General features: G+C 52.9%; 1 protein-coding gene across 17 annotated transcripts; it reads right to left on the reverse strand.

Moving 5' to 3' along the window:
- Positions 1–2,510: 2,510 nt before the first annotated feature.
- Positions 2,511–48,471, reverse strand: Tle3 (TLE family member 3, transcriptional corepressor). 17 transcript variants are annotated; one of them, XM_074061945.1, is made up of 20 exons: positions 47,320–48,471; positions 46,784–46,887; positions 46,315–46,378; positions 45,365–45,409; positions 28,062–28,124; positions 26,557–26,661; positions 18,595–18,796; positions 17,392–17,408; positions 13,695–13,814; positions 12,708–12,758; positions 12,024–12,176; positions 11,117–11,258; positions 10,403–10,602; positions 9,565–9,641; positions 8,437–8,686; positions 7,817–8,064; positions 6,922–7,069; positions 6,089–6,239; positions 5,272–5,348; positions 2,511–4,448 (listed from the first exon to the last, which is right to left on the reverse strand). In XM_074061945.1, exons 1-20 carry the CDS (start codon positions 47,341–47,343, stop codon positions 4,341–4,343), a joined length of 2,349 nt encoding a protein of 782 aa, XP_073918046.1. In that variant the 5' UTR covers positions 47,344–48,471; the 3' UTR covers positions 2,511–4,340. The 17 variants fall into 17 exon arrangements, with proteins under 17 accessions (XP_073918046.1, XP_020017930.2, XP_073918060.1 ...); XM_020162341.2 differs by having other exon boundaries at positions 18,595–18,799; XM_074061959.1 differs by having other exon boundaries at positions 10,418–10,602; positions 11,126–11,258; positions 26,587–26,661; positions 47,320–48,470.
- Positions 48,472–70,429: the final 21,958 nt, after the last annotated feature.

Below are 70,429 nucleotides of genomic sequence, written 5' to 3' on the forward strand. Positions count from 1 at the left end.
TACACACTCACTCACCCACCTATCCATCCATCCATCCATCCATCCATCCACACACTCACTCATCCATCCACACACTCCTCACTCACCCAACTACCCATCCATCCATCCATCTACACACTCACTCACCCACGTATCCATCCATCCATCCATCCATCTACACACTCACTCACTCATCCATCCATCTACACACTCACTCACCCACGTATCCATCCATCCATCCATCCATCTACACACTCACTCACTCATCCATCCATCTACACACTCACTCACCCACCTATCCATCCACCCATCCATCCACACACTCACTCATCCATCCACACACTCCTCACTCACCCAACTACCCATCCATCCATCCATCTACACACTCACTCACCCACCTATCCATCCCCTCACCCACCTATCCATCCATCCATCCATCTACACACTCACTCATATCCATCTACCCACCCACTCATCCATCCACACACACACACCAACCTATCCATCCCCACCCACCTATCCATCCATCCATCCATCTACACTCACTCACTTGTACCCATCCACCAACCCACTCATCCATACACACACACACACACACCCATCTACACACTCACACACCAACCTATCCATCCCCTCACCCACCTATCCATCCATCCATCCATCCATCCACACATCTATCCATCTATCCAGCAACAATGTCATATAAACCCTACAAGCTATGTGACCTTGGGTAAGTGGAACTTCAATTCCCTCATCTACAAAGTGAGATAATAATAAATGGCAAGGACCTCACAGGACGGGCACAACTACAAAATGAGATAATTTTTATGAGACTCTGACTGACACACACTAAGCACTCTAGAAATACTATTATCTTTATCACACACTAATTCACTCAACTAACATATGTGCTCAGTTCTAGAGATACAAACCCAAGTCCTTGCTCTCCACGATCTCACTGTCTGGAACAAAGGTCAGACAGGCATTAGAAAAGACAGTACCATTGTAATACATCCTGCTTAGTATTAATGAGAACAAGAGGAATAGGGGAATGGGGAGTCAGGGAAGTCCTCCTGGAAGAAGTGACACTGAAGCTGAGTCCTGAGAATAAGCAGTTCAAAGAAGGGCATTCCTGGCTGAGAGAGAACCACATTGAAACCCTACAACATTCAAAACCAAAACCTGCTTTTCAGGGCAGTGGGAATATGTGACTGGTGGCAAGGGGAAGCGATAGACATGATGAGGTCAACTCTAGAGGTGCAAGGCTGGGAAAGTGGTGTCAAGGCCTCCTGTCACCCTGCCGGCAGAATCATTGATTCACTATGGACGCTTTAGGAAAGTGCTAGCAAAACTGTGCGCGCAGGGTCTACACGGGCAAGAAAACAGAGTCAGGATTTGTAACAAGCCCCCAGATGCAGTCCACATGCCAGTCAGAGGGCATGGAGGGCCGGTGGTGGTGGGGGAGAGGGCGACTCAAGAAAGCCCACGCGGTGTGAGCATCAGTGTCGGGAGGCTTGGTGAGCTTTGCTCAGCCCAGTGGTGATGCTGTGTCCCTGGCACGGTCCCTCCCCACCACTCACTGACTTGCACCAGAGTCTGGTCATCTCTCCTTTTTTTTTTTTTTTTTGGTGGCACTGGGATTTGAACTCAGGGCTTCACACTTGCTAGGCAGGCGCTCTACCACTTGAGCCACTCTACCAGCCGTTTTGTGTTGGATATTTCCAATAGGGTCACGAACTATCTGCCATGTGCAGACCTGGACAGAGAAGGGGGTGGTCCAGTGGGGGCTGCTCCTTTCACTCAAGGCGGGCAACCAGTCGGGGTGGAGCTGTGACTGCAGCCTCAGGGCAGACTCTTCCTGTCCCCTCTCCTTTCCAGGTCTTCAGAGAGACTATGTGACTGCTTGTGCAAATTGATTGATAAGGACTGTGACAAAGGAGCTGGGTCCCACCAGACTTTGCCAGTGGATGCATGAATCCAAGCACCTGGGACCGGGCCCTGGGGTATTTTACTGTAGTGACTTCCCCATCCCCCCCCTCCTAACCATTCAAAGTCACACCTTTGTGATCCAGACACAGGATCTACCATCGTGCCTAATGTGTTAAAAACCTGAAAAAAGATGAGTGCTTTCAGGGTCCCAATGTTCAGAGACACTATGACATTTCATTTACAGTCCGTTACGTTTAATTTTTTCACAAAAAGCTTTGTGTGGACAGCCATACAATATGGTTATCCTACTGTGTGTTCCCCTCAGAGACCTGTTTCACCCATCTGTGCAGAGGAAACCCCAGTCCCACCCCACTGCTGCACGGTGTTTAGACTGGGTAGGTGACACAGGCTCAGGACTGCAGAGCCCTCCCTGTAGTCCCCCAAGGGACAGGGTGGCAGAGGGAGTGCTTTGACACGGAGTTGCTTACAGATGTGGGGGGCTCTGTGACAGGGGAGCACAACGCCAGGTCAACCATGGCCCTACTTCCCTCGAGCGCAACTGACACACTGGGGAAAAGCAATTAAGACGCAACAATCAAACCAACGTTTAAATAGCAACTTTTAAAAATATAAAAGCAGCTCATTACAATGACTTCATTTTGCTTTTCTTTCTTCTACCCTCACCCTCCCTTCCGGCTACAGCCTTAACAAGAGGAGGCAGAGGAACATCTGAGACCCAGACAGAGAGAAAGAGAGGAGAGACAAAGACTCCAGAAGCCCCACACCCCGTCAGAGCGGTACAGGTGCCAAGCCAGGTCTGCGTTCTGTGCAGACCTCTGCCTACCGTGGGAGCAGCTGCTCAACTGAAGACGCCCAAGTGGCCCAGGACCCCTCCTCCCTTCTCGCCAGACCAAATCCCCCATTATAAAACAATCCATAAAAATGCAGTATAAAAATTCTCTTCCATACACTACATCCACGGAGAGCCCACCACCAGGGCTCACACGACCTTTAGCTTTTCTTTAAAGAACAAAAATAGACCAAAACAAAACCAAACAAAATCCTAATACCTCAGAACATTCGGTACCAGAAAGAGGTACCTACAGGAGACGATATTCTACTTGTCACCCACCGGGACCCAGTGGAGACGCTGAAAGCTGTAAGAGTCACAGACCACCAGGCCACATCACCTCTGGCTCTTAGCCCCACTGCCCAGCCCAGGAGGGGTGAGGGGCAAATGACCTGACTCACAAGCCTGGGGTTACTGGTTCCCCTTTAGGGAAGGACGGGCTGAAGGCAAGAAAGGAGGAAGGCATTTTGTAAAAGGAAATCACTTCTAGTTCTTTTTATTACAAAAAAAAAAGAAAGAAAGAAAGAAGGAAAGAAAAAGGAAAAAAGAAAAAAGAAGCACCCACACCAGTTGCTGTTTTTCTCTGGTAGCTCCCTGAGCTGAGTTGCCAGTTCTTTTCTTTCGTGTGGTCCTTTTTAGGCTGCAGTGGAAGAGCCGGAGAGGGGGGTTCCTTTGAACCTCCATTACCCTCCATTACTCACCACAATGACTGAATGTGCACCGAAGAGAAAGACAGGCCCAGGAGGACAGAGAGAGAGAGCAAGACAGACGCCTGAGAGAGGGAGACACAAGGCAGACAGCGCCACAGAAAAGCCCCGTTCTTCCTGTGAATGTCAGCCCAGCCCATCTCAGCACTGTCCATCAGTCAGTCTGGCTCGCTGGCAGTCCATCTGGACAAGCCTCATGGCCAGGCTGGTCTCTGGCTGCAGGGTCTTATCCCACCCAAGGCCTTCTCTACCCACTCCACCCCCTTTCTGTTGCACCCCTCTGTCACCTTTCTCCGATGGAAACTCCTGTTTAAAAAAAAAGAAAAAGAAAAAGAAAAAGGAGCCACTGCAGTGAGTGGACTTCAAATACAGCAGGCGAAATACAGGGCGAGATTCCTATGGGAGGGGCTCCTCCCCCACTGGCCAGTCCACAGTAGGAGTCTTATTTACATTTTCACAAACCTTGTGCCCTGCACGATCAGGAACAAGACCCCCCACCCCAGCACAACAACGTGGTCCAGAGTCCCCAACCCAAGGCAGGAAGGGGATGGGTCAGAAAAAAAGGGGAGGAAGAGACAGACTCAGGAGAGGGTCTGTGGGAGAACTGGAGCCATGGCTTCCAAATAAATCTATTTGTAGCATCTGCCAGCATTGGTAAGGGGAAGAGGAGAAAATCCACCGAGTCTGCGAGACACATCAATCCATGCCAGGAGTCCAGGGCACGACTGGCACATCTTCTTTGCCTGTCGGAGCAGCCCCAGGACTCACTGCCTGCTCACGGCCCTCCTCCGCCATCCTCAGGTCCTCGCCCAGGTGTCCCTGTCAGAGCCGTGCCGGTGTCTCCCAGAGTTTGACAGCCCTGTTAGAGTCCTTGTTCAGTAGATGACCTCATAAACTGTGGCCTTCTTGTCACCGGAGCCTGTTACAATATATTTGTCATCCGCCGAGATGTCACAACTCAAGACAGACGAGGATTCTTTAGACTGGAGGAGGAAGAGAGAGAGGCAGGAAGGGGTGAATGAAGCCACCCTGCGGGACGGTGGGAGGTGGTGCCAGCTGGAGCCTCTCCAAAAGGAAAGGCCGATCGGGCTCCAGAGAGGTCTTCAGAAAGGAAGTCACCACTGCAGCCTCTCCCAAGCTCACCAACGGGAAGGCGCGGGTCTGAGCTGCAGCACCACCAGGAGAGCTCAGCCTGTGAGCCAGAACCAGCACCTGGGCTTTGAGGCACTCACTGCAGCCAGAGACTGGGAGAGGGATGTGTGTGACATGTCAGCACTGGTCAGAAGTGGCTCGTTGTGATTGTGTGGGTGTGAGAGCGAGTGCGAGTGCATGCGTGTGTGTGTGAGAGAGAGAGAGAGAGAGAGAGAGAGGGGGAGACAGCATGTGGGTCCCCGACCTTGAGAACTTAGAAGAAGCCATGTCCCTCTGGAGGGACACCTCACACTGGATGGATCTCCAGGATGGCCCTAACTTGAATGGGTACCACTGGCTGTAAAGAGTCACTCCCTGTGCTCAGCTGCCCAGAGCACCAACCATGAGAGCCCAACGCCAGGCCAGTGCCAATAGCTGGTGCCAGATGAATCCCTGCTTAAAAGCCTTCACCCTGAGGGGCACAGGCCATTGGCAACAGTCTGTGTGTACCACTGCAGTTCCCAAGCCCTAGCTCTGGAGAACCCATCTTGGGTCCCCATCCCATCAAGTTGGTAGGGAAGGGGCCCAGGCTGGTCTGCTCCCCACTCCCATCTTGGCAGTCACATCCTGACTCAGTAGAGAACACCAGTGGGGGGGGGGGGAGGGGGTACATACCTGGAAGATGCTGGCTCCATAAGGCGTCCTCCAGGCATTGAGGAGGTTGTCCTTCCCAGTGCTCACAAACCACTTGCCTGCAGGTGGAGGCAAAGGAGCCCTCAGACTCACCCCAGACATAGCTGGCTGCCATGGCAATGCCCCCAGTGCGAGTCTCCACTTGCGAGACACATGGACACCTAGAGGATGCCTTTCTCTGCTATTCCGAGAGGGCCAGAGGGGCTGGGACGGGAAAAGATTCCCAAAGATTCCTGTGAAGCCATTCAGACCTACTGGCCCCTCTAAATCTACTGCTAGAAGGTGACAGGAAGTACGGGAAAGTGCAAGGCCCTAAGAATATGAGACCCGCTGAGGACAGTGGGTCAGCGGGAGGTCGCTAGGGTTCTGTGCATGTGAACACACATGCTGGGCACCGTACTCTTCCCAGTCACAGAGAAAAACCCGCTAGGATTCTGACAGGGTGAGATGTGTGCATGGATGCACAGCCCACAGCGGAAGAGCAGCTATCAGATGGCGACCACTGTGGCTATACCCCCAGAGGTACAGACCATGTCCTGTTCCTTTGTCCACAAAGGCTGTCAGTTACAGGCTCTGGGCAGTGCCTGAGAGCCAGTGCCCCAGAGTGACATGCGAGTCTGAGGGACAGGATGAGGATGACAAGATCCACACTGGGTGTTGCTGGGGCAGCAGCTGAGGGTGGCGGTTTGGTTCCGGCCAGGCTCGCTGCTGGACTGAACTCCTGTATGATCTGGGCACCTCACCACACCGCTGGCTAGGGCCTGCCCCCCACCCACACCAGGCCTGGACCCCTGCTCACCACAGTAGGCGAACTTGAGAGAGAGCACACAGCTCTCGTGCAGGTGCAGCTGGTACTTGTCAGGCTTGGTGTGGTGCAGCACCTCCACATTGCTGCTTTCCATGCCCACAGCCAGCCACTCCCCAGTGGGGCAGTACCCCAGCGAGAAGATCTGCAGGCAACACAGATAATTCAGCATCCTCTACCCGCAGGGCCCAGTGCTCAGGGCCCAAAGCTTGGTCCCTTCCAGTCCTACCCCACCATTTTGCAAACCAAGTCCAATAGCTAGCTGTCCAATGCCCCAGAAACCCCTCTCTACAGGTGAGGGAAGTGGGCTTGGAGGTTGCTGACTCTACAAAGTAGGCATCAGAGCCAGGGTTCAAACTCAGAAGTCCACAGACACCTCACTTCCAAGGGCAGCCTCTGCCACTGACTTCAGAAAACTGTCAGTAAGTAGAACACTAACAGTGAAGAGTCAAGTGAGTAATGAAAACAAGTCAACACCCAGCATTTCCCGAACTCTGCCTGTGAGCCAGGCTCAGGCTGGGGCTTTGAGAGGATAGGTGTCAGGTGCTCACACCCGACCTGGGAAGGAGCTACTATCACCCCCATCCCATGAATGAGGAAAGCTAGAACAAGGTGTGAGTAGCGGAGCCAGGAGTGAACCCCCACAGACGGGTCAAGTGTGTCCAACTCCAAGGCCTTGCCCATTCTACTCCACTGCTGCTTCCTCCAGAAAGCCTTCCCAGATGTCTCAGAGTGGTCCCAAGTCCCTTGGCAATGGCAGTTCTGTGGGGGCCCCAGAGCGGAGGGGAGCACACTGTTCCAGGGGAGGGAGGTCTCGGACTGTGAACCTGAGAAGTGAAGTCGTGCTGCTGCAGCTGCCGGCCCTCCCGCAGGTCCCAGGAGCGGACGGTGTTGTCCAGGCCCCCAGTCCACAGTTTTGTGCCATCGTGGGAGATGTCTATACAGCTGGCCCCATCCGTGTGGCCCTGGAACTGCCTAGGAATGCCAAGCAGGGAGGAAGGGTGAACATCAAGAAAGCAAGGCCCATTAGGGAGGCAGCACGCACCAGCCAGGGCCCCTCTCACACCCACTCAGAGGTGCTGCCCTGGGCCAGGCCTCCTGGGGAAAGGGGGGTTACTCCTGATTCTGAGTCCTCCAGGTGAGCCCTTCAGGGAGCCCACCTGCTCGGGAGAGGTAGAACTGGAGGCTCAGGACGGTGAGGAAGGCCCTAGAGAATTTTGTGTGACGATACTCACGAGGAGAAAGCAGGCCCCTGCCTCTGGGCGGGACACAGCTCCTCAGCCCGTCCTCGGCACGTCCTCTGCGCGCCAGCCTATGCTACTCAGTCTACACTGACAAAGATGTGCCAACGTGGGGCTGGCTACTGCTTTGGCCCCCTTGCACTGGTCCACCATTGCATTTTCGGCGTGACTCAGAAGAGGACACTACACACTGTCCCCAGTTTACACAGGGATTAAGTGACCTGCACAAGGTCCTCACAGAACCAGGACTCAACCTCAGAAACTCTGATCCCAAGCCCCACGTTCTGGCCTTTCTCCCACCTTGCCATCTCCACTGACCAGAACTCCACCCTTGCAGATCTACACGAGCTCTGCCTTCTCCCCACCACCCTCCCTCCATGGCCCCTCAATCAAGGAGGGGCATAATCAGAGCAAGCTGCCAGGCTGGATGACTGTAAAGCCCCTAGGACAAGGCACGGACATTCCCTCCTGCCAGACTCACCTGACCAGGGTCTGGTTGTGTAGGTCCCAGACAGCGATGTTCCCGTCGCTGCAGCAGGAGAAGCAGACTTTGGCGTCAGGGCTGATGGCCAGGGCGTAACAGGCAGGAGCAGAGGACGTCAGCTCGGCTTTGATGCGCGGCGTGGGTGAGGCTAGATCCCAGATGGTGAGTGTGCTGGCCTCGCCACCCACGATCAGTGTGCGCCCATCGGGGAGCAGCTTGCAAGAGCGGATGTAGTTGTCTCTGTTCTGGAGGGAGAATGGCAGGGTTAAGCACTGCCCACTTCCTCTCCTGTGGACCAGGAAAGCCACTTCAGGTGGCACCCAGCACCCTTGCCACCCAAGCGCACAACCTCCCCTCAAACACTATTGCCAGACTTCTCCATTCCTCAAATTCAAACCCCTTCAGTCTTCCATGACATTTGTCACAAACAAACTCCAGGTGGGGGTCAACCCCATTTATAGGTGGAAGGCAAAACTGGGGCTCAGAGAAGTTGCCGGCTTGCCCAAAGCTGCTCAGCCAACCCAGGGCTATGTGGCTCTGCCCTGTGGCCCAGGCTGCCCTGCTCTCCTCTGTCTCCTCCTCCAGCTGGAGGAGGTGCCTGCACCAGGCATTCTCACCAGGCAGTCCAGCTGGGAGATGGGGCTCTTGCTGCCCGGCTGGCTGATATCCCAGATCTTCACACAGCCCTTGCCGCCTGTGTAGACGTGCCGGGTGGGGTTGCTGATGGTCACAGCACACACCACCTCCCCGTGGCTCAGCGTGTTAATCTGCCGGGCGTGTCTGGGGATGCCAGGGCCTGCCAGGGCGTCGTGGGGGAATGGCACCGGCTGCATCTGCCCATCGGCGCTCACGTGGAAAGAGTAGGCTCTGCAAAGCGAGGACCGGGGGAGCTGTCACTCCTGGCACCCACCTCTGGGGCCCTGTAGTTCCACCAGGGTGGGGACTGCCTAGCATTCCAACCTCAACCTTTGCTCTCACTTATATAGCCAGCCTTGCTCCAAACCAGCTCTCAGGCCCACAGGTGCCTAGGAACAGCCCTTTGCCACCATCTATAAAGTCCCTAGACATGCCAACCCTGGAAGGAACCCAGTTAAATGCCACTTCCTGCTTTGGGAGCCAGTGGGGTTGGGGAGGAGATCTGCCTGCCCCTCTGGCAGTTAACGGCAGGGGACACATCAGAGACCTAGGGGTCGGTTTGGTTGGCTGAACTTGTAGGTTATAGTGGGGCTTCTCAGTGGCACCAAGATTCTTTCTCCATGGCTGTGAGCCTGTGGAAGCACAATGCAGCGTTCGCACGTCATACATCTGCTCGACCTTCCACCTCTCCAACAACCACCCACAGAAGTGGAGGGCAAGGGGCAACGGACTCTGTGAAGAGCAGGGAAGGGCTATGACCACCAGGGATGGGGAGGTCTATCCAGCAGGTGGAAGCCAGAGGAGTTCCCAAGGCTTACAGAAGCTGTGGGTGCTTTGGTGAGGACAAGTCTTTCCCCGCCCCCGCCTCCGCGGACTGGGCTCAGCAGTCCCGGTTGTCCTACTGGAGGAGTCTCTAGGGCGATCAGGAGGGTGGTTGGGCAGCAGGTTCCTGGGTTGCAACCTGGCCTAAGTGTTGTATAGGGAGTGACAGAGGCCTTCCCAGGGGCACGTGCACAGGGGCGAGCCTGTGCTTAGAGGATGGGGGTAAGTGCGGTGTGTGTTCTTCCCTGCCTGCCCCAGGGAGGATAAGAAACATAGCCAGAGCTTACGGTTTCCCTCCGGGAATGGAGGCAAGGCTGGAGGGCAGGCCTGTGGCCCGCATGGGGGGGTGGGGATCAAAACCAACCTGCAAAGAAAGCAAGCAGCTCTCAGTCAGCATGTCACCACATATCCCCTCACGTTCTTCTCCCCTGCCACCCGCTGGGGCTGCCACCCAGACTAGCCTCTCCACAGAAGAGCTAAGCAGAGCCTGTTTCAGAGCAAACGAAGGCCAGGAAGGCCAAGTGCCCTGCACAGGACAGTGGCAGGGACTAGGTGGCAGTCCAGACCCCCTAGTTCTTAAATCACTATCCTCCCTACCCTGCAAGGCAGCTAACCCTGCCCCACCTTTCTCCTTCCCTGGTGTCCTGTGGCCTGTCCCGTGGAGTAGAAGCTGTCTCAGGTACAGAAAGCCTGGAGAGAAACTGCCCTGGAAGAGGGCCTCTCTGCCAGTCCCAATCCCATGTGCACCCACACCAACAAAGGCTTCTGGCTTTGATGGCCTGTCCCACTTTCCATGGATGTCACTCTCATTGGGCTCGCTACCCCTCTCAAGCCCAGGAAGCAAAGATCAGCCCCAAGTCCTAGACTGCAAGGGGTGGGACTTGGGTGAGGTTGCCTGGCAACTAACGGGCAAGTAGGGTTAGGAAGCCAGGGCTGCCAATCCACAGCCTGCACCCTTTTAACCACGTCTCAACTGGTTCTGATGACTGTCCTCGCCACAGGGCAGCTGCCCGTTGTCCACACCCCGAGGGCCTCTTTGGCATGCAGGGAACATCACACCCCAACCCCCACCAGCTCCCTACCCCCTGCCCAGTCCCCCAAAAAGGAGCCAAAAGATCTACGTACAGCTCCAAAGCTCACCATTGGCGATCGGCCATAGGCAGCAGCTGCGGCGGCAGCAGCGGCACTCATCTGGGGTGGGATGCTGTGGAGACCCGCGTAGGCGCTCGGGCTAGTGAGGGAGCCGTTCATCTCGTGGTGACTCATCATGGCAAAGGGTGCCGCGTAGGAGCTGCTGATGGAGAGGGGCGTGCGCAGGGCCGAGGCTACAAGGAGGTGAGCATCAGTGGGGAGGTGGCTGTCCGGGGAACAAGTGGGCCACCCCTCCTGCCACACAAAGCTATGGCCGCCTCCTTGTCCAGCAGCAATCGTTCTGGATTCCAAAGCTGCCCGCTCTAGGTGGTCCTTACACTGAACCCACCCACTGGGTGCCATCGGAGGTCCAAAATTGGAGCTGAGAGATGTGTCCTTCTCTTTTCTTACAGAGCAGGACATGGAGGCTCAAAAGTGGTGGCTTCTTCAGAGCCTCACAAAACCGATGACAGGGGCGGAAACAGGTCTACTAGTGCCCTGACCCGTCTGACAGCTCCTTCCACATGCCTAGCCCAGCAGTGGCCCCATATTCCCTGACATTAGTGCTGGAGGACCAGGTGACCAACTCTTCCTCAAATTGGCATGAAGTCTCCAAAGACAGACCCTGAAAGAGCCCCGGCTTGGACACCATCCATGACCCTTCAGCTCGCTCCCTCCATCAGATCAACCCAGCCCCATGGTGCCTACCCATTATACCTATCGGGTCCATTCCTGGAGGTTTGCCGGGCATTGACCGCAGCCCTGGGGTTGTGCTGGTGCCTGGAGTGGGGGCATCATTCCTGGGTGTTGGTGTGTTGGACTTGAGCCCAGGTGTGGAGGATTTGTCATTCTAAGGAAGAAAGATACAGGGATTAGGGGAAGAAGCCATGCCTCTCTCCCCGAGACCTGGGTACAAAACAGCCCCAGTCCCACATGAAGCCCAGCGCTGATCCCAAGCTCTGGATCTGCTATTGAATAGCAATCAGTCTGGGAGGGACTACAGCAAGAGTTTCTATTTTCAGTGCAGCAACGGAGGCTCTGAAATGCTCACTAACTAGTGTGGGGTCCAGCCAAAAGGCAGTATAATCAGGATGTATTTTTTGAATAGGGCTCAGTGTTTCTGCCCAGGCCGGGCTGGACTGCAGTCCTCCTTTCTACAGCTTCCCACATAGCTGGGACCACAGGCACGTGTCCATGCATGCTTATTTTTCATTGTATTTTTCAGTCGTTACAATTTACATGTTTATTTATTTACTGGCAAGTGGTACTGGGGTTGAACTCAGGGCCTCATGCTTGCTAAGCCACTCCGCCAGCCCTGGTTTATTAATTGAGGTGGGTGGGGTTGGCGGGGGAGGAGGGGGGTCTTGCTAACTTTTTGCCAGGGCTGGTCTCAAACTTCTCTCTCTCTGCCTCCTGAGTAGCTGGGATTGCAGGCATAGCCAACATGCCCAACAAGATCAGGATTTAAACCTGGGGCCAAACCCCCAGAGTTGTATTCTCTCCCCGCTGCCCCCTGCCCTCCAACAGCCACCACTGCAGCTCGGACCCTCGCACACCTCCACTTTCCATGCACCCCCTCCCCACACCTCAAGATGCCAGGGCAGACCCCACATACATGACCAAGGTCTTTGGTCTTAGAGGATGGTGTACTACTGGAGGAGGCCACAGAGGCGGGGCTGGTGGGGGCGTCCTTCTTCAGGCCCCGGGCCTTGTCCAGCCCATTTTCAGGAGGGGAGTGTGCAGGGCTGACCCGGGGCGTTGCAGGGTCCTGAAAACACAAGCAGTGTAGAGAAGCTGTGACCACAGCCAGCCTAGGGTCTTCCTTGCCTCGGGACTGGGAAGGCAGAGGCATGGTGGTGGAAGAAGAGCCTGGCTGAAAGATTGAGGGCTCCAACAAAGGGGGCAACTAGTTGAGTCAGAGATGGGGGAGACCAAGGTCTGGGGCTGGAGCAAGTGACCTACACAAGACCAAAACACAGTGCAGGACTCCAACAGGCGAGGTGTTGGCCTTGTGTAGGGAAGTGCTTTCCTGCTGAGGCTGAAGCCTCACTTCATGAGGTGAGGTGACAGAGCAGACCTGGAGGACTAGGGGAATAGCAGACAATTCCTAACCATGATCTCTCAGGACCCAAACATTCAGCCACCATGTGGCAAAGCCCCGCCCTATTTCTCCTGACCTGCCTGTCCTGTCTGATGCCCCAACACCAGAGGCTCAGGTAACAGAAAAAGCAGACCTTACTCCAGGGGAAACCATACCAAACCACCCAGCCACCAGCCTGCACCATGGGCCTGCCCTTACCTCATTGGAAACATCCACCACCAGATCGTCACTCTTGTCACCATCACTGTCCTGCAACCAAGAAACAAGCCAGCCGGCCACTTAGAGGCCATGCCCTCCCCACAGCCAAGCCACCCCCTCCCACCCCACTCCCTGCCAAACCCCCCAGTCAAGATCTGAACTGGGCAAAGCCCAAAGTCCGTGCAGCAACCACTGCGCCCTCCACAAGTAGTGCTCAGGGGTCAAAGTCAGCCTTCCTCTCGGCTGTTTCCAGCCCAGCCTCCTGGGTTCTACGGCGTATCTGCCCCCATGCTCAGAGGGTAGCCTTGCCAACACCTGCCGTTACCATACCCCTGGGTCCTTTAACTTGTCTCTCTAAAGGCAGGCCTCCTCCCCGGCTGGCTTTATGTCACCATCACTCGCCAGGTGGTGTGCAACCCTCTTCTCGGCACCTCACCCTCTGTGGTGAGTGACTGGCCTCATCTCACAGAGTCACAGCTATGGGATGTGAGCAATGTGTCCAAAGTCACAAGGCAGGGCCTGGTGCAAGCCCCGTGAATCCCAGCTCTCACCCTTGCTCAACCAGGCAAAAGAAGACACACAGCCACATTGCCACTGGGGTCTCCGGTGCCAGGAGCATCAAATTATCAGGTTATTAAAGCCACGACTGAGTGGCCGAATGCCTGGGGCAGCCTATGAGGGCTGCAGGGCCAACATGTGGGGGTGCCAGGGTAATCCTCTGGAGCAGAGAGGCACTCTTGGAGCACTGTGGTGGTAGCTGAGACTACTGGCCATCTGGAACAGCCCACAGCTCTCCCCAGTTTCCACAGCAGTTGGGACAGCCTCTGTGTGCAGTTCCTCCACAGTGGCTCACCTGCCTGCAGTGTCTGTGAACCTCCTCCAGGGTCACTGTCCCACCTGTCCCTCTCAGACTCACTGCCCTACCCCCAGAATGCTTGGGCCACAGCTGGGGCCCTGTCCCACCCAACGAAAAGTTCTGGGACGTACATATCGGCTCAGGCTGTCCTTCTCGTCTGCTTTCCGTTTCTTGGCTTCCATGCTGTAGTCTGCAGAGCCCCGGTGCTTCTCACTGGCACGGAGGCTTTCTGATGGTGACACCGAGTTATTCTGCAAGCAAGAAGGGGGTTCAAGGTCAAAACTGTGAAGTAACATTGCACACAGTCTCTGATACAGCTAAGTGCAGGTGACAAAGGGGCCAGAGGAGGAAAGAGAGCATCCACCCTGTGTCTGCAGACCTGGCTTACTCAGGGCCTAGATACGCAGACCTTCCTCAACTCCACAGCCTAGGTCCCCAGAGGCATCTACATTCTCTCGGGAGCAAAGCACTGCTCATTGAATAATTAACCTGGCCATGAGTCCACCGCCCCCTGGCCTGAGGCCGTGCTCTGTGTGGCTCACTACCCCTTGCACCTGCCACACGTCTGTGCTCAAGAGAGGGACAGTGGAATCTGCACCGTCTTGAAAGATGGGTCAGAACTGACTGGCAGGGCACTGAGTGTTGTTGCTTCATCATGAGCCCGGCAGGAATTGGTGACTGACAGGGACGGAGGGTGCCAGCTGCCAGCAAAGTCTTAAGTGTGCACGAGCAGCTGTGTACCCTGCAACTCCAACCACCAGGCCACCAGCAACTTAGAGGGACAAAACACCCAAGTCAGGAAGCCTTTCCCTCTGAAAGACAGAAACCGCCTGAGGGCACAGAATCATCCATCCCCTCTGTCTGGGGGATGGAATCATCCATCCCCTCTGTGCTGGGATCCCCAGCACACATCTGGGCTGGGGATGTGTGCAAGGCAACACCGGGGAAGCCCAGGGTTTCAGGCAGGAAGAGCTGAAGGGATTCTCCCTGAGTGTGAAGACAGCCGTCCTGGAAGCTGAGGGCATCCCGTGGCTGATGCTAGCAAAGATCCCCATGAGCAAATCTTGGGGGGACCAAGGCCCCTCCAGGATGCTGCTGAAGATCCCCCTGTATAAGCCTAAGCCATGCTTTCTTTCACTTCCTCCCTCGCCCACCCACCATTTTCTAAGCACCTGCCCTGACAGGATGAGCAAGACGCACTTCCTACCCTCCTTGAGCTTTCAGTCTAGCTGCAGGGAAGAGAGATGCCTGCTGGGCTACTGCCCTGGCAGAGCAGAGACACATGACGGGGTCACATGGGGACACAGAGACATCGGTTCAGAAGAGAAGAGCATCAAAGGCAAGCATGGGCAGTCTTCACTTCTTGCCCCCCTTTTACAGCAGGCCGGTGCTGCTGGCCCGGGGATCGGGGGCAGGGGCCAGGGGGCCCGGGGAGGGAAGGACCGGGCTGGACAGCCAGTGGGTGGCATTTGGGGGACCAGTGTGGGAGCCAGCCTCTGAACTTAATTTCCTTTCCTAAGCTGGTTTCTGGGCAGCCCTCCCCTGCCAAGTTTCTGCCTGAAGCAAATTAAAATGGCAGAGTTATCAAGCCTTGAAGAAAAAAATGGAGGTTATAATGGAACTGCAGCTCCACCTTCCCCACAAGCCGGGCCGGAGCAGCGGTGATGCGCGCACGGCCGCAATTCAATTAGCTCCTGCAGGCTCCGGCAGAAAAATCGCCGTCATTTCATTTCCTCCCACGGTGGCGGCCACCCCGTGCTAAGCAGAAATGCCCGCAGCCCCCGGGGCTGGGGGCTGGGGGCTGCTCGCGGCTCCCCGCGACCCCGCACGGGCCCCGCACGCGGCCTGGGAGAACAGCGAGCTCTTTCTTCTCATGCAGCCAGGCTGAAAACCCTCCGCTACCGCAGTCATGTCAGGCGTTTAGCGGCATCGATCCAGCCCGCCTCTGACTGGCAGGCGGCCAAAAAAACTAAGTATTTTTTATTGCTTCGGCTAGGCAAGGAAATATGAATGAAGCTACCTCTAATTGGACTCCAGACTAACCCCTCTGGGACAGCTTCCAGCCTGTCCACCCGTCCCCCTCCCGCTACGGCACAGCCCTGTCCTTCCTGCCCTAGGCCTCGTCTGTTGACAACCTGGTTTCCAAAGGCTGCTTATTTCAGTCTACACTGTCCAACACCATCGCCACAAGCACACAGCCCAGCCCCCTATGGAGGCTGATTCATTCTCCAGCAGCCCCATTACTCTGAGTCTGTCCTGCCTGGGTGTCAGTGTGCATTGTGGGGTGGACAGCTTAGCTTTAGTCTACTCTGGGGGGTCCCTGTTGGCTCCTAGCAGAAAGCTTTCATCTATGGGGGGGCACAAGGCTAAAAGCAAAGAGAAATAAGGATGGAGCAAAGGCAGGAGGCTTCGAACACCCATCTACCTGGGGGAGGTTGCTGCTAACCAGGTAATGACACCCAAATCCTGTTGGAGGGATTTTCCTAACAGAACCGAGACGGCCAGCCAGGCAGGAATAATTCCCATGGTACACATAAAAAAACTGAAGCTCAGAGAGACCAAGGGAGCTACCAATGTGTCACAGATCTGGGGCCAGAGCTAAGCCTCAGGGGCTCCAACCCAGTCTAACTTCTACCTAGGCAAACTGCCTCCCCAAAATGTCAGTGTTTGAGGAGCGACACTGAAGTCATCAAATGGATTTTCAATTATTTCTTTCTTCAGTACCTAGCTGTTCCTGGGCCCAAATGGGGACCAGGATTTCCGAGCACATAGGCAGGGTGAGAGAAGTCAGCAGCCTTACTGCTAATGGGAGGTTTGAAATCTCAGCCTGGGTGGAGGGAGGGCTCGGAAGAGAAGGCAGGTGGGGACAAGGGAGCTGCCCGAGAAGGCTGCTGTCTGGATGGTTGGTTAACTGCCTGACCTTCCAAGTCCTACTTAACACGAGGCAATAACCAAAGCCATCCTAGCAGATTAGGTGGCCCCAGATACAAGGGTGGCAATGAGGAATAAAATAGCTCTGCTAATCGCTGGAGGATTTTTTTTATCCAGACTCCACTGCGCTGATTCAGAAGGCTTATTCACTTGAAACAGAACCTTGGAGCCTCAGTGCGATCAGAAAGATTTACAACAAATCTCAGAGCTGGCAGACACACAGGCGGCCTGGCCTTCATGCCTGCCTGCTAGCACTTTCTTAAACCCAGTAAAAGCTCAGAACAGGGAGAAACCTCCAGCAGTAAGGAAATGAAGATTCAGGGTCATGCTGGAAGCAGGCGTTCACACTATGGGGTAGGAAAGAACCATGGCCCAGGGTGGGGGAACAGCTGGGTCCTTAGCTGTGGGGCTTAGCCCAGTGACTGCACAAAGCCCCTTGGAAGAGATGCAGGGCTGGTCGGAGGGTGATTCAGGCTGATAATTTCCTATAAAAGGGAGCTACAGCCAAGGTCTTCATTTAACAAATGATGGACTAAATGCCTAGAGAGATAAAGGGTTTCCATAACTGAAGGTCACCTGACAGGTGACAGCAACAACTCCTATTTTATGGTAAGAACTAGCCCCCTTCCACTGGGTCTGGATTAAGACATCGTCACCAGCACATCAGCAATGAAGCCAAGTGTCCCAGCTCTAAGAACATGTAAACAAACAGCAAAACCCTCAGCTTCAATCAGCAGAGCAGAACAGACAGCTCCCAAAGCCAGCATGGACACCACAGGCTGGTGTCAGCCCACAGCCATGGGAAGGACATCTGGGCCAGCCAGAAGCTCGGCAGTCCTCCCTCCTCCTCCTCCCAATCCAAACACACCCCATAGGGTCCAGATCACCTGCACTTACCGCACTAGATTCTCTCTCTTTGGGGAAGGAAGCCAGGAGAGGAGGAAGGTCAGGATCCCCAAGGAAAAAAGACAAAAAAGAAAGGAAAAAGGTCAATCTCAGTACAGCTGGCTTTGTGATTTGCTCAAACCACTTCACTGCTTTTACAGGGCAGAGGGTTGGCTCTCATCGCCAGAGGCAGCCAAGGCAGGGCCATTAGGTGATGCCTCTGTTTGGAAATTAACCACCCAGATCCCAGTGCCCACTTCCCTCCCTAGGCTCCAGGGTGGACTGGGAGGCCTTTGGTCTGGCTCTCCCCTGGCTTACTCTTTAGCAAACTCTCAAAATCTCACACTTGGGAGAGATGTGCCATGTAAAACACTGCTGAGAACATTAGGGGAAAAGAGGAATTTGGGGGTGGTTTGGTTTTGGTTTTGTTTTTAATTAGCTGCTGTGGAAGGCCCTCTCTCTGTGTCAAAAGCTTGGCCTCTGGCTTCTAGGGCATAGCTCCAAGTCTCTGGTGCCAGGTGGCTTGGAAGGTACTGGCCAGGTGGCAGGGCACACAGGCTGACAGCTTCTACACCTTTCCCTTCTGGATCTACCATCCCCTCGTTGGGGGGGGGGGGGGCGCGGGGACAGCAACCTGTGTCTTCATGAGAAAAGCCAGGGTAGGGGCTGGGGGAAAAAGTTCTGATTCTGAGTTCCGACTTCACTAAAACGTGGCCAACTAACAACCTGTGAACCTACTATGTGCCTTTCCCGAGGCTTCTGCACTGGTAAGACCTATGCGCTTAGGACAACATGGAGGAACTTGCCCTTGGTTCCAGAGGGATGGGTGGTCTTTACAAGACACTTTCTAGGGACAGAATGAAAAAGGATGGCAAAAGGGCTGTTTTGAGGTCCCCACTCCCAAATTCTCAAGTCAGGGAACTTCATAAAGGACCCTGACTAATCAGGAAGTCTCCCTAAAGCAGAGGGGCTGGACTGGCCCTTCGAGAACAGGCAGGGGTGCTGCTGGGAAGAAGGGAGTGCTCCATATGAATGGGCAAAGTCTCCACCCCCAAGTCACCCCACAAGTCAGGACATGGTGGAGAGGGCTGGGATGCTCGTTTCCATGCACCAGGGACTCAAAGAATGGCTCCACTCCTGGCCCTAAGGTGACAGCATTTGTCATGTCCACCTACTGTGGGTCTACAGGTGCCACCGCCCAGCCCAGCACCGCACCTCTGTGGTCCAGTTCATGATGGTTCTTCTCATCCTTCACCGCCAGGTGGGCCTGGCTGCCCAGGGCGCCAAGTGCTAGCAGCCCAGAGCTGCTCCCCGTCACCGGGGGGATCCCAGGAGGCTGGAGGCCTGATGGGTGGGGCGGCAGCTGGACTGGGGGACCGTGGGTGGCATGGGAGAGGTGCTGCGCCTGGAGCTGCTGCTGCTGCAAGGAAGGGGGTGGTGAGCACAGCCGAGTGACCAGGTACTGAGTGTGGCTACCTCCTCCCTCCCCCTCCCTCCTCCATCAGGAGGCAGCTAAGGAAACACCCCCAAAAACTTTGCCCCCAGCTCAGGCCACATGCGCCTCTTGCTGAAAGATGTCTGTTAATGGACTGCAGTTTAGATACAAGGTTCATGTCTTTAAGCACCCAGCCCTAGCCCCAGTGCAGGATGAAATTTCTCAATGCCTGCTCCAAGCCCAAGATAAATAATGCATGCATTTATAAACCACAGTTACAGGGCTCCCCCTTGGTGAAGGGGGATCCACTAAAAAGCTCAGAGTGCATGTACACATGCCTTCAACACCACAGCCAGCACCTCCCTCCCGAAAGCTGCATCCTGGTGAAGACACTAATTCCGAAGAAAGCCAGGCCTGGCTTACAGAGCTATAGCAGGGAAGTGCTGGGAACAAGATGGGTCTGGGGCCAGTTGGATGAGCACTGATGCTCTCTGACATCACAGTGGAGAATGGAGAATCAGGAGAGGACCCTTTGGGACCAGATGGAGCAGGGACCGAGTCCCAGCTCTGGCACTTACTAGCTGGGTGGCCTTGGGCAGGTGTTTCAGCCCCCTGAGCCTGAAATGTCCTCATCTGTAAAAGGGGGAGGTAGTACCCACTGCAGAGGACTACAGAAGGGCATGTTGTCAGGCCTGCCCACAGGGCATCCGGATGCTTGCTAGCATTTTCAGAGTTTACAACTGGCATCCCACTGTTCTCACCACCTTCCTCCCTCTCACCTGAGGGGGCCACACAGAAAGCCCCTGATCACTCAAAGGACTGTGCCTCGAGAACCATGACACTGTGGGATAGGCTACATGGTGCCAAGTGCTGCTCAGGACAGGAGATCAATCTTAGGAGTAGCTGGAACCTTGGGCATGCTGGTCTCCAGCTAGCCACACATCTTTCTTCTCAAGTAGCGCGAGAAAAGGGAGTGAAAACTTCTGTGAACGTGCAGGCGCTTTCCAAATTCACCTCTAATCCTTCTGGATGCTCAGCAAGGGAGGGGCTGTGCACACGGAGGCCTAAGGGGCTACCAAGTCCCCCACTACTAAGTGGGATTTGGACTCAAATCTACCAATCACCACCCTCACCCAAAGAGGGCTGCTAAGGAGATCCTCAAGGCAAGAGAAGTTGGGGCAGTGGGTGGGAGGTCGGGGGAAGTTGACACAGAACAAAGATCTGAAAAGCTCCAAGACCTCACTCTTGACTGAAGGAGCTCATCTGTCATTGTGAGCCAGCTTTCTGCCAACTCCTAACAGACAACAGGACCCAAGGAGGGCCATGGGTGTTCAGTCAAGTATTCGGGGCTCCTGTTCTCCCCCAGCTAAGTTACACACTAACTGCCAAGTTGGCTCTACCACCAAAGTTAAGGAGACTCATTGCAAGCATGCACCCCACAGCACCAGAGGACTCCATCTCTCAGTTCTAGGTGCAAGGCTGGCCCCTGGGCCGTCACTGAAGAACAGCAGGGCACCTCTGATCGTTTGTTGCTAGGCACTCATGGAAGCTGTCAGTGGACACTGGCCCCAGGGTGGTCTGACCCCACATCTGTGTGAGACTTCACAATAGACATAAGCCAAGGGGGCCCTGGGAGCTGGAATCACAGGAGTCCCTTGCTAAGGAACTCAGACTCTGCTCCGATGGGGACATAACCACAGCTTTTAAATAAAGTGTGATTAAAAAAAACCTCATTACAAAAATAATACACACTCACTCACTGTAAGAAAACACTACAGATAAGAATAGATTTGTAAGTTTTGTTCGTTCAACTGCCTTTCAATCCCACCCTTCCAAGATTCGCTGTTGCTGTCTAGATTTTTCTTCATGAAAATCTACAAACGCATTTCTACACAACACAAATGGGCTTTTGTTAACCATACTGCTATGCAACTTGATTTTAATTGAAATGTAAAGAAATTGACTCTCCTTTTAAATGACTACTTAGTATTCCGTGGTTGGACCACACAACCTTATCTAAGATTCCCAGTTAAATCAGTCCCCAGTATGACCCCTTTGTTCTTAAACAAAGGGAGGCCCCTTAATTCTGCTGGTGACAACTATTTATTAAGATCGCAGAATGCAAAGACAGAGGCACTGAATCCACTTTTCATAGTGCAGAACCACAAAGATCCCTTGAGGAAGAAATGAGAAAGAGGAAGAGGAAGTTGGCCTCAGAGGCAGCTTTGCCGGCTGTGGACACAGCGAACTTCCACGCACTGCTCTGTACATAGTCCCAAGACTTACTGAAGACAGGTACCTAGGGACGCCAGAGTTGAACAGTTCCAAACACCCGACTCTTACCTTTCCAGGTAAGGTCTCCTCTGCTGCCTGACCTTCTAGGCACGACCCTGTCCAGTCAAAGGCCATCTCCTCAGGACGCCTCCCCACCCTCTTGGTCAGACAGACCTGTCCTCTCTCAGAGTTCTAAGGCTTACACTCTGGAGGCAGACAGCCTAACATGGACTTCCAGCTCTAGCCATTATCAGCTATGAGTCCTTCTTTGCGCCTCAGTTGTTCATCTGCAAAGTGGACAGAGTGGAGCTTGTATCTTCTTTCACATGTGAATCACACTCGTAAATGTACTGCTGTAGCAACCAGGCTGACAGATCCCAGGTGCAACCACTTGTGCAAGCTGTGCACTCCAGGAAGACAGGGCCTTGACTCATCCATGCCAGTGCCTCTAACAGTCCTGGTGCGTTTCCTGTACACATTTCCTGGGTGAACAAGTAAAAGGCTGGAAAAACTATAAATGGAGAGGTAAGTCAGCAGAGAGCTCTGTCCAAGGGGACGAACCGCCTCCTTTCTGACGTCCAATCAGGAGCAGCTAGAACCGCTGGTTGGAATAGGAAGCATCAGCCAGGTGGGGAGGTGTCCTGCTTCCCCAGAACATGAACCAGCGAGCCAGCAATGGAAGCTGGGACAAAGGCAGTGGCAGCAGGTATCCCGCAAACAGCAGCTTTCAAAGTTGCTGAGCCACCAGGACTGGCGTCTCGGATAGGAGTTATCTTCTTTGCTACAGAGGAAAGGAATCTTCCATGCAAATCTGACGTTATTCCTCTTCAAAGTCACGGGCAACCACTCCACACAGCCGGAAATGCCCCCGTGGTCTCCTTGGGGTGGTCTAAAGGCAGCCTCAGGACTGGCCCAGCAGACTCTGGACTTCCTCCTTTGGGATGAGAGTAGATGCCAGGGCTCGCCAGGTGGAGGGTCTGCCACCACACTGGCAATGCAGAGTGAAGCAAAGCTTTCTCCCCCGGGGGCCAAGGGCAGCCGACAATGATCCACCCTACATGAATTCTGAGCCCATGTCACCACCCTAGCCCTGGCAGGCAGGACACAGCCATCCATCTTCAGGCTGCATTTCTATCCCCTGCAACATGTCCTCCGGCTTCAGAACACGATGTCCTCAAACCTGGTGAAGTCTAGTGGGAGGGCGACATTCCAACTGGGAGCCCTCTCCGTGGTACGGGAATGGCACCAACCAACCTACAGTCTGAGGCCACCTGTCTCCAGCCTCTACTTGTCCTTTCTCCACCCATGACATGGAAGGAGGTTGACAACTCCCCGCTTCCACTCCTAACCTCAAAGTAGGGGGAGCTAGGAGTCTGGAACCAAGCCACTTCTGAGTGCTGTCTTCCTCCTTGCACACTTCATGTCAGAACACACACGTCAAAGATTGGTCCCCTGGGGTGCATGTGGGTCCTCCATCCTCCACGTGTGCCAGGCATCCATGGCAGGAGACTGACAAAAGGATATTGGTTGCTACCTGATTAAATAAATGCCTCACTTCTGAGGGTCTCAGTTTGGGTTAACCTTAGTAAAGCTGCTTAACCACTTCGCTTCCAGAGCCAAAGTAGCCAAGGACTCCCTCCTTGGGACAGCAAAGACAGGGTCCTACTACACACAGTGTGAACACCTTCCGACACCACCCCCTCCACCGCTCCACAAAGGGACAGCAGCCAGAGATCCCAATTGTTCTTGTCTTTCGCACAGCTTGATGGTCACCACAGCTCTACGTGGAACTGAGCCTTTCTGGGCTGGGGTAATAATGTTTAGAGCTCACAACAACCCTCGTTAACGCCACTCAAAGATGGAAAACAGGCTCCAGAAGCTGAGAAGGTGACTGAGACAGCAGCAACTGCAGCCAGGACCCAAAGGTCCATCTCCATCATGCCCTTTGCCCCTGCCCCCGACACAAACTGATGGACCCTCAGGCCCAGCCTCTTCACCCTGCCATCCCCTCTTGCAAATTTCAATCAACTGAAGCCAGCTTGTCCCCTCCTAGAGAGAACACAGAAGCCTCAGGTATGGCTTTGCAGTGCCTCGTGTAGTCTGTGACAAGCCACAAGAAGGTCTTCCTCCCTTCCCTCCCACTTAAGAAAAAAAATTCAGCTGCTGTTTCATTAACACCTGGTCCTCTAACGCTTCCCTGAGGAATGCAGACCCAACTGTTAGTGGGCAAGGGGAAGAGAGCCCCCCACCCCACCTCCCAGCCAAAGACCTCAGTCCATCCCAGGACACTGTAAAAAGCAGCTCTGGAAACAGTTGATTCGTCAGCTCACAGGAACTTGGATTACTGCCTTCTGCAAGGTGACGCCCAAGGACCACATGCCTCATCTTACACTTGGGAATTGTGTCCTTCTAAGTTAAGGGTCCTCCCGTTACGTGGCTCTCAGAAGTCAGGGCAAGAAACAGTAACGGGGTTACAGTAACTGAAGTCTCGCCAGCCCAGATGGCAGGCAGAAGATCTTTGGCCCACCTCCCCCAGCAGACCCAGGCTCCCTGTGGGCCAGCAGGCAAGTGGGCAGGCCTGACTAGCAAGCCCGGCTCCCTCTAGCCACCCTTCCCTGTCCTCTCCACACACATCACCTGGCCTTTCTTACTAGAAGGAAGATGCCACGGAAGACCTCATGGTACACTGTGCCCATGCCAGGTGTCACAACCTGATTCCTGAGTCCAGCTGACCCGTGACCTCCTCCTCCTTCAACTCCAGGCCCAAGAGACCACAAACGAATGAATGGAGCAGATGTGCCAGATGAAACCTGCCTGACCTTCTCCATCTGTTCACAAACAGGGAAACCGAGGCCTGGAGGAATGCCCTGCCCCCTTCCCTGCTTTCCCACCTCACTTTCCAGAGACCACAGGCTATTCCCTCTCCTCCAGGAGATAAGGAAGATCCTGCCAGGCTGCCCCTCCCTAGAGTGCAATCCCACACAGTCCCCAGCATGGCATGCCTCAGCTGTCCGTAACTCCTGCCTTGTGAGGCTCTGTCAGGCACAGAGATTAGACCGCTGCCTGCTTAATGACAGGGCGATGGTTGCATTCACTCAGAGCCTGAGAAGCAATTACCTTGAAAATGGGGGTCACAGGCCCCACTCGTCAGCTTTAATTGAATTCCAATATCTGCCTCGGGCTGTCTTGACCTAACTTGTAGCTTCCTAAATGCTGCTTAAAGGAAGTGGAGCTAATCCAGGCAGCACTTCTCCCTCAATTTTACTCCTTTCTTAAAACTCAGGAAATTATTTCCATAGGAGGATTTTAATTCCAAACAGGGAGGCAGAGGAGCAATGGGGCCTCCATGGTGGCCTCTGCAGGGTTAGATGGATTCGTCCTGGAGACCTCAAGGGGAGGTCTGGGGAGGAGGGTGCAAATGAGGAGACACAGAGAGGGGATTTTAGAAGACAACTCAGTGTGTCCCATTCCCAGCTCCTCACTACCACATAACCATGGAGACAGAGGACACAAGCTATGCCCTAGGGTGCACCAGGCAGGTGGGAAGAGCCTGGGACCTCTGGCCTGCTAGGTGGCTGATCCTCTGTAAAACAAAGGCACTGGGCTGGGGCAGTGGTTCTCAACCAGGGGCTCTGCTCTGCAGGTGTCAGCCAAGGCTAGGGGTACTTGTGAGTGTCACACATGTATATGGGAGAACTGTTGACACCTAGTGGGTATGGGCAAGGAAGACAGCTCAGGGACCACCCTGAGCTACGTGATGCTAAAGATCCTTCAAAGGCAAAATATCATGGCTTCCTCTCTTGGGGTGCTGCCTTCTAGCACCACATATGCCTTCCTTATGCTCCCACTTCTAGACTCCTTTCTGACCCTCCCCATGCTAGGCAACGGTCTACTCTCCTCCCATACCACCAGGACTCAACACCAGAACTCAGGGTCCCCCAAGCCGCTGGCAGCACCAGCAGCTTCCATAAGGGAGACCCACACCCAGCTGTCTTCACCAAAGGACCCGGTGACCACCATGAGTCCCAAAAAGTGTTCCTCTGTTACTCTAACTCTGACCTCTCAGCAGTCCTTGGAGGAGCAGGGAAGGCCAGAACGATGAGCTAGTCCACCCTTCCCTTTCACAGGTCAGAAAGAGAAGCAGCCTCCCAAGGTCAGGCAGGGATGAACCATGACTAAAACACAGGGATCCAGGTTTCTACCCCTGGCAGAAAAGCTATAAGTCACCACTCATCCCACAAAGCCCAAGGAAATCTGGGGCCTCCAGGGCCACCTTGAAGATTTAAATGGCTTCACATAAGAACGAAAGGAATGACAAAGACCAAGCAGTGTCCCAGGAAACACTAGGGTTGAAGAAGGGACCTCCATCAAAGTGTCTACTGCTTCTCTAGCAATGGCTATGCTTCAGAATGACCCAGAAAACTTCAGGAACTCAGACCTCAAGCCCCACCTCAGACCTATGAAACCAATCTGGGAAGAGGACCCTCTATTCTTGTCTGGGGGACACGGACCCTACTGTGGACAGAGAAACAGAGATCCCACCTAGCACTTCATTTTAGGGACAAAGGTATGCCCCAAAGTCACAGTAAAAAGACACTTTGTCTTAAATACTCTTTGCCTCACACCAAAACAACAGCAAGAGAAAGACGTTATTTGAATCCAAGAAATTTGCAGGGCAAGGAGGTACACTATCTGTAATCCCAGCATTTAGGAGGTGAAGGCAAGAGGATCACAAGTTCAAAGTCAGCCTGAGCTACAGTTCTGGTCCACATGTAAGACTCTGTCTCAAAAAGCACCAGAGGTATGGAGCTGGATAGAGTCTCTAAAAGGGAGAGATCCAGCACCCCACTCTCCACTGAGGGCTCAGACCAGCAGTGGCCCTCACAGAGCCCTCTGGGATGACCTTTCCTGTGTCCAGGTGAGATGGGACTTCTAGGTCAGTAGAATGTATTTAGGTGTCCCAGCTGGAACTTACAAGGGCACATGAGGAGTGCTTAGTCATGCAGCCCAGCACAGGGAACAGCAAGACCCAAACCCCAATTCCACAGCACAGTGCACAACAGTAAAGCAGAGACAGTTCTGATCCAGGCGGCCGAAGAAGGGCAGACCTCTGTCAGGAGGAAGCAGATGGGCCCCGGGGCAGGCAGGAGGAGGTGGTGGCCAGGTACGGGTCATTCGGCCTGGCCTCAGAGGTGATTCCAAGTCACTGTGCTGCTCAATGTCAAGAGCAGCAGAAGCAGGGGACGATGAGGCTAGTAAGCTTAGAGGTGGACTTGAAGTGTCTAGAATTCCTTTAGTTTGGGGACTGGGAGGTAACTGGGGGCCACTAGAGAGAGAGCCCAGATGGATCCGTGCCCATGGGATGCTCGGGAAGCCAGAGCTCTGGGGCTGCCATTCTTTGAGGCCAGCGAAGATCAGGATCTATCTCTGGTCATGGAAAGTGAGAGGAGTAAAAGGGCTATACACACGGTGAGAGGCAGACTGGCAAGTCCACGTACCCCGATGATGGCATTCAGCTCTGTCATGGTCACCTGCTTGGCGCGTTCCACGGCCTGAGCCACCTGCTGCTGGTGCTGAAGGGAACAGGGTGTGGTTAGTGTACTCAGACGCAGCCACCCTTCCAGGACGGACAGGACTGAGAGCACCAGAACCCTCAGTGACCCCAGAGAAGACAAGAGACCCGCTAAACAGACCCGGGGGGACAGGCAAATTTCACTCTCTTCTTTAAACCTTTCAGATAAGTGTGTACTACCTTTTATCATCAAAACTTCCTTTTAATTATTATACACCCTAAAATAGAGATGAGTGTCAGGGGATGGCTATTAGCCAACCACTCACACAAAAAAAAATGCATGCTGCACCCAGTCTGGGGTGGATATTGTGTATTACATAATAGTTACCAATTTCGCAACATGGTATCAATACTGTAAAAGCATGTAGGAAAGGAACCTGTGTTTAGGACATGCAGCTAAGGAAGTCAGTAGTGAATTCTTGGAATGTCTACAGTTTACATTCAGAGGGTTCAGAGGAAAAGTACATGAATCTTTATGTACAAACAGAAAGAGAAAGAAAAACAGCAGGAGTCCTAATGCAAACCACCGCTTCTGAGTGGTAATGACTTGAAGATTTACCACTTTTAACAAATGTGTCACTCCATGGGACAGGCCATGGGAAACCTCTGTACTTTCCACCCAGTTCCAGTTGTCCTGAACCCAAAACCGTTCTTTAAAAACTAAAATCTATTAAAAAAAAAAAAAAGGTTTCCTTCACTCCTTCTGCCCTAAGGTACCGGCCACACACACAGCCAGCTTCCCTACCCGGCTACAAGTTCCCAAGCTGCTGCCATGTCTGATTCTTCATGATCAACCTATTCGGTAATTGGTCAACACTGCCTCAGAGACCCTGGACTCCTGAGGGAGCCAATGTGGGTCCAGCCACTGAGGGAGAGGAGGAGAAGAAGACTTTCTTCTGCTAAGGTGGAACTGGTCTGGACAGAAACAGGGCCCACCTGTCTGTCCAGTACCAAGAAGCCTCCTTGGAGATGCCTCCCTCAAATAGCCCCTAGCCCTGCCTCTGCCTCCCAGGGGGTCTCAGGAGTGCATAGAAGGTGACTCTGGTAACCACGCTGTGCCCCTGGAGTGCTGGCTCCCCACAAGGAGCTGGTCACTGGCACCAGGAGCCTAGCCTTGCTTGCTCCTAGGTGTGGGAAGTGGGAAGGCAGAGGCTGTCAATGCTGCTGAGACAGAGGGCCTATTGCCTATCACTGGTGCAGTCACAGCCCGATACGGCACCCTCCCTGGACTTGGGAAGTAGCAGCAAATGGTCCCTCTGAGGCGGCCCCTGCCTCCAGCCCCCAGATCAGCTGGAGAAGGCTCTGTAAATCCTCAGGACAGGGGTTTGAGCTGCAGTGAGACCCACCAGCCTCTAAACTGGCTCTTAGAGAAAAGGAAGCAATGATGTAAGAAGGCCTTACCTCTTGTGACAGAAAAGGCATGATCTGGGCTAAAATTGTGTTCAGTCTCTTCGCAATCTCTGTCTGCAAAGGAAAAGAAGCCACGTGAAGCTTGGCACAAATGCATCAACTCACTGAACCATCAAAGACAAGTTCAAGGGAAAACGCCCACACCACAGCCCCTCGTCAGGGGCTCCATCCTTCCCAGCCACTAGGTCGACAGCACAGACATCTCTCCCAGCTCCCCGGCAACCAGGCTGCCCGTATGTTAGAGAGTTCCCATTTCTCATCAGAGGTGGTCTATACATTTGATTCTGCGTGGAATCCCTGATTAAATCAAAGCAAAGCAAATAAAACCACTCCACAGAGAGAAAAGTACAAGGCAAGAGCAAAAAACAGTTTGGTAATGAAGCAAAGCTTTACTCATTGGTACCCAACCACCAGGGGTAGAGGGGGACGAGAAGCCCTGGGCACCATGGGGAAGGGTTCCCTGGGGCCAGGCTCACATGCAGCAGTGACATGCAGTTTACTGGGCCTCCCTGGTCCCCCACTTTTCACTGTCGCCGCTCCATCTGCACACAGACCAATCCCCCCCCCCCCCCCCCCCCCGTGCACGTGCCATTCAACCCGTAATGCTGTGTCATCTTGTAGAACACAGCATTACCTTGGCTAAGAACCTGCTCAGAGGGGACCTGTTAGTTCCTTGATCCAGTCCCCCCAGAAAAGACCACACTTAGAAAAACACTTGTTTCCACAAGGTCCCATGCACCCCCAGGTCTCAGGTAAAAACTAATGCTAAGTGGTTAACAGTTCACACAGGAAGGTCCAGACCCACTGTCGGGCAGCTCTCAGAACTGCTTCTCTTATCTCATCTGAATTCTGAGCCCAGACTGAGGTCCCAGAGCTGGCTTCAAAGCTGTCATCAGCACAGGGCAATCTTTCAGAGACAAAACCATGACAACCACTGGCCTTTCAACAACCTGTGATCATCTGCAATCTAACAATTCTGGATGAGAAATCCACCCATGTGCACTTAAATTAAAACAGCACCATCTAAAGCCATACCAACCGAGTCTGGACCTCAGGAGAGTTCTCAGGCCAGCAACCCCTCCACCCTGGCCACGAAAGAGGATGCCTCGGTTTATGCAGAGGGCAGGCCCTTGAATGAAGAACCTGATGGGCTTGGTAGCCCTGCATCCTGGTTGCTCTCCAACCCAGAGTCTGCCACAACAGCAGGGGCCAGGGGGAGGACAGGGGCTGCTGCTGGCAGCTCCGTGTCTGGAACCCCAGCTTCTCGGGATCAGGGCCAGTGCTTCCCAGCAGGCTGCATTCCAGCATTTGGAGTAGAAGAGCTCTGCTGTGAGGACTGTCCCTGGTCCTTAGACTAGCTGTGTTAGTAACAAAGCCTATTTCCACACTTCCCAGAGGGCAGGGGGAGGAGCACCCTAGATCAGGCCCAGTGGGACCCACACCTGCTTGCTGTGGCAGAGTCTCACAAGGACACCACACATCAAGGTTCCTCAACCTCAATGCTTTTGGCATTTCCAACCAGAAATTCTTTGTTGTGTGCTGCTCTGTGCATTGTAGGATTTTTAACAGCATCCCTGGCCTCTGCCTGTCATTCACACCACAGGACTCTACTACTACATAATTACTGTATGACTCCACCCAGAGAAGCAGGAAGAGTTGTGTTCCAAGACAGGTCCTTTCTCCCTCTGTTTACTTATCGGAGAGTAGGGAATGGAGATGAAACATACAAGTCAGGGTTGTATCTGGCATGAAATATTCTAGAAAAAACCCAGCCAGTCTGCATCCCAACCCAAGCCCACACAGAGCAACAAGTTCACACACAGCACATGTGTGTGTGCCAAATAAGAACAGAAAGACCAAAAACAAAACGCAAACAAGCCAGCCTTGCTGCTTAAAAGGCCTCTTGCCTCCAAGGTCTAGATGACCATCATGTGTGCTCAAGAAACACCTGGCCAGAGAATAAAATTGTCAGCCTGTCCATGTTTCTTTTTTGAGACTTCATAGTGCAGAGTGACCTACTGGCCACAATCTCCAGTGTGGGTGGGCAGCACCTGTGGGAGAGGCCATGGTGGGTAACTGCGAGTGGGAGTGGGCAAGGCCCAAGCCCTTCACCAACAGTAAGGGGTGCCCTCAAGCTAGACCAACTGCAAGCCCCCTCAGTGGGTCTCTGGCTGTTTCTTCCTTCCCCACAACTCAAGAAGGAGCAGGCTCTGAACCCTGTTAGCCACTTTGGCCTACAACAGCTCATAACTGGAAGGTTAGGAAGGGCTCCTGGCTGGTGCCTACTCCCTCTAGCAAAAAGGTCAATGGGCGGGGTCTTGGTAGTTAAATAAGAAAACAAAACAGAGCTAACCTTCCTTCTTCCACACAGTTTTAGCAAACACATGCTTCTCACAGTGGACTTTTTCTGCAGGGCCTGGTCCAGAGCCTAGCATCCTCTAGTTATGAGGAAAAGGGACTGCTGAGAATTTGTACAGCCATGCCAAGTTCGAGGCCTGGTACCCATGCCACCACGTGACCATAAATGGATTGCTCAAAAGCCCTAAAGGTGACTCAGAACAAGTTCCCACCGAGTCACCCATCCACCCTACTAAAATCAGTTCCTGTCCCCTTCACCTGCTTCTCACCACCACCAAGGGCCATCAGTATGTGCCAGATGTCTGGGATAATGGCATCTCTGGGTCCCAATGATGCAGAGAGCCTTCCACTTGGCAGGAGGGATTCTTGACACCTCCACAGGGCTGCACAGGGGTGGGGTGCACAGAGGGGTTGGTTTTATAATAACCAGGGCTCCTTGTCTTTCAGCCCTGGGTTTTTGAGGGAGAAAACACACAAACCCCATCCCTCCCTGCTGTAATTTTGCCACCTGCTGTTGAATATAAGGACTTTCTTGGTTGCCCCAAAAAAACAGAAGCAAGAATTGAGTCTTTCACATCTGTTTGTAGGCTGCCCAACCCAGAGAATGGCCTCTGCACCTTGCTGAGTCAAAGAATGAAAAGAAAACTGTTCATGAAACACATTTTCAAAGATGGTGTTAGAGAGAAAAGAAGCAACTGGACATACAGTCTTCTAGACAGAACCACGCTTATCAAGAGTGGTAGTAATAACAGCATCAGCCTAGCCAACCACTACTAGATTTTTCCCCTGTGAACTCAGGCAACCCTGAAGGAATGCACTCATTAAAATATCCATTTCTCAGATGGGGAAACTAAGGCTCAGCATCTAAGTGACTTCCCTAAATGACTTCCTGCCAAGGAGGCACATTTCAGCATTGAGAGGTCAGAGAAATATTTTCCGAAGAAAAATGACCATCGAGGTTAATGACTGACAGCATTATCTGCTTAGACAGCTGTCCAAACAGCATTTGATCCAACTCCAACAACCTCTTACACATCAGCTCCCAAAGAGGAAAAAAAAAAGAATCAAGACGTGTGATTTCCACAATTAGGGCAGGTCATACATCACACCTTGGAACCAGATCGCACGTTGGAACCTCCTCTTGGCAGCTGGGTACAACGTGTTATCAGCCTGGCGGCTGTGATCCAGGAGGCTCACCTCCATCCTCCCTTCCACCTTGGTCAGGCAAGGCCAGGTCTTCAGAAGCATCTGAGAGATGGCGGGAGGGGGCAGACAGCTTCTTCCACATTCTGGACAGGTGTATGGGAAGGCTGATGCGGCCTTTGAGTTGCTTTTCAAGCGAGGTTCAAAGAAGGCGGCTTTGCTGCTGGAAAAACACTGCCCTCAGGAGTCACTAACCTACCAGACTCAAGACAGAAAGAGTTCTGAGAACGGGGCAGAGGGCCCCCACATTCAGAATCTGCTCTACCAACTGGGCGCTGGGAGAAACATCTGCCCTGCGCCTCTGTGGAGATTGTTAGGCAAATAAATGACAGAAAACAGGATGGCGGGGGGAGCGTGTGATTTCCCAAAGAGCAATCTGCTCCACGCGCCTTAGTAGCTCTCGTTTGCACACTCATCTCGTTAAAATAGGGCCTCTGGGCGCCATCTCGCTGTACACCTTGGGTCCTTGAGCATTCTACAGTAGCCACATGTGCTGTGACCCATGACCATGAACTAAGGGGACAAGGCCTGGTCCTGATGCTCAGGCCCTTCCGCACACAGCCAGCCCCTGACCTGTTCCCTTCAACCCACCGTGCTCTACACACTCCACAGCCACCCCACCAGGCCATCTCTCCACTGTGAGTTCTAAACTACACGTGGACTCTGAGGGCACACTTCACTTTCATCTCAGCCAAACAAAAACAAGGGGCGTGGAGAACCTGCCACCCTGAAGAGCGCGTTCCGCTCCAAAGTCACCCAGAAATGACCTGGCTTCCACTCCCAGCTGTCTCTATCTAGCTGTGTGGCTTTAGGCAAATCACTTCTCTCCTCTGGGCTTTCATGTTTTTGTCTGCAAAAGAGATGAACTCAGTAACTTATTAGGTCCAGGAGGTCCGATATAGGTCTTAAGAGCACCACGCCCTTCCGAATTGCTCTGTGACTTCACTGAGGACCTATTTCTTCCCACGTCCTCCGGTAAAACAGTTCATTCCATGAACTCCAAGAAGAAGTAGGGAAGAGCCAAGCCATCTTGCTGGTTTCCAGGCAGTCAGTGGGCAAGGCTGTCTGGGGAGCTGGCTAGAGCAAGGTCCCAACATCCTGTCTTTATAGCATGGCCCTTTCAAGTCTGTCTAACAGCAAAACTGCACACAACTGTCACAGTGCCTCCAGGCAAGAGTGAAAGCATCACATCTCTAGGTGTTAAGCACCCCCTTCCAGATTCAGCGATGCACACAGAAGCTGGCCGGTGAGGGTGAGGCTGAGGCTGAGGCTGAGGCTGAGGCTGAGGCAGCCCGGCACCGACTCTTCCTGACTTAGTGGGAAGTAATTCCATGTCTGTTACGCAGGCAAGTGGCTGTCCCATGCTACTAGGCTCCAGGTTCCAACTCTAAACAAGGACTTCTTTGTAGGAGAATCAGGACAGTGTCCTAGGAAGGGCAATGGGGTGAAGTCTGAGACCCATCTGTGGATGTTTTGTGGAGGGAGAAGAGACAAGAACAGACCAGCCCGTTTGCAACGTGAAGCCATATGGCAGCAATGGTTTTCATCCCAACTGGGTCCCCTTAGAAAGATGCTTGGTCTGTGGCCTCTAGTGACTCCTCTGGAAACCCTGTGTATTTGGCGTGGGGTCTCAGTCAGCTCTGGGGTTTTGAATTTGGATCAGGTTTGACCTGATTCCCTGAGCATTCCAGTCCCAGGGTGCTGGAAGTGAGTCTGCTCCATCTGGGTACTACAGAGGTACAGGAGGAGCTAGGGTGGGGGTGTACAGGAGAGGTGGCTCCAGCCCCTGGGTTCCCAGCAGCCAGTCACCCAGCTGGAACTGGAAGATTCTGGAACAATGTGTCTGGGCAATTTTGACTTGAAATATTCATTGTATCTCCTAGGCAATTCTAAATTGATGGCCCCTCAATTATTGACTAAGATGGTGTTCCTTGCCAGGCAGTTTCTCCTTGGGCTGAAAAAAAGCTGTGTTTATCAACAGAAGAAAGAAAATCCAGGCAGGGGGAGGGGTGACCACCAAGAAAGCTGGGGTGTGGATTCCAGGCCCCATCCCTTTGGCATTGCCTTGCCCTGTCCTGCTGAGGTGTAAGAAATCGGTAAATAAACGATCCACTTCGTTCATTCGGGGAGATAATGCCCCCTGCTCCTGGGGGGGCTGGTTTACATCACAGACCACTCAATGATAGGTGAGCCTCCTTAAAGGCCCTCTTAGCACTGACATATCGATCAAATTATATATAACTACAGCGTCATTAAATATTTATGCCTTCTGAGGAAGCCTGCTGAATTCTTTATGCTGGGAGGACTTGTAGGAGGAAGGTCCAACCCTCAGCTCAACCCTAAGGATCTGTCTCCCGGCACCAGGGAATTGGAGGGTGGCAGGGCAGGCCTGGGATGGACACCCTGGGTGCCAGCCCCCCATGCCCTTCCCGAGCTAGGACCGATGAATGGCAAAGACCCTGGGCTGTGGCAAGACCCTCTGTGCACTTCCCTGAAAGGAATTCACCTTCCCCTATCTTCTAAGAAGTTGATGATATCAGGGACTGGGAACAGTGGGGCCCAGGGAGGAGGCCTCTGAGAGGCGGGTTGGGGTGCAGTGCCTCACCAGCCCTCTCAGCAATGGCCCAGGTGCTGCGGGCACATGAAGACCCTACCCTGAAGAGTATCTACGGAACCCAGAGGCAGAACCCACTCCAGTCCCAGGGAAGAATCTGGCCTGAATGACAGCCATTTCTCAGACTCTCAGTTTCCATCCACTGGGCTTCCTGTTAACAAGATCCAATAATCTTTAAATATTTGTTCACTTTAATTTCTTGATTCCCAAACACATTAAACTCTGCTTTGCCTCTACCCTCCATGCAGGATGGCTCTCAAAGAGCTTGCTTGTATAGAGAACAGTTTGGCTTTTCAGATTACACCTTCCCCCAACACTGGCCCTCTACCCCGCCCCCTTCCTACTGTTCCCTCCCCTCAGATAACCCCCTGCCCCTCCCCCACCCTCCCAGACTCCATTGGCTAACGCCTGCCAGGAGGAAAAAAATCCTCCATTCATCCCTGTGGGGTTGCCATGGCAACCCCCAGCCACCTAATCCCCCTCGGAACATTATGTAAATCTCCTCTTGCCCCTCAACAGGCTGTAAAAGTCACATTACCCTTGCAAAGGCAGCTCATTAAATTTTGGGAGTCTCCTCGTCAGGTCAGAGTTAAGACATTTTGAGGACAGGGGCTCTCTGGGAAACCCAGGAGCATGACAGGAAATGGGGGGGGGGTGCAGAAACAGAACCCCCTTCTATCCACCCACCCTGAGTTCACAACCAAAGAGCACATCCCTCCTTAAAGGGTCAGAGGGGGCTCTCTTTCCCCAAATAAGGACAGCAGAAGGACAGTGATAAGATTTCACAAACCATGAAAATCAAGATCGCTATTTAGGAACTGGCTTTATCCATCTGCTCCCTCTCAAAAAGGACATCCTCCCAAACCACCACCACCTCCAACCTCTCATTGCACACGTGAAGCGTGAGGCCCTAAAAGGGCAAGGCACTGGCCCAGATCACCCAGCAAGATGGAGGCAACAGTCCTCCCAGCTCTAGAGCTAGAATTCCTCCTTCTATATCCAGGGATCCTGGTGATTCTGTCCCGGGGGGACATCTGACAATGTGTGGAGACATTCTGAGGTGTCACAACTGGCACAGTGCTACCGACAACTAGTGGGTGGGGGCAGAGCCACTACTAAAATCCTGTGATCCAGCTCCCAAAGTCAATGGTTCCCAGGCTGAGAAATCGCACTGGGACCACGGACGGCCCTAAGCAGAATGGGTCTGGAGTCTGCACGTTGATACAAATAAATGTCATTGGTCACCATGTGAAATAGATGTGGGTCCCACTTCTGATCCCGCTGTGGGTCCAGCAAGTCCCTTGTCCTCTCTTCTGAGAGGCCAGTGTTCCTGTCTGTTCCATATGCTTCCAATGGGATTGGAACCCCGCACTGGGGTGAACGTATAATATCCGAGACGGACTCAGTACTCCAAACACCAGGGACCCTGTCCTCCCTCTAGGACCCTGGCAATTTCAGGGCTCTGATCCACTGTGAAGTAGCCATGGCTGTCTGTGTGCTAAGCAGGTCAAGTACCTCCTCTCAGAGGCTCTTCGTGGGACGCCCCACACTGCACTCCCCACCAGCCACACGGGCTAACTCAATGTAAGCCCAATTCAAACCTCAGCTCCTTAGCCAAAGAGCCACACTACAGGAGCTCAACACAGGCTGAGCAGCACAGGTGCACATTCCCATCAGAAAGCTCCACTGGACAGCCCAGTTCCAGGAGGTCAGAATTACAGTAAGCCTGCCTTATTCTCGGACTTATTACAGATGATTTTGACCAGGCGCAGCCAAGAAAAATGTTAAATCAAAAGAAATTTCAAAACCCCAAATTTTAAGTTTCCATGAGCATATCCCACAGCTCAGTGGATGGGGAAAAGCCCCTGGTGATTGTCAGTTGGGTTTAAATCTTTGTGCAATCTGCTGAGTGTTTCCCTGCCCTTAATTCTGTGAAGAACTGCCTCCCAACAAGCCAATGGTGCCCAAGGTCAAAGCGAATGTGTTTAACTGAAGCGGTAAAATGTGAGTATGAGATTTGTTGGAATGTCCTTAGCAGGAGCTGGGAAAATGCATCCAGCATCTGCACAGAGCCCTGAGCCTGTGCAGCTCCTAGGAACCAGATCCCCGCGGATACCCATCATCTTGTTTTATTATGCCCATTGCAAACTGAAGCTCACAGAGGTCAAGCACTGTCCCACAAGTCACACACCAGGAAGGAAACCCACGCTTGTGTGGCTTTGGCTTCTCTCTGCCCTAGGAACAACTAGATTCTGTGTCCTGCACCTAAGGCTTAGCATCCCATGCAAAACCAGGTGCCTCCTGAGGAAGAGTCTGAATACACTGGAACTCCCACCACCATGCCATACAGCTGGAAGAGACATGCCTGGACACACAGCGCTATAGCAATTTACAGGGCCTAGCCGTAGAGTGAGGAAGAGCCAGGAAGAGGACTCTGCAGAAGTGGGTCCTCTTTGGAACCATGAGCAAAAGCCCAAAATGCTAAGGGAAAAGAGTCTACACATCCCCCCTTAGGAGGTCCCTGGAGAGACTGGGTTGCTAGGTACCACACACAAGTACCAGGTGACATGGTGGCCAGTGTCAAGCCAACAGTGGGAAGACCCTGAAGGCACAGGGCAGGTCTCTGGAACTTTAATCCAAGGTGCTTCTCCATTTCAAGTCAAGTCTGGCTTCATGGAGCTCCCCCCTTTCTCTGGGGCAATGTGAGATCCCAAAACTTGGGGGGAGGGGCACTGTGACCTGACTTCCTCCGACTTTCCCTGGCCAAAGCAGGGAAACTAGCTGAACTAGCTTCTCCTTGGGAAGGGAGATTCAGGAAGGGCCCCCTCTAGGAGAAGGAGTGAAGGCCAAAGAATCTGCTGACCCACCAGACCTGCATGGTCACCCCTCCACTTCCTGTTCTCACCCTTACCCTATTCACCCGCCACTTAGTCCCCTTCCAGACCATGTGATATCGTCTGCCACTACTCTGAGTGTGCTGAGTGTCCTCCTCCTTCCTGGACAGAGGCCAGGATGGCAGATAGCTCCTGCCCCCCACTCCCAGCCCTTGTCCACTTGTGTACTGAACACCTTCCTCTTCTTCTTCCTGGGCAGAAATCACCACCGGTTCCCAACACACCTGTGTGCTCCAGAGCAGGCTGCTGCCAGGTCAGAGCTGCAGTGGTCAGCAAAGGCGCTGAGGACAGTCCCTGGGGAAGGACTTGCGGAGCCAGCGATGACCTCCTCCTCCTCCAGCTTTTCAGTTACTGGGTCGGCTGAGTGATACAGAGTCAAAACCCAAAGCCTCTTGGCCAACCAAGACAGGCTTCCCTGCCCTGCCCCGAAGTTGCACAAGGAAGAACTCTAGCTGCATCTGAACCCCTAACAGTCAGGTGACAAGCTCAGTTTGCTCATTTATTGCTCCATTCCTTCCTAAGCCAAGTTCGGCATGGGTCACCGGTCTCTTCTTCATTCCTCATTCTTTTCTCTCCCTCAGGGCTCTCAGTTGTCTCATCCCCTTCCCTTCTTCTTCTTCCCCTTTTGCACTGAAACTATCCACAGTGTGAGAAAAGGAAAAAAAAACAAAAAAAGCTGGAAATACATCAAAGACACTTTAAAATGAAGGGGCAGGATAGCTTCTAGAACCGCAGCTTCTGCAGCCAGGAGGCCTTAGAACACAGAGAGGAAACTACAGTCCATTAGTATTCCGTAAGGTCAGGGAGAACTCTAAACCGCAACACGACCTGCCTCTCTGAGGTCCCCATGAGTGCACAGTCACCCAGAATGGGTCAGCACTGTGCAGGGGTTAGTCAACACATAGTACCGATCCTCAGTGGACACACAGCCTGGTCACTTACTCCCCCACCCTAATTGAGAAAGCAGCCCTCCAGCCCCTGGTGTACACAGGTCATGTCCACACCCAGCTGTCCGAGTGTCTGATGCATCTGTCCTGATGAAGATGTCTAATCAGCTTTGCAATCAAGCGCTGCTCCAATACAGAGGCTACAACCCTACCATCTACAGCATTTGCGAGCCACTGTGTCCCCAGCAAAGGCCTTCCCCTGGGATTCTCTGGCTGACCCTGTGTCAGTCACATGGTGGGTGAACAGTGTCAGTCACATGGTGGGTGAACAGTAGGATACTGTGTGGACACTCGAGTCAGATCACCCCAGGCTCCTACCCTCTGCAGGAGCAACAGGGCACTGTCCACAGCTGCAGACTCCAGACCCCTGAGAGGCTTCTCTGGCCTCACAGGCTTCACCCCTCCCTTCCCACAGTGGTCTCTGGTTCTTCTTCACCCTTCCCAGAATACAACTGGCCAAGGGCAGCTTACGATGAGGCCAGCTGAGGAATAAGGGAGGAAAGCATCTGTCCTCAGGCAAATGAGATCTCAGGCTACCCTCAAGTCTGGTATGAACCCCGCTTGAGACAAGCAGCAGTCAGGTCACACACCTATAATCCTAGCTATCTGGGAAGCTGGGATCAAGGTTCAAAGCCAGCCTGGGCAAATAGTTCAAGAGATCCCTATCTCTAAAATAACCAGATCAGAATGGGCTGGAGGTATGGCTCAAGCGGCAGAGCAGCTGCTTTCCAAGTGTGAAGCCCTGAGTTCAAACCCTGGAGTACCAAAAAAAATAAAATAAAAAAAGGTACAAGCCACACCCAACCCACCCTCATGGTTTCCAGACAGGCCACCTGGGCCCAGAGGCTCCGCAGAATAAATGATTTCCTATAACCTGACCAGATCAGGGCTTAGGGCCCAGGTCTGACTCTCCTGCACGCTGACCTGTCCGCCAGAGGCCTCTGCCTGAACATTCAGTCACAGCTTGGTAGCCCAAATCTCACACCGTTTTAGCTGACTATGCAACATTCCCAGTAAACAAGAGTTCAAAATCAGTACTGATGAGAACAGATTCCTTAGTAACCTCCCTGAGAAACCCTCAGCTGAGAGTCTAGTTTCGGTCTGGAACGGTGGGTGCCTCAAAGCAACAAATCCACCAGATTCCCCTCAGTGCTGTGGAGGCAGGACACCCCCCTCCCCTTCGTCCCCCGTTTCCCTCAGCTCCAACGTAAAGGGAACATTGACTTTGAAAGGCAAGAGAAAGAAGAGGAAAACGAGAAAGGAAGAAAGCACCCTGCCTGTGTCTCAGAGCGTTGGTTGAAAACAAGATATTGTGCCTTTAAGCATATAAAAACAAGGCCCTTGAGCTCACAGTTCTCACTCTGGTACACAATTATAGGCGCTCTCAGCTGTCTAGCACTACTTCAAGTGCGCTCTTAAGCCAGACTGTCAATGGCGTGTTGAAAGCTATTTTGCTGGCTGCTATCATTAATAGCAAAGTGGAGAGCCAGGCTGATGAGAATTAAATATGGGGGAGGGGCGGGTCAGGCCCAGTCATTACGGAATTACCCGTATGAGAAAGGAGACAATGCCACTTTGGGGAATAAAGTTTAAACCAGTGCATTACGGTGAGGAAGCAGACAGTGGATGGTGCAGACACCCACAGAGAACGTCCCCTACCCCACCCCTCCCTCCCGCAGCAGATGGACCTGGGCCAGCCCTGGAGAGCCATATGGAGACGGTGGGGGCCACTGAGTCATGAGTGGTGAATGTGAGGGCAGAGAGGCCTTGGAGATCACTGTGCTGCAAAATGTCACCACCTCGTAGGTCCCCGCCCCACACCATTCCAGAGACTGTGGCTTCCTGACTATACCTCGAAGCCAGCCCAGGACCTGCTGTCACCTGGAGTATCCTCGGCTGCTGGCTCTGCCTAATAAATAAAATCTGCACTCCAAGTACCAGCCTTCTGCAGTGAGATCCTCTCTGACCTGACTGATTTCCCTTTCCCAGAAAAACTGAAGCAAGCTGGTGCCAGTGGCTCAGGCCTGGAATCCTAGCTACTCAGGAGGCAGATATCAGGAGGGCCGTGCTTCGAAGCCATCTCACCCAAATAGTTCATGAACTCCTATCCCAAAAAAACCCATCAAAAAAAAGGGCTGGTAGAGTGGCTCAAGGTGTAGGACCTGAGTTCAAGACCCAGTACCGCAAGAAAAAAAAGAGAGTGAAGCAAGCGTGTCACAGTGCTACCTTAGCACTTACCTCACCACCCAGCAATTACTTATTTACATGGCTGACTCCCCAGCAGAGGGAATGGTGTCTTGTTCAGTTGTGTAACCAAGCCCAGCCCGCACCAGGCACTTCCCAGGCCCCTAATAATCGTTTTGGGAAGGAATCCAGCCCCTCATTTCACTGATGAGGACATGCCATGCCACAGGAGGCAACCTGCAAGAGCAGCAGCCAGCCCAGGACTAAAATCCCCACTTCTCGCTCACAGGACTCAGATGGGGACACGGAACGCCACCACAGACAACCGCTAAGTTTGAGAGAAGAAAAACCCACTGTGTTCACTGAGCACCTTTGCCCTGCTGCGAGCCAGGGAACTTGGCAGAGGGGCTTCCTCCACAGCTCCAAAATAAGGTAACATGAGGAAGCCAGAGCCACATCTCAGGGGAAAGCCTGGCCCAGTGACTTTGTCACCTTCTGGCCTCTGGCGACCTCAGATTTTGTACGAGACAGAAAAACACTCCCCTACGCAGAAAGGAAAAGAGTATCTATTTCTTGGCTGCCTTATTCCTTCAACAAAATGGAAACGAAGCACCTCTCTAAACTTGACCCTTTCTGGGAATGGGAGGAAGAAGACCAAAAGAACAGGAGCAGCTCAGAGCCCTCCAAGGCCCCGTGAGTCCATGGAAAGGTAGAATGAGCCAGGTTCTCACAGGCTCAGGCTTTTCGACATGTAAGGACAGGGAGCATCTCCTAGGGGCATCTCAATAGTCCTATGTGTAAGCAGCACAGAAGTCCCAGTCCACACGACTCGGGCAAAGTTTCCACAGAAGCCTGGTGACGGGGAGGCGGTCTCCAGGGGTGGGCAGCCTCCCTCCAGCTGGACAGGACAGAGTGGAGGACACTCTGAGCTCAGCAGTCCCAGAAGGTGAGTGAGGACAGAATCCAGTTAACTGAGCGGGCACGACCTAGGAGGTGATGCGTCTACTCCAGGGAGCGGAAGCGGGCGGAAGGGGTTCTTCGCTGCCAACACTCCAACAAAAAAAATAAACTTCACGCTTCAACCCTAGGGCACTGTCCTAGTATAAGGACCTGTGTCCCCTTCATCCTTGAGGGTGGTCCCACCTTCTTGCACCCCGGGGAGCCGCTTCTAGCCCCCTACACCTGCGCTGCAATCCAGAAGTTCAAGCTGTTTGGCCCAAAGGTCTTCAGCCTGAGCCCATCCAACTAAGGTGAGAGACTCTAAGAGACAGGGGGCACTGACAAGTGGAGGTTTCCTATGTCTCCCTTCAGCCCCGTGTTTACGGCCACCGTGGTGTGGCTCAGGTAAAAAATTCACTGGTTTTACACCCTTACCTGTCTGTGAACTTGCCCTCTGGGGTTGCCAGTAATACATTTTGTGTTATTACTATACATCAAATCATTAGTTGTGCAAATGGCTGGTGGTTGGGGCCAAGGCTGTGGACACAGAGGGTTCGGTTGATATGGTTACTCCACCTAAAATGGGGCTTTCTGGGCTTTGAGGGAGCCAGGTTTGCTGCCTGAGCCTCTCTGGCTAATAACACAGAGTGAAGCAGTAGTCATTAAAGACTAGAGTGCTCTTCGCTTCTGGAGTCTTGCCAACAAGAGCCCTGGGGTTGGGAGAGAAGCTTGCAGTGGCAGTCTTACCGCTTCGGTGGAGCTGCATGTCTAGGTACACCAGCTCCCTCTTCTCTGGGCCTCAGTTTCCTCACTGGTAACTAGCCAAAGGAATCTTCCAGGTCCCTGACTCCAGAAGAAACTGGGTTGTTCGGTTTACAGACAAACATGGACCATCAGGTGTTGGCACAATGTTGCTCCCAAACCAAAACACCTCAAGTGTGCATTGCAAACACCAGGGTTCACAGACAGAGGGTGAAAGGGCAACCTGCCAGCGTCTCGCAGGACCAGCCTCCAAGCCCACGCACAGGTTGTTCAGGAGCCCAGTTCTAAGTTGCCTTTGTCATTTGTGGCTGACACTGGAGGGCCACAGCAGTAACTAGATAGGAAGTGAGGAGCTGGTCAGCCATCCTCACCATCCTGGCCTCACTGAATCACCCTTGACATTCTGCCTGGAAGCAGGAGCCTGGAGGAGGCAGTGACCTCCTCGAGTCCCAGGGCAGGCCTGTGATTCTGCAATCTGTGCTTTACCATAATTAGGGAGGAAGGCAGAAGAGTAGGAAGAGAAACCATTTATTACTTCTTTGGGATTTGACAGCTTGGAAAAAGGAGAGAGGGAGACAGAGAAACGGGGAAGGAGCCAGCCAGCCACAGAGTTTAACCTCCCAATAAAATAAAAGCAAGCTGGACACACCTCATCAGCTGCTCTCTGTCAGTACTCAGCCCATCTGGTAGAACTTGAGGTTCCCAGTTAATTGGCATTTCCCATAGAGCCAGAGAAAAGGAGCTTTTTAAAAATAAAATAAAAAAAATGCAGTGTGGGGTAGTGTGTGTGTATGTGCGTGGGGGGGTGCTGAGGCCCGCCCCCTGCACTTCCCAAGGTGCTAGTTGTAGATGCTGGTCCCACCCCCCAGCCGTCTGCTTAAAGATGAAGAATCCTGCCTGTTTGTTCCAGGCAGATGTAATCACACGAACAGTCAAGTCTAGAGGGCAGGACGCGGCATGAATAATTCAGGCACTCCAGTCACTTGATTGTGTGTGCAGATAAAACACCAGTCAACCGCTAAACAGGTCAGCTGATAAACTTGTTTGCTCAGGCCTAACCACCATCCGCCAAATGCACCCAAGACCCACACTACAATTAGTGGCTGGGCTTTCTTCTACAGAACCTCGCACACCTAGGGAGTAGCCAGCACCATTAGGTCAGGGTTGCAGGGTTGCATTTCTGGGCACAGGGTTTCTTCACCTCCTTGACTCTTTGTTCCTATACAGCCACAGGGTGATCTCACCCAACCCAGAGCACACGCAGGCATGCTGGGAAGGGGCTGGAAGGCAAAGGTGAGAAGCTGCAGAATCCACAGGCTGTGATTTGAGTTCTAGCTCTGCCCTCCTGACCCCCCCCCCACCCCCCACCGAAGCTTGGGTTTCCCCACCCTATAAAAAGAGGGCGAACACTCCCTGTACCCACCACTGGCAACTGACAGGATTGATTTAAGTAGACAATGCGGCCAAACCTCAGGCATTCTCTCCCTAACAGCTCTGTTTGGGGAACAGCCAGGAATCCCAGATGCACACAGCTGCTCTTTGTACAACCCCACCACCAACGTTAAGATGTTTAACCCTTCTGGGCTGAAAGTGTCCCGGGGATTCAGGGAACAGTTTTGCTCTGCCAGCCAAGGTTGTTTCTTGGTGCCAAGGAAGCATTCACTCACAGACATGGGGAACACCACCTTGTAGACCTCAACATGCAACGACATATTACACCTTAATTACAAAGCTCTTAGAATAACTGCTGCTATAAATTTTAAACCTGGGTGCAATTACCCTCTTTTAAACACACCCAAGATACTAAGTGCCAAGGAAAAAAAAAAAAAAAAAAGGTAGGGCAGAGAAAGGAAGTGGTACCTATGTGTTATTGTATCCCAAAGACCTTGAAACATCTGGGACCCCAGCCCCATTTCATGCATTCTTCCTGAGCTAACCAGACTTGGTCAGTGCGGGGCAGAACCTAACTCTATTCTTCCCAGGAAAACCTTCCTTACATAGAAAGCAGGGTCTGTTTATTATCTCTGTGGACCAAGAAGTGAAAATGTGGCAGCCTTCATGCGCCTTCCTGGGGAACAGTAATCCCTCAGGAAGCCACAAGCTGGCTTCCCACACTGCTCAATAAACCCAGGCCCCTTTCTGGCTGCCCCTCACCCATCAGTGGGGCTCCCTCCAGGAGGGAGAGAAAACTGCAGATTCAAAGAGCTCTATACAAAGCCACTGGAGCGGGCAAGAATCTGCACACTAACTAACCCAGGTCACCTGCCCTTCTCACCTGCCTTGAGTCCTGCCCCTTTAAAGAGCAAAATTTAAACCTTGTAAACGACTGTTAATTTAGAGCAGAAAATCCATTCACGTCACGGTCACCAAAGGCTAGATTGAGTCAACAGCCTTCTGAGATTTCAAAAACACCAATTGTTAAAAAGAACAACCGGGCCTGTGCCATTTATGTGTGCCAAGTCAATGCTAATCATCCACCAAGCCAAATTAGAGGCAGCCTCTCCTTGGAACACAAATACACAGACAGGCCTCTCCCACAGCTCTGCCCAGCCCAGGACTGGTTACTGATATGCACGGAGATAAAGGGTGTTTGTATTTGCTTGGTTTGAGGTATACTGTTATTAGAAGAGTGACAATACCAGGTAGTTTACATATCCATCAAAGGACACCACACTAGCTAAACTGGTTTGACTTCAGGATTTCAAAGCTGATCTCAACCTCCAGCAATCTCAAAAGGCCTGGGGAGGCTGTCCCTGGGCAAGTGACTTCACCACTGAGCCTCAGCTTCTTCTGTGAAATGGGGACACGGCCACCTTCAAATTAAGACAGGGATGGGAAAGTTGCCTTAAATATAAGGCATTACATTAGGTGCGTGTCATTCTGGTTTTATGTTTTTAAGTCGTTGATGACTTCATTCCCTTACATTTCGACAGCTCAGGCTGGCTTTTAAAAGTCCTTAAAGTTTAATCTTATCGAGGCAGCACATCACATTTTTTTTGCAAGAAAAGAAACAAACAAACAAAAGCCCCTGTTATCTCCTCTTGAGAATTTGATATTAAAACAGATAAAAGCAGCCAGCCACCACTAGGTTCTCAGGATCTATAAACAGACCTTTATCCTCCACCAAGATTCAACATCAGGCCTAATTTCGCAAACTCCAAGGCTAAAACCTCAAGACATCCAGTCCAAGAATCAGCAAGGCCTCAGCACCTGGCACTTCAAGGACTGGAACCACTCACACCCTCCAAGTGGGAGCAACAGAAGAACTGGGCTCCTTTTCAAACAAGAAGGGACCAAACAAGTCCACTCAGATACGTCTTTTATCTGAGAAGAATGAAAAATAATTTCACTCTTTTTTCATGAAATACATCTCTTAGAAAGAAAAGCACTTACCTGTTTGTGCATTTCAATGTTCAAACCATAGGACATCTCATAGTACTAAAAGTAAAAAGAATTCCCGTTAACAGACATCACAGAAATCTGCTCATTTCTCAAAATCAGTGTTCTTGTTGTGAAGGTTTACATCAAGTCATACTTTTATGACACATTGGTCACAGAAGTTTAAGTCAAACCCCAAAGGCAGCCTACAGGGAGAGGTTTAAGAGCTGACATGGGCAGCGAGTGGGCGAGTGTTTGTCTCAACACAACACTACACACAGTAGTAAGAAAGGCTGGGCCCTCCCACGAGCACTGCGTCCCTATATCCTGTTTATACAAGGTGCGGGCTCAGCAAGGAATGGTGTGTACACTGGGCCCTCTGAGAGTCCATTTAGTACTGTGTGGAGGGGAGTCACTTAAGTGCCTCCTGTGTCCTCTTGCAAAGGGAAGGCCTAAGGTGCTGGACAAAGGGGAGATAGATGATGGTCCAGCTAGGGTCCAAACTCTCAGCCAGGGATCCCTGGGGAGGGGAGGGGAGGCAGAGAGCTGTAAAAGGCTCCTCCACTCCTCAGAAACCCCCAGAGGGAAGGAGGGCACTTCTGCCCCACTCTGGCTGCATCACAGGACAAAAAAGTTTCCAAACACCCCCAGGCGGTCTCCAGGAGAGATTTTTTAGCCCCGGGCTGATCCAATCCTATCTTACTAGCCAAGTTAGGGCAGCCAACCCTCCGGGAAACCTTCAAAGCGCAAATTACAGCTGCACAAAGGTGGTGCCGAGGTCCCGGGTCTGGAATGTGGGTTTCTCGGTCTGCCCGTCCTCTCGCGGCCCGCCTCCAAGGGGAGGGCCGGCCGGGGGAAGCAGGCGAAGGGTGCCCTCCCGCGGGCTGCCCTGCGGCGGGGCCCCGCGGGGCCGGCGCCCTGCCCGGCCCTCCCCGCCGCCGCGCGCGGCTCCCCGGCCCTCTCACCATCACGTAATGACGCTGCATCTCCGTCTTCTCGTTCGCCAGCTTGTCGTACTCCACTTTGAGGCTACGAGGGCAGGAGGAGCCGCTCAGGCCTGGCGCCCGCACAGCCTCCGCAGGGCCCGACCCAAGGGCCGCTGAGAGCCGCCATCTCCACTTCCCTGACCCCCAGGGGGTACCCCATTACCCAGACACCGTTAAGGGGGGCTGAGACAACTGGAAACTTCCCACGGCCGGGCCAGCGGACTTGCCGGGCCGCTGGCACGAGACCCCGACCCTCCCCGGGGGTGGCGCCGGAGCCCCGCAGCTGCGGGCCACCAAGGGTTAAAGTGGCGCGCACGGAAAGGGGAAACAAAAGGCGGAGGCCCAGCCGCCCCGCCGCCTGGGGTCGCAGCCCCTGAGTCCCCGCGGGGGTGGCAGGAGCCATCCGTGCCGCCTCCCCGCCAGCCCGGGGCGCCCCCGCCCGCCTTACCTGTGATACTGAGCTTGAAGGAACTGGAATTCGTCTTTGATCCGGTCACAAGACTCCGCCACCGTGAATTTAAATCCCGGCTGCCCGGGCTGATGGGGGGGAGCCTGGAGCCCGCGGGGACGAGACAGGGAGGGCGGGGGCATGAGACGCGCTCCCCGCGGCCTCGGCCCTCCCCGCGGGGCCACCAGAAAGGCCACCTCTCGGCCCAGTTCCTTCCCAGCAAGTTTCTCCGCTCCCTGACGGAGGGGAGGGGGCGCCCCGACCCTCCGCAGTGGCAGCGGGCTCCCATTCCCAAGTAGGGCGCGGGCGGGGAGACTCGCCCGGCGAGTTGGGAGACTTGGGGGAGGGGGAGGGCAGGCCGCCCCCAGCCACTCGGGCGCAATTACCCTCGGCTCTCAACGGCGCCCCCCAACCAGGCCCCTTTGTGTGAGCGCACACCATAAAGGTAGCAACAAGCGACATGGAGGTGCCAGATAGACTGCCTCGTTTACCCTGCCATGATAGATGCTTAAATAAACCGAGTTGCGATTACTCACCGGATGTCTGCCTTGCGGATACATGGCAGGGAGGGGTCGTGATTCCGAGAGCGTGGAAACGCCGAAAGCCCGCGCCGGGGAGGTGCGGGGGAGGGGGGAGCCGAGCCCGAGCGGGGGGCGGCCGGGGAACCGAGAGCTCGCCCCCGGCCCCCCCAGCCCGCTCTCGCAGCGAAATCCCAGAGTCGGGCGCCCGCCCCAAGTGGAGACAAAGAGCCGCGGAGCAGGCGGCAAAGTCGTCGGCGGGCGCCGAGGCCGGCGGCGGGCGCGGGCTTTGTGCGCCTAGGGTTCGGCGGGCTGCGGCCAGCCGCCTTCCCCGAGCTGTGTCGACAGCGTCAGATCCCGGGGCTGCGTGGACATCGTCGGCTCCCCGGTGGGTCCAGCACGGGGTCCGGAGGCCGGCCGCCCCTCCCGGGGCGAGCGCGGTGCCTCGCTGGATCACTCAGAGCGTTGAGCCTGGAGGGGGGCGCGCCAGGGCAGCCCCAAGTATCCGGGGTGCGCGGGTCCGATCCCAGAGGCAGCTGAGCCGGGGGTTCAAGCGAGAAGAGGGAGGAGACAGGCACCGAGGTGGTGGCTCGGGGCGGCTGGAGCGCCGAGGGTGAGGGCTGGAGCCCGGCGCGGGCGCTTCGACGCCCCCCCACGGAGAGGAGCGCCTGCTGTTCCGTCTGCTACTGCCGCCGCCGCCGCCGCCGCCGCTGCAAGCCCTTCCCAGGGCCGGGGAGGAACTCCGAGCTCAGTAGGTGAAAATCAACCACCCTGGCATCGTAACTCCAGCGGGCAGGAAAAGCCTCCGCAATGGGGTCCTCGCTGCCGGTAGTCCGAGCGCCGCGTCCCCAGCGAGGAGCGCTCAGAGCCACCGTCGCTGCCGCCTCTGAGAGCGCAGGCAGGAGATCGCTGGAGGGGAGACACAGCCGAGACCGGGAGCTCTGCGGCTTCCTTTCCCTTCGGCCCGGCTCTCCTTTCCGCGACCCGACAAGCCCCCAAAACACACGCACTCAAACACACGCACTCAACACACACACACATACACACACCAAAAAAAGTGCCTCGGACCCGCGGATACCACACACAGACAGGCCAGGGGGACGAGCACGAGGTCTGAACTGCCGCGAGAGCAGTTCCAAATAGGGACTGAAAAGTAACAAAATAATGTGGCAGCTTCGCTCAGCGCTGGCCAATGAGAGCGCGGAGCACCCACGTGGGGCGGCAGGGCTCGGCCTGCGACTGGGCGCTGCCGGGCGCGACGTCACAATGCCCTCTTGTGTCTAAAACTATGCATGAAAAGTAGCAATCAGGCCCTACCCGCTGGTGACTTTCGCATGGGAGTGAAAAACAGCGCTCCTCAGATCAGGAATTAACCGAAAGACATATAATAAATAGATATATATTATAGTCCTGGGCTGCTAAGGGTTTTTTCCCTTTCTTTTTTTTTTCCCACGATCTGCTAGCAAATAATTATTTGGCGGGAGGGGGGAAGATAGAAGACAGAAGAATAACAACAAAAGAAAAAAAGACAAGCTGTACAATCCTCAAAACCTGTGGCTGGTAGTAATGTATCAGTTTATTCTGCAGTGGCGGCGAACGATTTTTCCCTCTAATCTCATTAGGTCTGCAAAGCAGCCCAATTAGATACTATAAACAAACAAAATCACTTGTCACTTTAATGTTTTCACTTCACAAGATTTAGGACCGATAAAATGGTGGTTCCCAAAGTTGCCTCCGACCTTTAAATGTTTTGTTCGGAACTGAGGGGGTCCCTTCCTTTACTCCCTCCCTGCCCCCCTCCATTAGCCCCCAGCTTTCCTTCTTTGTTCATTCGCCTTCTTTTCAGAAAGCCAAATAAACAGCGCCTCTGATGCGCAGCGGCTGCCTGCGAGGGGAAGTCTGAGGAGCTCTGGCGTGGCGGGCAGCGCAGATGGAAGGCCCGGCTGCCCGCGAACAACAGGCTCAGTTCGCGGCTAGCCCCACTCAGGGTTCCTTCCCCGTGGGGACAGCGACGTCCTGCCCGCAACCTTGCTTGGCGGGCTCCTCACTGCGCTCCTGACCCGAGGGAGTGGCGAAAGGAAAGGGTCAGAGCCCTCCCGGCTGCGACCTGGGAGCTCCGAGCTCAGATCGGGTTTACTCGGCCTGCTCCAGGCAATACCACCACGTTGGCAGCCGCCTGCGGCGTCTCTGTCGCCGGCCTCGACGCCCCGGAGGCTCAGACGCTCCCCCGCCTCCCGCGCGTGCCTCGCGCACCCCTACTCCGCGCCTCACGGACTCCCCGAGCGGTCGCCCAGGCCACCGGATTCCGGGACCAGTTTGCCCGAAAACCGATAGCCTCGGTCTCCTGCGCTCGGGGTAACATCAGGGCAGACTGACAGCCTGTGCACGCGGTCCTCGGAAAGGCATCGCCGGGCGATTGGCCCAGGTGCCCCTCGGGTCCCTCCCCGGCCTCTCCGCGAGCTGGCTCGCACGCACGCACCCCGGGGCGGCGGCGGGGACGCGCGAGCCGGCCGCGCGTCCCCGGATCTATATTTTCCCCTCATTAGGAGCCGGAGGTTCGCTTTTGCATCTTAATGAGAAGCTGAGAGCGAGCGGGAGCGCGGAGGCCGGTGCGCAGGGAGTTACACGTGAGCGCCCGCCTCTGAACTTAACCTCTCCGCGCTCGCTCCGGCCGCCTGCCCCAACCGCGCTCCTCTCTTCATTTATTTATTCTCTTAGATAAAAACATAAATCGTGTGCGGCGCGCACCGAAAGGTGGGGGGAGTAGGGAGAAGCCGGCTCGACAGATGCGAGCATCTGGCCGCAGCATTCATTAGACACAAAATGGCTCCTCTTTGGAGCTTCCTTTTCCCCTCCCCCTTTTCTGCCCTCCCCTTTACGTCACGGGTGGGCGCACCCGCTTCTTACTTGCCCCTCCCTTTTCTCGCTGCGTTCCCCACGTGGGGACCGCAGGCCACACCCCCAGTAAGCCAGAAAGACCAATCACATGCAAGCATAGGATCACTGTACTCCTGATTGGTGAAGCTTTCAGGTGCTATCAGTCCTAGGCCAGAGCTGTCAATCAAAACCACGCGGGGTGGGGGAGCGCTGACAAATGCCGAGGCTTCTGAGCCTCCCGCTTGCAAATAGTGCTTGGAATGGCTGCTTAATTAGCTTTGAATGGCTTTTCCTTCCAGCTCAAACAATCTGTCACTACCATGTGGTATAAAGGAGCCATGCATAAAAAAGTAAGCAGAGGCTAAATATCAATTTGATTTTGTGTATCAAAGGAATATTTTATTTTTCTCCCTAGTAATGAAACGTATCAATTTAAATAATAAAAGGTAAAAACACACACACACAAACCCCCCCCAAAAAAAGAAAGAAAAGAAAAACAAAAAAAAAAGAGAAGAAAGGAAAAGAAAACCCAAACTCCACGGCGTTCCGACTCCTGCGCAAGCCTGAAATAGGTAATTTCTGCGGCCCACGTTCAGGAAGAAGTCTGAAGACTTCCCCCCACCCCCTTTAAACTTGCATTTAGTGTTTTGTTGTCCTCTGGAAGTCTAGCAGTAAAGGGGGAGGGGTGGCCTGTAAAGACGGAGGGGAGGTGGGAATGCGGAGAAGGGGGAACTTTAAAGGGATCTCTTTGAAGCTGCTAATCAAAGTGCAGGGGTTTTTAAGACCCCTTAAACTGGGGGTTCTACAGCAGGTCTCGATTTGGGAGCCAAGAGGAGCCGGGGGCGGGGGTGGGGTGGGGGAGAGACTGGGTGTGCGTCTCGCCCAGATTTATTAAACACAATGCCTTCAAGATGCCAGGGACGCGGCGCCTCGCCGGGTCTCCCACTCTGCGTCTCCCTCCGCCTGGCTCTGACGGCGCCCACCCGCTGGCGGCGGGGGAGACCCGGGCTTCCAGGTCGAGTCCACGCCGACTGTGTACAGAAAAGCCTAGCACCTCTGTCTCGGGTCTGCGCTCTCAGGCCCCGACTGGGGTGCTCCAGGGGACCCCACGAGACAGCGTGCTCTTGCAGGACAGACCCACATCCAGTTCACCTGCTAGCCCTGCGCCAGCACCCGGACTGACAAACTGCTGGAGTCGGTGGCTGCGGTTGACAAGAGGTGGCTTTGCAGAGCGCCGCCTCCACGGCAAAGCCGGGCTGTAGAAGCACGCTACGCAGTAAGGAGGAAAAGCCCTTCCGCGCTTAATAGGTACAGGCAGGCCACTGCTACCCAGGCCCCACGCTCTTCGGCCTCACCTCACTCCCTAGGGAATTGGCCTGGCCGGTGGCCCATTTTATAGAGTAGAAAAAGACAGGTTGTGCAAGCTTAGAACTATGCCCCAAGCCAGGCAGAGAGGTCAGAATTGGAATCCAGAGCAGCCGGCTGGACAGCCAACCTCAGAGGCTCCTTTCCTTGCACAAGCTCAGAATTTGCTGAAGGAAAGACTTCATTCATTCATTCATTTGTTCGTTCATTAATTCACTCCTAGCCCTTTCTGAGGGTCTGGCTGCTAGGGCAGACTGAACGCTGAGCAAGAGGGGGCAGGGTGGGTAAGTAACCAGACCAGCACCCCTTAACTCAAAGCTGGCCACTACTGTAACCCTTACACCGATGCCACCCCACAAATGAAAAACAAGGAGAAAAAAATGTTGTTTCTTTTATGCTCCCCAAAGAGGAAAGAAAATTTTTTTCAGCATGTACACAACACCCTGTCCAAAGCGCTTGACAATTATTTTAAAGAAGGAGGGGAGTGGAGAGAGTTCAAACGTCTCTGTCTCCAGTTCTAATTGGAAACGTTTCAACTGTTTATGTTACAAGAAGTGTCAGGGTCATTTGCTACCGGAGAGCTGACTTTTCATTGGCTGCTTAATTGAGTACCTCGGAGTCCACCCCACGTGGGAGAGGAATTCCTGGCACATTAAAAAAAAAAAAAAGTCACCCGGGTGAAAACGAAAACCCGACCTGGATTTACAGAGTGGAGATTCCCCAGCCCCTCATTTGGGGTGCAGGATGACTGGTGAGGATCTCAGCCAGCCCCAAGGGCCTTCCTTCTGGTTCTTTAAAAATAAATGTCAAGCAGTTTGGATGACTGTTAATGTATGTTTTTCTCCTTTTGCCAGGAATTAGAGAGTCTGGCTCTGGTCAGCCACCAGGCTGTGGTCTCCTATTTGAGGAACTGATCACAGTGTCTTGGGTGGGGTTGTTAACCTCTGGTTCATCCCTTTCCCTAGAGCCTTCGCTGGCTTTGATTTTTTTTTTTTTTTTTTTTTGAGGCCTCTTGTTGGAACTGCCCAGAGGACAGAAATCTCTCCACCCCACCTCTGGTGGATTCTATAAGGTTCCTCTCATTCTTAACTTTGCCATTGTAATTCTGTCCCCTTGCCCCCACTCTCCATCCTCCAGTCATCCCAGAGCTTCCTCCACAAGTAAGCACCCACCACATAGCAGGAAGAACAGCAGTTTGTGTTTACCTCCCACTGACCAGATAAGTCCCTCCACAACTGTTAACGCATTTAGTCCCCACACAAAGAATGGAGCGGGCCGCTTCATAGGTAAGCAGTTGATACACAGTGCTACAATAACTTGCCTAAGGTTACTTCAGTGACTGGTGGACTTGAACCCAGGCAACTCGGCTCAAGAGTGCACACTGTTAGCGAAACGCACCTTGCTGTCTCCACTGGCTTTGTTTTCCTGGGAATGTAACTCAGGAGGGACCACTGTGTCTAGACAGCCCTAAGGGGTCACAGAGGAAACCTCTGCAGAGCTCTTCTGGAGACACCTCCTTTTGGGAAAGGAAGCAGAGAGGCTCATGGAGGTGGAGGGACTTCCCAGGGTCTCCCATCTCCTCTTCTAACTCTCCTGCTGGTTCCAGCTATGTGACCTGGGGAAATTTATTTAATCTGGCTAAGCCTCCATTTCCCGTTCTATAAACCTGGAGGGTCAATGGAGACTTACTGCTGGATGTGCTTGGTACAGACCTAGCACGTTAAGGGATGAAGTAGTTAGGCATGGCAGCCATGACGATGGTGGAGAACCAGCCAGGGGATTCTACTCCTCCATCGTTTTTCTGAGTGCCTGGGTGGGTGGGGAGAGAGGGCCTCCTCCAAGCCCTAGGGGAGCACAGACCAGTCACCCTACCCTTATTCTATCTGTACCCAAGCCCAAGGGGGAACACTGGTTCCCCGGGTTCTCAGCAAGGCTCCTGAGGTCCTAGTACCTTCTCTCCCCCTCCCTCTCTGCAGCACCCATTCTTTCCCATGGTCCTTAGGTGATCTTGGACGTCCCTACTACCCCTGGAGCCCTGGGGCACGTGGGGGAGAGGAAGGAAAGAGTGGGGACGGGACAATTCAGAGCTAACCACCAAAAGTGGGAGGAGGTGGGGAAAGAGCTGACTGCTACCACAGTGGCGTTCAGAGCACTTCTGAGAAGGTAAGCCACAAGAAGTGAGTATATAAAAGTACAAAAGCAAATTGTTCTGAGGGGAAACCGGTTGTGAAAAGGGGCTTCTGGGAAGACTTCCTGGGAGGGTGGAGCTTCAGCTCAGCCCAGCAGGATGGATAGACATCCCAATGGGCAAAGGGAGCCAGGATGAGCAAATACTTCTAACACAGTCTTTCCTTTCCCCCTCAGCCTGACAGGAGAGTTTCCTTTCCTTTGTTCTGCCACCTGGCACGATGCTATCTGCTCCCCAGGAAGGGAGCTAGGAACTTGTTTCTCTAGGACCCTTGTCCTCACCCTTATTCCCATCTCAGGACCCTTCCAATCCAGCAAAGGATGTCCCTGAAGGCTACCAAGGTCAGGAGGGAGGAATCCATTCTTGGGGGCCTCAGTTTCTATACCTGTAAAATGGAAATAGTGGCGCCTGATTGCTTACCTGCCAAGAGTTACAGTAAGCCTACTGACTTTTTTGGAAGTACCAGAAGAATCTAAAGAAGCTCTTACCTTTGGGATTTACACAAGACCAAACTACTCCACTTCTGGCTGAATGGAGGCCCTGGGTGTTTACAGTAGAATCTGTGCAGTGCGAGGGAGCAGGGTGGGGGTTGTGGTCAGGGAAGCCGCCTATAGTGTATGACCCTTCGTGTGGCTTCATCGAGAAGAGAATTCTAGACAGCAGCAAAGAGGCCCAGCTAAAAGACACCAGAGGACTGGGGGCATTCTGTTTGCCTGGTGGTCCAGCAGGCAAAGAGAAAGAAGCCACCGCCCCTCCAGAAAGCTCAGGCAGCCAGAGCTCAGGCAATGGTTCACGAGGAGACCCTGGTGTCCTCTTGGGGCTTTGTGGGGGGCAGGTGTACAGAGTAGGCATGGAATGTGTTTGTTCACCTGTCTAGGAGGCCCATGAAACTGGACACTTTCTGACACCTCCTGCGGTCAAGCTGCATGGCATCCTGCTGTACCCAAGGTGCCCTTTGCTGACCTCTATTGACTAATGGCCCTGGGTTTCTGTGCCTCATGCCAGAACCGGGTAAATATTTATTAAAGTGATTGAGCGTCCTAATTAAGAGATCTGTGCCATTTCTTTCTTTCTTTTTGCTGGTATTAATGCATCCAACTTCACAAGGGTGAGTCCTATGCCACAAGAATTATCCAGGCCAGAGGAGGAGCCCAGATGTCTGGGGCCCCACTCTGGCCCACACCCCTTGTTTCTGATGGTGGGTCTGAGTCACCTGAAATACACAAGGTAGCGTCACATGTGCAGTATGGACAGGAGCTGCCCTTTGACCCCAGATGCCTCTAATCTCTAAAGCCCACTATATTTTCAGTGGCCCCTCTATGAGTCATTCAAACCAACCAGCTCTGCGTTGCTATCATACGTAGGGGTCCAGCAACTTTAAACACTACCCTACAGGTTAGTGATGGAGTAGTTAAGCCCAGCAAAATGTCTGTATGAAGGGCTAAACCTAGAAAAGTCCTGGGAGTCCCTGGCAGTCCCTACAAGTAAGGACAGCTGGCCTGAGCCCTCTAGGTGTCTGTGTCACACTGGGAAGTAGTGACAGCATTTGCTGTTGGCCTACTCCTGAAAGACATTATGGTGAAAGGCTAAATAGCATTAGGTTGTGTGGAGTTTGGTGGGGAGGGCTGACCCAGTAAGAGCATATTCATTTTTCCCTTGGGGGGGTCTCTTCCTGAAGTGGGTATTCTGTAGAAGGAAGACTGGGGCTTAGAGAAGGATGGGCTGGAGCGAGGGGAGGGTGGTGTGACTGAAGGACGAGCTGCAGGTAGACTCTGGGGTTACCTGACTGATAACTAACCCACCAAAAACAACTGTGGAATGAAGCAAGGTACAAAAACCGTATCTTTCCTTTTGTCTGTGCTTTCAGCTTAAAGGCCACGTCCATGGTTATGCAGACAAGACACCACATGGAAAGCAGGGAACTTCTCCTCCTCCTCTGACAAGTGAAGAAATCTAGGACCAGCAAGACTCAAGGCGCTGGTCTCCCAGCATCCACGTAGACGTGGTGCCTTCTGATCAGTGTTGGGTCTGCTGGCAATGGAATCAGTTCTAGCCATAAACCAGTCAGGTTTCCCAGTCGAGCGCTGTGGAGGTCCTGGGATCTTCAGAGTTCATGGTCAGGGAAAAGTTGGGAAGGTGGAGAGAGTGGCCACGAGGATCCCCTCCCCCACTCCAACCGGGGCAACTTCAGATTTTATCTGCTTTACAAAATTGTTTGGGGGGTAAAGGGGCCAGGTTCTAGGGCTAAATAAATATATATATATATATAATATATGTAATTAATTATATATAATATAGAATATATATATAATATATCAGTTTTAAAAATCACTGAACTCCATCATAGCTGTGCTGTGTAGACTGTCTCAGTGTCGTTGGCCACAGAACTTAAAGAACAGGGCTGCAGCATCTTGTGCAGGGATAGATACTGCACAGAGAAGAACCTGTGCTGTCATCATACCTGGGAGCCTGGTAGCTCTAATTCCACATTCCCCAGCTCCTGTGTAATGGCCTGACAGGAGAGGGACACTGAGAAGGACCCACTCCCCTCCCCTTCCCAACCCCTGCCCAGAGCTGTTGGTAGGACACGGAACAGCTCAGATATTTTATTATTATTACGTTTTTTTTGGTGGGACTGAGGTTTGAATTCAGGGCATGAATGAATTCACATGAACTACCATGTGAGTTATCCCCTGGCCCTATATACATATTTTATATATTGAATATTATTTATATCCATCGTTTCTTTCTAAAGCTTGTGTCCATTTGTTTATATCCTTGTCTCCCCCAACCACCCCCATTCCCTGTCCCATCTGCCACCCCCACACACTGAGAGTTGAACTCAGGGCTCCTGCTTACCAGGCAGGCACTCCACTTCTTGACCCCCTAGCCAAGTTTTTGTCTTTTTGTTTTGTTTTGTTTAGTGTGGTTTGGTTTGGTGTGGTATGATGTAGTTTGGTTGTGTTGTGTTATGATTATTTGGTTTTGGTTTTGTTTTTAGGAGAGAGCAAAGATTTATTAGGACACCATTCAAAAGGGAGAAAATGTCTAGCCAGGGAACAAGATGGCAGGCCAGGGCAGAAAATTACAGCTCAGGTCTTGCTTGAGCTGATCCTAGTATGAAATGGTGGGGAAGCCCACAAAGGGAAAACTCTTGATTGTGCCGAGCCAGACCTCTCTCCCTTTGATGGAGGAAGCAAGGGAGACCCAGAGAGGAGTGACCTGCTTGTATCCCTCAGCTCATGTGTGGACCTGGGCTTCCACACCAGCTTCAGGGTCTGTGCCCATAACCATTGCACTACCCTGCCCAATACCACCAACCTGTCTGCAAAGATCCCAGTGACACAATGCTCTACTCTCAGCTAAGCAGGGTCTGGGGCTTTCTGCTATGTCATCTAACTCATCACCTGGACCTCCTGGCACTTGTCCTACATCCCAGTCTCTTACTGGGTGCCTTCTCGTATGTACCACAGAAGCTAGCAGCTGGCCATCAAAATCAGATTCCTGGATTCCCTCATGGCAGGTTCTGGATGCATACACGATTCCACAAAAAGATGCTCTCAAATAAGACGAGGAGACAGGCATCATCAGTAGCCCACGCTTATTAATCCTAGCTACTTGGGAGGCTGAGATCAGGAGGATCAAGGTTGAAGGCCAGCCCGAGCAAATAGTTCCCAAGACCTTTATCTCCAAAATAACCAGAGGAAAATGGAGTGGAGATGTTGCTGTAGTGTTAGAGTGCCTGCTTTGTGAACATGAAGCCCTGAGTTCAAACCTCAGTACTGCCAAAAAATTAAATAAATAAAAATAAAGGAAAGACAGAGGAGACAGCAGTAAAACAGGGCTGTTTCTGGCTTTACAGTCATCTTGGCTGGCAACCTGTTTGTGGAGATTGTGGGTTTTCAGGACCCGTGTTGTGTTGTCTATCGAGCCTTCATAACTGTCAAGGCTGTTGTGTGTATGTGTGGGAGAGTGGGTACAGCTTTCTCAGCTCGGACTCTTGGTGGAGGCAGATCTTCTTGGAGTCAAAGGTTCTAAAAGTGGCTGCCTGTTTACCTCTCCTCCTGACTGTACCACAAGAAGCAGCCCTTCACCTCAACCCTGTAAAATTCCTGGAAGAGAATATCCGGGAACATTGGATGTGACATCAAAAACACAGGCAACAAAAGCAAAAATAGACAAATGGGTCTAACTCAAACTTTGAGCTCAGCAAATGAGACAATCAGCAGACTAAAAAGACAACCTACAGGATGAGCGAAAGCATTTGCAAATCACATATTTGCATACATCAGTGACTCTTAGGACTCAGCAACAAAACAATTCAATATAAAACTAGGCAAAAGATGTGAAAGCTACTTCTCCAAAGAAGACATCAAACTGGCCAAAAAGCCATGAAAGGATGCTCGCTCTTGCTATCAGAGAGGTACAGGTTGAAACTATAGGGAATCATCACCTCACAACCATTAAAATAGCAAGCATAAATGGAAGGAAGGAAGGGAAGGGTGAGGGAGGGTGGAAGGAAGGAAGGAAGGAAGGGGCACCGGTGGCTCATGCCTGTAATCTCAGCTACTCAGGAGGCAGAGATCAGGAGGATTGTGGTTCGATCAGCCTGGGCAATAGTTTATGAGACTCTATCTCAAAAAAACCCATCATACACACACACACACACACACACACACAAAAGGGCTGGTGGAATGGCTCAAAAGAAAGAAAATAAGTCTTGGCGAGGATGTGGCAAGATTGGCCCCTGTGCACTGCTGGTGGGAACGCAAATGGTACAACCACTATGAAAACAGTTTGGCAGGTCCTCAAAATATTAAAAATAGAATTACTGTGTGACACAGCAGCTCCACTTCTTGGTACATACCCAAAGGAAATGAAAACAGAATCTCAAAGCAATTGCAGCATTGTTCACCACCATCATCTCAACAAACAGGCCAGGCATGGTAGCCACACCTGTGATCCCAGCTACTTGGGAAATGTAATAGGATGATCATGGTCTGAGGCCAGCCCTGGGCAAAACCCCAAGACACTATTAAATAAGTAAAGGAAAAAAAAAAAAAAGGGGCTGGAGGTATGGCTCAAGTGGTAGAGCACCTGCCTAGCAAACCTGAGTTCAAACCCCAGTGCAAACGAGAAAGGAGAGAGAAAGAGAGAGAGAGAGAGAGAAAATGTGATGCATAAATTCAATGGAATATACAGCCTTTAAGAAGAAGAAAATCTCATCACATATTACAACATGGAGGAACCTTGAGAATATTATGCTAAGGGAAATAAGTGAGTCACAGAAAGACAAATACAGAACAGTGTGAATCCACTTTTGTAAGGTATCTATTCAGAGAAACAGAAAGTAGAAGCTGGTTGCCACCAGAGCGGGAGGGCGAGTAGAGATGCAAAGTTTCAGTTTTGCAAGATGAAAAGTCCTGGAGACCTGTTGCACAATTCTGCAGATGGGTAACATCACTCACCTATGATGAACATGGTCAGTTTTATGCCTTGTAGATTTTACTATATATATATATATATTAAACAAAGAGAGGCAGTTCCCTCAGCAGGTGACCTCTGTGCCTGGCTCCTGGAAACCCAACCCCTGGCTCTCTCCCTAAGACACCAATTCCTTCTATTAATGTCTGTTTCAAGTAGTGGTTTCTGGTCCCAGTTTCTCCAGCCAGTCCCTCCTGTGTTGTCCTCAGCGGTATTTTATCTCTGCTTGATGTTACCCGTTTCATAGGAATTACTGATACTGGTGACACATGACACTCAAGCTGTGCAGACAGGAAATCCATGCCACCTAGCAGAGGAGGGCGCACTTCGCCACCCAGAGCTTAGAATCCTGACTCCTACGTTTTTACTGGGGGACCTGGCACAAGCCCCTTGTTTTGGTCCTATCTCAATTTCCTCAACTGTGAAATGAGGTAATTTGAGGCCCTCTTAGAGGGTTGTGAGACCACAGCTGGTGGCAGGTGGGTGCGAGGGAGTCAAAGGAATGAGGTCACATCAGTAGCTTTGTCTCAGAGTGCTCAGCCTCCATCTCTATCAAAACACGGATGGGTCTACCTAGAGCTGGTTCTCTGCCCCCAGAGCTTAAATATGTCTCACGTTAACCAGGAGACTCGGAGGCCCGAACTCTGGAAGTCAGTGCTAATCTGTAGGCCTCCAGGAACGGAGAAAGTAGGGTGAGTGGACTGGATTTCTATTCAGCAGGACTTGCATGAGTGGAGGAGGTGACAGGGTGGGGTCTGGCTCATCCAGGGCCAGCAAGGGCCAAAAAGGGAGTGTGTGGGGGGGGCCTGTGTCCACCACCTGCATTCTTCCTCCAGATGGAGACCTCGCCGGGACTGGGAGCCAGACCCAGGCTGCGGCACGGTTGGCATGGCCTGGTGAGCTGCAGGTTCAGGACTCCTAACTGAGATGGGTGCAGTGGTGCACACCTGTAATTCTAACTGCTGTAGAAGGTGAGGCAAGAGAGTCCTGAGTTTCAGACCAGCCTGTGCTACACAGGAACTCTGTGTCATGAAACAAAACAAAACAAAAAGGAAGGAAGAAAGGAGGGAGGGAGGGAGGGATGGAGGGAGGGAGGGAAGGAAGGAAGGAACGAAGGGAGGAAGGGAGGGAGGGAAGGAGGAGAAAAAGAGGGAGAGAAGTTTGGAGGGAAGGAAGGAGAGGAAAGGAAGGAGGGAAAGAAAGGAAGGAAAGAAGGGAGGAGGGAAAGAAGAGAGGGAGGGAAGAAAGGAAGAAGAGAGGGAGGGACAGAGGGAGGGAGGGAGGGAGGAAGGGAGGGAGGGAGGTAGGCAGAGAGGGAGGAAAAGAAAGTCCTGAGCAGTTTGAAAGCACCACCTGGAAGTCATGGGGCTGGAGCGCTGCAGAAAGGGTTCCAGCCCGGGTTTTCCAGCTAACCTTCCCCGGCAGGGTGGAGCAACCCCTGGAAGAACATTTTAATCAGCCACCTTGTCTCTGCCTCTCTTGGCCTTTGCTTTCATTGTCAGAGTCTGTGTCAATAGCTGGAAATCCAGGCAGAGGCACAAGTAGACATCTCGCCCCATCCCAAGTAGAGATCTCACAAAGGGCAGGGCTCCCTCTTTACACAGAAAACAAACAGGTCTCCAGGCTCCCAGGGGCTGGGGGGTGGGCTGGCCTCAGGAGGGGGAGGCTTGAGGGAGGGGGAGAGGGCAGCCAGCTGGCTCTGCCTGGCGGTGGCCCCCACCCTCCTAGCCTCCCACTTCTCTTTCTCCTAGCAGATCAGGACTTGGAGGGCACCTGGGCAGCTCTTCTCTGCAGAGTGCAGAAGGCTCAAGCCTCAGTGTGCTCTGCTGGGCCCTAGGGATTCTACACTGTTCCTTCCTGCCTGCCAGGGTGACCTCTAAGCAAATGGAGCTCTGCCACCCTCCTGCTCCCCATACCCATAAGGTGGTCCTGCTGCACCCCCGGCCTTTGCCTGAATGCACTCCCCTAGTGGCCCTAACAGAATCCCACCCATTGTTCAAGAGCCTTTTCCTCTGCCTCCCTTGATCGGAGCGACTTCCCCTTCTGCACTACCTGGATGTCTTTCCTTGTGTGTGATGCTGTCGCCCCAGGGTGTCCTGCCTGTGCAGTGGGACATCCTGGCTCTCTGCACTCTGAGCCCATTCACCAGATCTTTAAACAGCCTTTTCCAGGGCACACAGCACTTTTCATTCGTGCGTCCTGTGGCTCATGGACTGCCACCACTGGCCCAACTTGAACAGGACACCAGAAGGGCCCAGGTGTCCATAGGCAGGTAGCGGATGACAGCTTTGGGGGAACTCAATTCACCCCACACTTCCGAGGGACCCTGTTTCCCGGGGACCTTGCAGGACACCACCACCACCTGGCTCAGCACTGAGGATAGCCCCTGCTCACCCTCCCCGGCACCCCCCCACTCCCCTCCCCTGCTGACTCTGGGGAGGTTGGGGCAGGAGTTCCACTTCTTCTGGTTCCACCTGCTTCCTCTTTAGGTGGAATGCTGGGCCGGGTGACAGCGAGGTCAGCTTCTGGGGAGCGCACCAAGAAGCTATCACCCTTGTGCCATTGACAGGAATACGAAGCAGAACTGGAGTTGGGGCCCACGCAAGCAAACCCTAGGCAGAGGGTGCTTTCCACATCTGACACACCAGCATCCCCAGCCTACCTGGGAAAGAAACAGACCTGGAATGTCCCCTTACCCCTCCCGCCACCTCCACAGAGGGTGGCCTCAGGACAGGGCTTCAACCTTTGTAGTCAGGGAAGCAAATGGCTCCACTGTCCACACAAATGATAGATCTCGCCCCTTCTCGCCCCCTCCACTGCATCCAGCAGGTCTCAGTCACCATCTTATGTCCACTGGGTGACTGCAGTGGCCCTTACAGGCCCGTGTCTTCTCCTCTCCACCCTCTCTAGTCTGCTCCTAACAGAAGTCAGGAGAGTCACTTCACCCTGCTGCTCCAAGCCCTGCCCTGGCTCCTGGTTTCTATCTGAGGCCCTCCGCGATCTTTCCTTCCACCTGGAAGGATCTTTCTCTGGAAGTGCACTGAGCTACTCTCTCCCTCTCCTTCATGTCCTTGCTAGGCCTCTACCCTGCCCTGGTCACCCAGTTTCATACTGAAGTCGGCCGCACCATTCCTGACCCCCCACCTCTCACGCTTGACTCTGTGCTCTTACGTAGTCTGTTCACCTTCTGGCATACCATGACACTCACTTAGGGTGACTGCTATTTGTCTCCTTTCCTAGACTGTGAATTCCATGAGGCCAGGGACTCTGTAGCCATAAAACAATGCCTGGGCATGTGGAATACACTCAGTAAATATGTGTGTGTGTTGCCAGGTATGGTGATACACGCCTGTAACCCCAGCTACTCGGGAAGCTTAGACAGAAGAATCTCAAGTTCAAGGCCTGCCTGGGCTACCTAGTGAATTCAAGGCCTGTGTGGGCAACTTAGCAAGACCCTGTCTCAAAAGAACAAAACAGTTTTATAAATGTGACTCAGAAATGGAGGAGGGCTTACCTAGCGTATGCAAGGCACTGGGTTCAATCATCAGAACCAAAAACAAAGAGGGGATTGAAGCCAATCTGTGAATGTGGACGACAGCCCAATGTATGTTAGTGGGTGGCCGTTAGGAGCACTAGGCCCAGTGTCTGGGCTGTGGCAAGTGCTCAGAGGATATTCCTGTGACTGACATGTCAAAAGGGGGATCCCTGTGAAAGAGGGAGGCTACTCCTGTCCTCTCCATCCTGCTGGGGTGGGGGGACCTTAGCTGACAGAGGCCTGGCCTCTCCACCCCAGTGCTTCCCTGCCTCTGTCTGTACCAGAAGGTGGTGGAGGGGTCGGCCTGGATTCTGGATTCCGGATTCCTACAACAACTCTGCTTGAAGGAACAGAGGTCTTCTAGTCTAGCCCTGTGCTCATTCGTAGACCAGCCAGCCCAGTCTGGTCCTCTCCCTGAACCTCAGTTTTCCTGTCAACCTAAAACTTCTCTTTAAAGAAAAGTCTGGGTATTGGGAATCCCAAAGAAGGAGTCGCAGTCTGGCAAAGGACTTCTTAGAAAACCAGTTGGCAAAATGTTTGAACGCGGTAAGTCTCACATGGGCGCTTTCAGTATCCATTTGGTTGCATTTGTGTTAAATCACCTTTGCTGCACAGAACAAAGTGATATGGACATTGAAAATGTCTTGGAAAATCTGAGATGTATTTGCTGTTTCCATTTCAGCAGGTATTTATTGAGGATATAGCATGTGTGACTCTGGGAGACATAGGACAAGACACATCGTCTACCTCCAGAGAGGTCTGCAGTGGGATTGGAAGAGGGCCGGGGACATGGGATAAAAGCCCTATCATCCCCGGCAGTTGTGTGTGACAGTAAGTTGTGCTCCTTACTGTGTGTCCTCATGTAAAACCACGTGATGCTCATGGCAGCTTTGCTTTGAATATTTCTATTCATAATTGCCCAAACTTGGAAGCAACCATCATGTCCTTCAATACGTGAGTGGATAAACTGTGGTCCATCCAGGCAATGAAATATTATTCAGGAATAAAAAAGGGTAAGTAAGAGGTATTAAGCCATGAAAAGACACTTAAGAGACTTAAATACGTGTTACTAAGTAAGAGATGCCAATTGGAAAAGGCGACAGACTGTATGACCTATGGCATTTTGGAGAAGGTGACCGGAAAAAGATGGTGACTGCCAGGGTTTAGTGGAGGCAGGATGAATAGATGGAGCATCGAGGGTTTTTAGGGGGTGAAACTCTGCATGACTACAATGGCGGCATTCACCACATAGTACAGAGTCGTGTCACATGCTTGTAGGATAATATGTCATTATGTATTTGTCAAAACCAGTAGACTGTAGGACAGTGCAAGCACTCATAGAGTGTCCAGTGTAAATCTGGGGCCCTGGGTGGTAACCGCGCATAGTGCACACTGATGCATGTAGCAAACAGGTCTGGTGAAGGACGCCGATAACCCAGAAGTTCTGCGAATGTGGGGGCAGGAAGTAACCTCTGTATTTTCCATCCAGTTTTGCTGTGAACCTAAAACTTCTCTTCAACAAAAGTCTATTAAACTTTTTAATTTATTTTAAGATGTGGAGGCGGGGCGGGGGGAGGGGGGTGTTCATCTTTGTAGTTCAGCCTGGCCTCAAACTTTCCATCCTCCCATCTCAGTCTCCTAAGTGCTGGGAATACAGGTGTGCACCACCACGTCTGGCTCTATTAAAACTTTTTTAAAAAAACAAATAGCTCAGAATCTCAGAATTAAATCAGAGGTACACAGTCGGGAAACCAAGTGCAGATGAACCCCACCGATTCAGACTCTGGGAGGAGAAAGGTCCAGAGGTCCCATTCCCCACTCCAGCCTGTGGCCAGCCTTTTAGGGGGCTTCCTCATTAAGCTGCCCCCATGGGAGGCTCTTTCAATGGGGCACAGCTTTCCGGACACCTCAGTGGGTTCCAAGTAAAGGTCTTTACGTGGTCATTGCCTACCCCTCCGTGCTGTCTCCTGACTTCAGGTGGGGGCTGCACAGCCCTTCCTCTACTCACTCAACAGCTGACTCTAGTACTCCAGGGGGCTGTGAGGTCCAGATGGGGGGGTTGGGGTGTCTGGGGTGCAGGGAGGAAGGTGGGAAGGTGCCTGACCTCCCGGGGCCAGTCTGAACAGTGGGCTGGCTCTTTCTAAGCCTCCTCTCCTCCTCCTTCCTGGGCATGGCTGATCTGGGGGGTCTGGAACTAGGGGCGGCTGTCTCTGGACCCCGAATCCCTGTCCCCTGTGCTTCACCCTGGCCTTCTGTCCAAAGGGAGCAAGAGATAACCCAGAGCCCTGAGCCCGTGGGGGCCAGCCTTGACAGGAGCCCCACAGTGGGGTAAACTTTTACTGCTAGAGGCCCCCGGACAGGAAGGATACTGATAAGCATCTATGGGCTGCCATTATGAGGGGCACAGGGAGCTCCACTCATGCCACAGAGCACCTGCTCCATCTCACCAGCTGAAAAGCTACCAACCCTCCCTATGAGGATCTAATTAATTTTTTCCTTGTTACTTTCCAGGGCCAGTGATTGTGACTGTCCCTGTCCAGACACCATACCACCCACCCATGGTCATGGGCAAGTGCCACCCATCAGCTGCCCTCACTGCAGAGCTAGTTATGGGGAACTCCCAGCAGGCCACTGTGTGTGCTTCTCCTTTTGCCAGGAGCACACTTTGATCTTTTGTTACACTTTAGTTCAGAGCAGCCCCAGCTTCCCAGCCTGGCCACACCTGCTGTCACAGGCCGTGTCTCCCCTTAGAGCTGAGTGTGGGCCATGTGGTAAGGACTCGGTGAGATGTGAGGAGGTGCATGGGACGAGCTAGGGCATGGCAGCTGTGAGAAAGGAAGGGAGGACCCGCCATGCTGCGTTCCTCTGTTGGCTCTAGTTAGGATGACATCTTCTTCCTGCATCCTCCTTTCAGCCTTGGTAGCGTCAAATCACTGCCTGTCTCTGAGACACACCTTACTCTTCATCACTGAGAGAATCTCCCCAGACCTCCAAGCCTTTTTGTTCATAGCAAAACCCTCAGAAGTTGCAACCCACATCTCTATCTTCACACGACTCCTCTGCCTTTGTGCTGGCCTCCTTTTTAGCATCTTCCCTTCCTTCTTAAGGCCTCCATGCTGTGTTCTGATTTCCTCTTGCCTTCCACTTGCAAATCTAGCTTCCAACACAAATCTGCAGTTGGTCACTAACATCTTAGTATGAATTAGTGTGGAGGCAGCCAGAAGCAATGGGAAGGCGCTGGTTTTCTTTCATCATTCAGGGCTCATCTCAAACCTCAGTCAGAGTCTTCTGGAATAACCTCTTTATTTATGGTGATAGAATTTAATATTATCTTCATCGCCCTGGCCACAAGCTGTGATATTTATTATTTATCTCCTCCTGTCTCCTTGGGGGCTTACTAGAATGCTCACTCTAGCAGGGCAGGGACCATCTTCGTCTTGTCACTCTCTCACTTTGGTGCCTGCCACATTGGTCCTCAGGTTAGATCTCGGATGCGTGGTGATTGCTTGTCCATGTGGAAGTCTGCACACTGCCCTGCCCAGGTAGCTTAAGCTTACTGGGGACCCCTCCCCCTGCTCTTTGTGCCTCTGTGTTCTCATCTGTAAATGGGGATAACAGTGCACACCCTTCTGGATTTCCAGCCTTAGCCTCATGTGAGGATCAGATGTGATGCCTGATGGGAGGGGTGTGTGGGCAGGTTAGTCACAATGACTGTCCAAATGCCATCTGCCTCCCTGCCTCCTCCCCAGGTGGCGAGGGGGTTACCACCTGGGTAAAGACAGAGGAGAGGAGAGAAAGCACCACCTAAAGAATGCTACATAATAACCAGCTGAGTAACAGTAACAAAATAACACAACCCAACTGCCTTTGTTAAGTGCCAGTGAGGCACAGTCCCCCAACAACCTGGCCAGGTGGTCCTGTCCTGTGGCGTCCCTACTGTACAGGTGAGAAAACAGGCAAGACAGGTTAACTTGTCCAGGCAGCAGAGATGGGATCAGGTGTTAATTTTTGACTGAACTTTTGCAAACTCTCTGTCTAATAACTTTGCTGGTTTAGTTCCACCACCATTTATTCGCTGGTTCAACTTCAGAGTTTGTGTCTAAGGGTGACTTTGCCCTGTGACAGACACTGGGAGCCCAGAAGCAAGTGGGACTGATGCCTGCCCAGGAAGCCCACTGCATAGAAGGGGAGGCAGGCAGTGGTATGGGTGGGGGGCAGAAGAGCTAGCTTCCTCCAGATCTCCAGCTGCCCCGAACACTGTCCAGGGCGTGCATGTGTGTGCTTATCTGTGTGCATGCAAGTGTCTTTATGCAGGTGTGTGTACGCACTTGTGTGTGCATGCATGTGTGCAAGTCACAGCTCCCCAGCTGGTCAGGAAGCTCTCTGAGTGGAGTGAGGGCTGTTCCTTGCCAGCAGTGTTTATCCTTGACGAACACAAGGTTGTGAAACCCCAGAGCGGTCAGTTGCTCGTCCACAGTCATTGACCACTTGCTTCTGTGCCAGACCCGGTGCTCAATGCTGGGGGTGCCTATCCTTAAAGGCCGTCTGGGGGGAAGGGTGGGACCTTGGAGGTCAGTTTTTAAGGTCAACTGAGCCCAGAGAAGGTGGGACACCTCCGGGGTCAGGAACACAGCCAGTGATGGAGGCAGGGTTCAGGTCACACACCTTCAGCCCAAGCCCTGGGGGTCTGCCCAGGGAAGGTGTGTGGAAGGAGCCTGTCTGCCCTCCATCCTCCTCTACCACCTGGAGCTGCACCCACATGGTTTCACACGCCGGACTTGCCAACCCTAACAGAAGCCACTGAAGGCGGCTTTTCATCTTCAAAGCCCGGCAGGCTGTTAGTCCCCTCTCTCCTGCCCTGGGTGATGGAGATAAGTGGTCTTGGAGGAGGGGAAAACCTGGAGGGATGTGGGGCTGAGTAAGAGTCTGAGGGAGGAGTGGAGCAGCCCTGGGTTCTGGAATCTTCTCCTCTTGACACCAAGCCCCTGGGCCTCTTCCTTTTCCGTTAGGACAGAATAACGGAGGGCAGGAGCAAAAAGGTGTCACAGGAGAATCCAGAAGTTTACAACCTGAGGTTGGAATCCCAACCTCCTCTTGGGCAAAGAGTGCTCTAAGCCTCCATTTTCTCTCTGTGAGTGGGGATGGTACAAACACTTCCTCACATTGTGAAGGATCGAGGGAAGTCAGAGTCTGGCACAGAGAGCTCGCTGGGAAGAAAGAAGGACCCGGTATGGAGTCAGGAAAGATGGAAGTGGAAGTTGGGGGCCGACAGGGAGGACAGGGACCCTATGCCTCATTTGGCTCTTTGTTTCAATAACGGAAAACTCCATGTGTGAGGTGCCAGGGGTGACGACACTTCTGTCTGCCCGGCCTCCCCATCTGGGCCACATGAGCCAAACCAGACAACTGTGGCCACAGGCCTGGCCTCAGGGTCTCCAAGAGCCAGGTTCGAATCTTTACCATTCCACTCACTTGTGTCACGCTCCAGCCAAAGTGAGGAAATCACCCACTGCTCAGGGTGACTGAGCAAGGTTCTGAGCGGGAGCAGCAAGTGGTTCAGTGTGGGGTAAAACGATCATCAATGTTATCAGGAACCTGAGGCATGGAGCCCATGGCCACCTGGGGCAGGGAGACAGCCTGCCTCCAACTAACAGGTCACCTGTCCTGTCCCCTCCATAGACTGGCATGGAACCCAGCAGGGGAGGACTGCGAACTCTGTGCTGTCTTTGAAAGCCATCCCTCTAAGTGTCGAGCCAGTGACCCCTTTTTGCCCATCACTCTCGCCCTCCTTAGGGTACCTGAAGATGTTATTTAGTGACCGTTTTATCTTCATGTTGTCTCTCCAAATCTTTCAAGAGCAGAGACTGGGTTTGGGGTGTGACTGGGCCCCCAGTGGCCACGATCAGTAAGTGTGTGATTAACACACGCTGCTGGTGATAATGTAAGGGGTGGAGTGTGAAAGTGGAGGCATCAGAAGGACATCTCATGTGTGTCCTGCCTCCTGTCTGGAGCCAGGTGAAGAAATATTGAAAGAGAGAGGACAGGAAAGATGCCCCAATGAGAAGTTGGTGCAAGCCAGCTGATACTCTTCCTCAGTCCTGCTGACTGGGATGGGAGCACAGAGAGGCTGCCAAGCAGATTCCCATGTGGCTGGGAAAGGCACATCCCCTCCCTGGTCAAAATCCCCACTTGGCTTCCCAGTGCCTGTGCCAGGAGTCTGTGGTCCAGTATCCGTGGAGAGGGAATGTAGATAATCGGTAGGTTCTTTCTAGGCCTTCCAGCTGCTTGGTGGGAACCCTTGCACTGTGTGTAAACCTGTGTCACATTCAGACTTCATCGAGTACTGCTGTATTCTAAAGGTCGGCCACTGGCGTCCCTGCCCCGCAGGTGTTCGTAGCACCTGAGGGAGACACAAGCAAAGAAGCAGGCAGTGTAATCAGACTCACCTAGACCTGGGGTTCTGTGCCTGCAGGAAGCATTGAGGTTTAAGGCCAGGAGATACAAGGGTGGGGACCAGCGAGAGGCATCCATGTAGAGGGACAGCGGCCTCCAAAGCCCAGTGGGAGTATGCAGGTTCCAAGACTGCAGTACTTCTGCAAGGCCTGGCAGAGAGGGAAAGGCCTTCTGAACTGGACATCACGCCGAGGGCAGCAGGGAGCCCTTGAAGACTCTGGAGCAATGAGTGGTATGTTTGGGAAACTTCCTTTCTCTTTTGGCTAGAATAGGCTTATGTGAACCAGCATTGGTCATACTGTGGGAAAAAAACATGGACTGCCGGTTTATAAATGTGGTATATTCAGCAGAGAAAGCCTAATAAATGATGGGGTCATTAGAGAAATGGGACAAAAGTCCTCTGATGGTGACAACTTGGGGGAGTCTTTGTCCCCAGCCCAGTTTTGCCCTCACTGCTCAGAGATCCTCTTTCCAGTCAGGACACATGTGTGCGTGTTATATCTGTCTGTCTGTGTGTATGTATGTCTCTGCCTGTGTGTGTCTGTACTTGTGTGTGTGTCTGTGTGTTTCTGTGGGTGTCTTGTATGTCTGTGTGTGTGCCTGTGTGTCTGTGTGTCTGTGTGTATATGTCTGTGCTTTTGTGTATGTGTGTGTGTCTGGTGTGAGTATGTGTGCATCTGTCTGTATATCTGTGCCTGTATATATCTGTGTCTGTATGTCTGTGTATGTGTGCATATGTGTCTGGTTCCTATGTCTGTGTCTCTCTATGTGTATGTGTGTGTCTGTATGTCTGTGTATGTGTGTGTGTGTGTGTGTGTGTGTGTCTCTATGACCCAACTCTGGACACCCTGCCTGTTTGGGTCAGGGCCCCCTCCTCCCTGCTACCCACTCCAGTCTCTCCAAACTCTCCAAACTCTACCTATCCTTCAAAACCCCAGTGCTGCCACCTCCTCCAGGGCCTTCCAGCCCCTGGGACTTCCTCTTTCCATATAGAGGATTTCACAGGTTTCTAAGGCAACCTGAGTCCCCTGTTGGCGTGTGGTAGAGCTTTGTGTGCTCAGCCCTTCGTGGCTACCAGGAGAGGATGGGTGAGTTGAGGGTGGGACCTGTGCCTTGGTGTTTTTGGACTCCGCAGTCCCTTAGCTCTGTGCCTGGCAAGCAGCACGTCCTTAGTAAGATGTGTGTTCAGTGCAATCGTGTTTTGTCGTGGGCACCCTAGACCTGCC

This window comes from Castor canadensis, chromosome 19 (genome assembly GCF_047511655.1).
Source record: "Castor canadensis chromosome 19, mCasCan1.hap1v2, whole genome shotgun sequence".
NCBI lineage: Eukaryota > Metazoa > Chordata > Mammalia > Rodentia > Castoridae > Castor > Castor canadensis.

What these genes read in the sequence shown, in the direction of transcription:
- Tle3 (XM_020162341.2), bottom strand. Translation starts at nt 47,343, where the DNA reads ATGTATCCGCAAGGCAGACATCCG. An exon ending in CTTCAAGCTCAGTATCACAG is followed by an intron (nt 46,379 to 46,783) that starts GTAAGGCGGGCG and finishes CTGCCCTCGTAG; the next exon opens with CCTCAAAGTGGAGTACGACA. An exon ending in AGACCAAAGACCTTGGTCAT is followed by an intron (nt 11,259 to 12,023) that starts GTATGTGGGGTC and finishes TTTCTTCCTTAG; the next exon opens with AATGACAAATCCTCCACACC.